The sequence below is a fragment of the Panthera pardus genome, unplaced genomic scaffold (genome assembly GCF_024362965.1).
Source record: "Panthera pardus isolate Hobbes unplaced genomic scaffold, ASM2436296v1 HiC_scaffold_2, whole genome shotgun sequence".
In the NCBI taxonomy this organism is placed as follows: Eukaryota; Metazoa; Chordata; class Mammalia; order Carnivora; family Felidae; genus Panthera; species Panthera pardus.
Genome location: NW_026526765.1, coordinates 115681870 through 115753958, shown reverse-complemented (window position 1 = coordinate 115753958; position 72089 = coordinate 115681870). Strand labels below are relative to the sequence as shown.

Below are 72089 nucleotides of genomic sequence, written 5' to 3'. Positions count from 1 at the left end.
CCTCCCCAACTTGTGTGCCCATGTGTGCGTGTGCCCTCCCTCTCTTTCTCTCTGTCAAAAAAACATGTAGTTGAAAAAGCAAGGATTTGGAACCAGATCTGTCACTTCCTGCTGGTTGATTTTGAGCAGGTAATTTAAACTCAGTCTCAATCTCTTCATGTGTATAATGGGCTTAGTATTATGTACCTCATAGACTCATGAATATTAAGTGCCTTGCACAATGCTTGACACAATAAATATTGTCTTTTATTGTAATACACACATAAATGTATGCATGTCTCTGGATAGAATCATACCAGATATAGAATAAGGAGAAGAAGAGATTGAGAATTATTTTTGGAAAACTACTTGTTTTGTTTCTCTTGTGGTAAGATTAATGTTATTGATATATTGGTTGGAACTTAGGGGGATAAAATATATGAAAATGTGAAGACAACTAGCTTAAAAATATGTTTTAAAAGACACTCAAGTTCATACTCACTTATTTTCAACACATAACAAGCATTCATTGGAATAAGTTTTTCCATCAGTCCCACAGACAGGAGCATAGATCTTGGTACATCCAGGTATTTCACTGTCACATTTAGCCTGAAAATGGAATTAAACAGAATTGTTTTCCGTCATTTTGTAGTCTTCGAGTTTATAACAAAATCTCTAAAACAGCTTTCACTTCCCTGGAGTTGATCAGCTTAAAGACAGAAGCCTGACTCCGGTGGGGGTAGTAATAATGAGAGTCTGAGAGAAAGAGTTCAGGGTTTGGAATCAGAAAGCCTGATTGTATGGACTGCCTCTGCTATTTACAAGTTGTGAGATATTGGCAGATCTCTTGGTTCCTCTGAACCTCAGTCACCTCATCTGTGCAGTGAGAAGGGTATTTTCACTTCGCCAACTATCTCATGATGGTCATGTGAGGTTTAAATGAGGTGAGTGTGATAATGTTCAGGTTTATATTGACTGCGGGCGCTGGTTCCTCTCAGGTCAGCCACACCATGGGCATGTCTTCCTTGCCCACTGTGGCCCAGTCACACTGCCCTTCTTTCAGTCATGTGACAGACAACACCAAGTGCTTTGTCCCCTTGGAGCCCTGGCATAGCCTATTTCGTTGACATCAGCAAGAACTCAGAATTATGAAATGGCTGTCTTAGGCCATACTTGTTTTCATGTACTATTCTCTTTCAACCTCAAAACTATCCTTTGAACTTTTTATTATACTCATCTTCCAGGGAAGACAGTGAAGCACATAGAGATTAAATCACCCAAGCCACATAGCTGGTAATTCCTGGATCCAGGATTTAAACCTAGTTGGTCTAGGTCCTGAGCTTTGGCTCTTAACCCCTTCACTCTACTACTTCTACCCACCAGTAGTATTTTGCTAACACTCACTTATCCTTTATGACTCAAAATAAATTTCACTCATTTAGGGGCACATTTTCTGATCTAACCAGTCTAGGTTCCACATGGTACCAGAACTTCTTCACAACCCTTATCATTAGTGTAATTTATTCACTCATGCCCTTTAAGTTTGTCATCTATCCCCTCACTAGATATAAATGTAATGAAAAGAGGGACACTTCCCCCTCTGGGCTTCAGATTTATTGCAATTTACCTTATAAACACAAGGAAAAAATAGGAAAGTTAGATATAGAACATTTTTCTAGAGGAAGAACCAAGTTTATTATTTTTCTTTTGTTAGTTATAAATTAGGGCTCCACCTAGGGGATTGGGAAAAGTTTATACCAGCATGGTCAAGCTGGCCCTAAGGAGGAAGGGCTATTTGGGGCGAAGTTAAAAAGAATGCCACCCAACATCCTTGTCCTACCAGCTAGCCTCAAAATATATAAAACCCCCTCACAGCGAGGGCTGTATGACTACATGGAAACTGCCTGTGTGTCAGTGCATTTGTTCTTCAGCATAAGCCCCTGTGGGGAAACTGTTGTTACTCTCCATACTTGTTAAGCCTTGCTAGTACCACACACCTGTCCTGATTTCAGGTGAAATTGAAATTGAAACGCTTGAATGTGCATTGATTGGGGCAAACAGTTCTAGCCCTAGAGGTAAGAAAGTACAAAATTGTCTTTACCTGTCTTTCCAGCAAGTCAGCTCTAGTGTTGCCTATAAAACATAAATCAGACATTGTGAGGTTGGGTCCTAAATGGGAGAAGCTAGCTCTGCTCTTATTCAGAATTCTCAGCTTCCATTGAAGACTGGTGACTTCTCTGCTGGCCTCTTCTGCCCCCCTGCCCCCTCAACCTTTTCTTATTTCTGTCTTCTCTCAAGGATATCTCACTGGTGTCCAATCACTCCCTGACTGTTGAAGCGTCAAGGAAATGAAGCAAAAGTTTGATTATGATCAAAGTATCTTAGTTCAGCATTTCACAAAAGTTGACCCATTTCTTTGAAAATAGAAGTGATTTACTTACTGCTTGAAATGTATCAGGTATGAAGCAAATATCTTCTGAATGCTCACTGACATTGTCACTACTGGTTACTAGACCTTTGATCTTAAATTAGTGATGTAAGAAGTCTAAGTATCTTTAATTCAGTTTATAGATGAAGATGTGAAGAGTTTATACGACTAGTTGTAAAGCAGTTACCACTAGCAGTAACCAGGTCTTGTGATAACAAAACTAACTTGGAATGACATGTAAGTCTTTTTGTAAGTAATGTTAAACATGGAGCTCTTTTGACAACTCAACATCAGACCCTAAGGAACTCATTCCCTCTGTTACATTACACTGCCTATTAATCCAATTCACATTTATCCAATTCACAGATAGATGCTTAAAATTGCCATGCTGCATTCCCCGGAAAATAACAGGTCTTGCTGACATCATGTAGAGGATGGTCATTTTGGTTGAGCTCAATGAAGGGAAAAGGAGCTAACCTGATAGTATCCAAAGAAAGAAATGTTGGTGAGATTTGATTTTGATATTGACAGTTTCTGAAGTGATCTAGGTAAGGAGGTAGCTCTTCCTAGCTAAATGTCATAAGAAGCAACAAGGCACTTAAGGGCTTGAAGAAGCCCCCTGGAACAGGCCCCTGACCTTATTTCGCTAGGACCAAAAGATTTAAGACTAGACTGTAAATCTAGAAGGTAATGGGTTTAGTAATGCAACAAGTCAAACAGGTTTTACTCAAATCAGAAAAATATGCAGGCACCTACCAGATACCCGCAACAGGACCAAGGCACAGAGGAGGAGGATGCTTGTTACCTTCATGGCTGAAAGTTCTGTATCCAGTCAGTAGAAGATGGCATTGAACTCACCACTTCTTTTCAGAGCCCTGGGACTGGAAGGGTCATATAGACAGAGTGGCCACCCAGGCTCCACCTCCTGTCCTGTCACCAGATCTCTTGAGTTATTGATTGACTCGTGTTGATTGACTCTGTAGGATAACCTGACCCCAAGTCTCAGGAATGTCACCTGCATAAGAAAGGTGAAAGAAGTAGCAGGGGCTGGAATGTGCTCGGCCAAGACACTGTCAGAGAAGTTCTGGTGGTTAGTTGGTTCTCCCCCAACTTCCTCTGTGACTCTGGGCAGCCCTAGTGTTCTCATCTGTATGTACTCTGTAGTTCTGAGTATGTGAGCAGGTGTGGATATCCAAAAATGGGTCTCCATTCTTTCTTCCTTTCCTTCAGCTTTTCCATTTTTCATTTTTTCTCTTTTCTTTTGTTGCACTCATTCACAAAGCCCTACATTCCCAAAGGTAGCTGGCAGAGACACAGGTTAGAAATAAAGAGGGCTCACTTCCCTAAGGCGTGTGTGTGTGCTTTGGGGCTAGATTGTGCTCTCCGGATACTTAATAGCTCTGTGTTCTTGGACAGATAGTTCACTTTTGCTGGGCCTCAGTTTATTCATCTGAGACCTGAAATAATAATAGCACTTAACTCAAAGTGTTTATCTTTCATTCAAATGTATGTGTGCTGTGTCTGCCATGTGTTATTAGGAGATAGTTCTCCATTGTCTCTTGTGTTTCTGCCTTTCTTATAAGGAGAGGCACGCACTGCCTGTGCTTCAGACAATCTTTTCAAAAGTTTGTACAATTAATGGACTTAGAGGGTGGAATAGTGTCTCTGTCTGGAACAAAGGGGAGGTTTGTTCACCATTCATTATAATAAAGATGATATCTCTCTCCATTGCAAAGATTAGGTGGGCATAGTGCCCTTTAAAAAAGATTAGGGAGAGGCGCCTGGGTGGCTCAGTTGGTTAAGCGTCTGACTCTTGATCTTGGCTCACTCAGGTCATGATCTTACAGTTCGTGAGTTCAAGCCTTGCGTGGGGCTCTGTGTTGACAGCATGAAGCCTGCTTGGAATTTTCTCTCCCTCTCTGTCTGTCCCTACCCTACAGTATTCTCTCTGTCTCTCTGTCTCTCTCTCTCAAAATAAGTAAATAAATAAACTTCAAAAAAATTTTAAAAAATTCAAAAGTGAAAAATATTAGGGATTTTTGGGGTACCTGACTGGCTCAGTCAGTGGAACATGCAACTCTTGACCTTGGGGTCATGAGTTTGAGCCACCCATTGGGTATAGAGATTACTAAAAAATAAAAATAAAAAATAAAATGAGCATTAAGAAAATTAGAGATTTTTGAAAACATGGCCTCCTTCTCCGGAGCACAATGCACTTTCTCTGTAGGTACCACTTGGTCCTCTTTCTGTCACCCTGGAGAAGCGTAAGAAATCAGAACAGATGACACTGGCACTCTAGCTATTGCTACTGAATAATTAAGTCCCTTGTCTCTGACTCAGGAGTCTGTGTTTTCTGCCAGAATCCCTTTAACTGTGGCAGGCTAACTTGTTAGCTTCCAAGTAGGGTAAAACCTCAGATCCCCCCTGGTCTTGGACTGTGCTCATGTATGAGGATATATCAATGAATAAAAATGACAGTCTTTGCCCTCATGGAGCCTCCACTGCATTTTATTTGGAGGAGACAGATAATTTTAAAGTATATCAGATGATGATAAATATTATGGAGAAAAGGATAAAAAGGTTAAGATGCTGGAAGATCAGGATATAGTTGTTATAGATGGTCAGAGAAGACCTTGCTGATTAAGTGACATTTGAACAGAGACATGAAGGAAGTGAGGAATTGAACCAGGCACATATCTAAGAGCACGCACTCCAGACAGAGTAAAGCGAGTGCAAAGGCTCTTAGGCAGAATCTTGCTTGACACTTTTGAGAAACAGCCAGGGTGATAGTCTGGCTGGAGCAAAGTGATAGAGAGGTAAAGGAAGCAGTGAGGGCTGGGTAGTGAAGGGCTGGGTAGGCTGTAGTAAGGACTTTGTTTTTTAACCAAAGAGAAAGCCGATGGAGACCTACGTCACAGGAACTACATGATATAGCACTCATCCTAAAAGTTCATTTTTTAATGCTTATTTATTTTTAAGAGACAGAGAAAGAGCACAAGCAAGGGAAGGGCAGAGAGAGGGAGACACAGGATCTGAAGCAGGGTCCAGGCTCTGAGCTGTGAGCACAGAGCCTGACGTGGGGCTCGAACCCACAACGTGCAAGATTATGACCTGAGCCAAAGTCGGGCGCTTAACTGAGCCATCAAGGCACTCCCTAAAAGGTCATTTTAACTGCTCTGTGAGAATAAACTTGAAGGCAAGGGGAGCAGCAGGAAAACCCAACTTCTTGGCTACTGTACTAGTCCACCCAAGAGATGGTGGTAGAAGCAGAAGGAAGAGGCTGACTCTGTAGTTCAGGTGATCTCAATACATAGAGATCATTTACAACAATTTCTGGCACATGGTAAACACTTAGAGATATTGCCCATCACCATAATTTTTGTTATTTTTTCAGTATTTATAATGCTGTTCCATCTGACAGGAATGTTCTGCATCAGTGAATCCTTCCTCAGTCTTTAAGATTCACTTCAGGTGTTGTTTCTTAATTGGAAAACTTCTTGTGCTCATTCTGGGCTACCGCGGTATTTTGAACCTGGTTGAACCCAACACCTAACACATTGTTGAAACTGTGTATATGACTGGTTCACCCATTCCTTCTGTTTCAACCTTCACCATCCCAGCTTCCTCCTGCTTCACTACTGCTCCTGAACTTGTTCTTGTTTAGGTCACAAATTCAGGTCAGTTACTTCCATGGACACTTTTTCAGAGCACATGGCTTCTAACTCTTCACATTTGATCACACTGAGTATAATTTCTTTTCTTGGGTATCACGACTGCATAGTCCCCTACATTTTCTCATACTTTCTTGATCCTCATATCATCTTCAACCTCTTTATTGACTCCTCTTCCTCTTAATGAGTGAAGATTTGAAGTTTCTCAAGGATTGGTCCTGTGCCTTATTTATGTCTCACTTTTCCTTTTCCTTAGGTGAGTTCAGTCATTCACATCGTTTAAATTATATCTATATAAAATCCCCAGATATGTATCTCTTCCTAGATGTGTCCTCGGTTCTTCAGACCAGATATTAAATGCATTCTTGACTGTTTGGACGTGCTATGGGTACTTCAAATGTACAATATCCCGTACTACTACTTGGATCATTCACCACAAGTATTTTTCTCTTCACTCTCCCCCTTGCTTCTCTGCCTTCCAACTGGCCAGTTAAGCCAAAACCTAAGTGTTCTCCTTGATGCCTTCACTTGCCTTTAACATGCATCACTGTCCATGCTTAGTTTGTTACCAAGTTCTCTTCTTGAATCTGTATCTGAAATCAGCCCTGAATGCTTCTTCTCACCTTAAACTTTCCTATCAAAGATGATGGCATTATTGTCTGTGTCCCTCCCTGAGGGTATATCTGGCCTTGAGAGATGTAGATTGATGTTTGAAGTCTGTGGCTTTCTGAAATTTCCTTCAAGACAGTATGTCTTGTTATTGCTTTCTCAAGAAATAACTCCATGGAACAGTCCAGTGATCTTATAGAACAAACATGATCATGCAACTCCCCAGTTTCCCATTGTTCAAAATCCTCAGGAAGGGTTTAGGTGAGATTAGGCTCTTTTTGACCTTTCTCACTTCATCCCTCACCAGTTTGCTCTTTGCTCAGTCTGTCAAGCTACGTGGGTCATTTCTCTGTTCCCCCTTAATTTCTCTTAATAGGGAAAAAAGCTTTTAGGTTTTAACCTTCAAGACTCAGGCTCAATATAATTTTCTCATGGAGCTGCTTTTCCAAGTCTTACCTCAGTCTCTGCTGCATCTACATTAGGACTTACTGTTATTTTATTTCATGATACCCTGCATAACACTTAAATTTCATTCTGTAGCTGTTTGTATGATTATTATGTACTATCTGTTCCCCTTTAAGGAGCAAATATGGTTGCTTGGTAGCTGCAGTACCTAGCAAAGTGCCTGGAAAATAGAAGGTTCTGAATAAATATTTGCTGAAAACATGAATAAAGTAATAGATGTTTATACTTATTTCCTTGAAGACCCAGATCTATGCCTTGTTTGTTTCTTAGACATTTTTTAAAATGTTTATTTATTATTTTTGAGAGAGAGAGATAGTACGAGCGGGGGAGGGACAGAGAGAGAGGAGACAGAATCCGAAGCAGGCTCCAGACTCTGAGCTGTCAGCACAGAGCCCAATGTGGGGCTCGAACTCACCAACCGTGAGATCATGACCTGAGCCAAAGTCTAATGTCTAACCAACTGAACCACTCAGGCGCCCCTATGCCTTGTTCATTTCTGTGTCTCTAGTGCCTGCCACAGGGTACTCATTTATTGGTTCATTCCATCTTTTATGCATTCAACCATTGTTGTAATTCAAATACCCATTGAGTTCCTACTATTTAAAAGCTCTGGCCTGACTGCTAGGGAAATAGATTTTGGCTTCTGCCTTTATGGAGTTTAGGCCGAGCACTGATAGATACAGTTTAAATGAGTAAAAATTTTTTTCTTTTCATCTCAAATCATAATTTAAATAGCAGCTTGGTTGATGGTAAGAAGGTACTAATAGCCACTGTAAAGGGAGTTAATATTCGAGAGAAGGAATTTTTCTTTGACTTCATAAGCAATCTGAGGAAAAGGGAACTGTCTGGGATCTCGTTGCAGAAACTCTTTAGGTAATAATACCAGCAGTAATAACATTCAGATTAAGACCTGTATTATGCCAAATCCTGGGCTCTTTCTACCAAACATTGATTTTTAAACATTTTGAGTGTGTACCCAAAGCAAAAATAGAAATTTTGTGGTATAGCCTAGTGTATGCATACATATGTGTAGACAAATTGTTAAGAAACAAAGCATAGCCTTATTCAATATGATGACTCTACATGCCTTTTATTCTGTTCTCATAGTTCACTGACCCTGACTTGCATTGTGAAAAACTATTAATGACAGTAACTATGCTGCCTTACAATCTTCTTTTCTTAAGTGTTATAAAAGTAGGATAAAATTGGGGTGCCTGGGTGGCTCAGTCGGTTGAGCATCCGACTTTGGCTCAGGTCATGATCTCACGGTCCATGAGTTCAAGCCCCGTGTTGGGCTCTGTGCTGACAGCTCAGAGCCTGGAGCCTGTTTCAGATTCTGTGTCTCCCTCTCTCTCTGACCCTCCCCTGTTCATGTTCTGTCTCTCTCTGTCTCAAAAATGAATAAAACGTTACCAAAAAAATTTAAAAAAAAAGGGTAGGATAAAATTCTAGTTAGAGGCTGGTCCTAACATTGTGATGAGAAGGGGCTCTTGGGAGGCCATAGATTGAAGAGGTCATGAAGAGACAGACCTGGTTCCAATTAGAAGTCTGCCATTTCAACTGTGATGTGACTCTGGGTAAATCTTCAACTACAAAAATGAATATCATAATATATTCATTTAGTGTGAGAATAAACGTAGAAAAGCAATAAATACTATGCAAAAGCTTTATGCTCCATTTCCCCTGGAACAATCATTGCTAGCTGGTAATAACCTGACTCTTCCTTCCACAGATTGGAATAAATGGATAATATGTTGAGGCTTTATATGATCACTGTCTGGACAGAATAAATATCGTTTGCCCTAAGATGGGCATTGGCTGGAATAACTCTGCTACTCTGCTAGGCTATTGGTTGTATTTAGTGTGTTTACATGGCCTAGCCTTGTGTAAATCTCTCCGTCTGTCTCCTTTTCCTCTCTGTGCACATATTTATGTGTGCATGTCTTCAGGAACTCAGCAAACATACTATGACCTACTTCCCTCTGTTTCAAGGACTAATTATTCACCTGAATAAAGAAAAAGTTTAAGAGAACTGTTTAGTGGGTGCTGATAATACTTGCTGGAATGGGGATGTTGCTTGGCACCTGCTGATTTTCACATCCTGTGCCCAAGGTTTAACTGGTAACAGAAACTAGTGACATGGAGTCTCATGAATTTAGCCTGATGTGTGAAGACCTCTGACTTAACTGCATCTTAACTCTTCCATCTTATTTTTCAGTATTCATGGAACTTCATGGCTTGTCTTAATTATAACCATTACTGCTGAAAATTTTCAAAAGTTTCTCTGCCAGGCACCATGGTGCTTTATTTCCATCATTTTGAATCCCTATAGCATTATTATCTCCATTTTACAAGTAAGGAAATTGAGATTGAGGCACAGAGGTTTCAGTTGTTATGTTCCCTGGTCACAGAGATCAAACACTGATTAAAAATTTTTAAAAATAGTCAAGTGCACACAGATACACATATACAGATATACATGTATATATACACAGATGTACATTTTATGTGTGTGTGTGTTTCTGATACGTGACTTCAAATCTCTTATTAATTCTTCCTAATGCACTTCTTTATGACCCACCACTTCATACTCTGAAACAGTAATTATAGCAATTTGAGCTTAATGACCTATTTAGAGCAGAGGCTTCTACTTCAGGAGGCCTGGGTTCCTAATTTAAGGTAGCTACTGAAAATCTGAAGTTTTTGCAAGGTCTCTGTATTCTGTGGGCTTCAGTTTCCTTACATACATGTGTTATAATGAACTTCTGCTGAGTAGGTTACATTTTCACTCTCTTAATAATATCTTTTGGGGCACCTGTGTGGCTCAGTCCATTAAGCATGACTCTTGTTTTTGGCTCAGGTCATGATTTCATGTTTGGGGAGATCAAGCCCCATGTTGGGCTCCATGCTGACAGCGCAGAGCCTGCTTGGGATTCTCTCTCTCTGTCTCTGTCTCTCTGCCCCTACCCCACTCGTTCTCTCTCTCTAAAAATAAATAAATATTGGGGTGCCTGAGTGGCTCAGTCAGTTAGGCATCTGACTTCGGCTCAGATCATGATCTCATGGTTTGTGAGTTCGACCCCCACATCAGGTTCTGTGCTGAGAGCCCAGAGCCTGGAGCCTGCTACGAATTCTGTGTCTCCCTCTCTCTCTCTGCTGCTCCTCTGCTCATGATCTGTCTCTCTCTCTCTCTCTCCTTCAAAAATAAATTAAAATATTACAAAAATTTTTTTAAATAAATATTTTAAAAAATAATATCTTTTGATGTACAAAGGTTCTTAATTTTAATTGAGTCCAGTTTAGCAACCTTTACCTTTGTTGTTAGTGTTTTTTGTATCCTATTTAAGAAAACTTTGCCCGACCCAGGATTGTGACAATATTCTATATAATCCTAGAAGCTCTACAATCCATTGTAATTAATTTTTGTGGCTGATGTAAGTAGGTCCCAAGATTCAATTTTTTTAACGTGAATTTGTGGATAATAAACTCATTTTCAGTTATTGAAAATAACTGATGGGTTAAATGGGCAAGAGGCATTAGGGAGGACACTTTGTTGGGATGAGCGTTGGGTGTTACATGTCAGTGATGAATCACTAAATTTTACTCCTGAAATCATTATTACAGTATTTGATAACTAACTTGGATTTAAATAAATAAATAAATAAATAAATAAATAAATAAATAAATAAATAACTGTGTTGGAAAGTGAAGAGAATGGGAGAAAATGTAGACAAAGGGAACAATGTTTATTTTAAGAAGTTTTACTCTGAAGAGAGTGAGATGTAAGGGTCATTGCTGAAAGTGGGCATAGGGTTTTAAGATGGGAAATTATGTACTTCAAATAAAGGTTTATTAAGACAACAATCATGCTCATTCTAAATACTTTTTTTTCTGAGGCTCAAAATTGTGAGTTCCCTTAATTTATCAGAATGGCAAGATAACAATGTCACCCTCCTTACAGCCTTCCATATTCAACACATAGAAGACAGGTGGTAAGTATTCACTGTTGGGGCAATAAAGGAAGAAAACAGCTTGAGAAGATCGTATTTTTGAATACAGGACTAGTAAGAAATATCAAAAGCAACTGTGGAGTTCACGAGGGAAATTTCTTCTAGCATTAGAAATCCTAGTAATGTATTTCCTAGTAATAGTTATTAAAAAAGCACTTTTGAGTATCCTGTGAAGGTCTTTCCTGCCTTGGCTGTACTTGTGGATCCACAGCTAGAATAATGGTCCTTTTTCCCTGAAAACCCTGAATTTATGTATGCTTCTATTAGAGAGTGTTACATTGGGCATTCTATTTTTTTGTTTAAATCTCTCTCCTACTAAACTATTAAAGGTTATAACCTTTTTTTTTTTTCCATCTCCACAGTCAAGTACACTGTTCAATCTAAAGGTACCTGATAAAATGGGAAAAATCCATTCACTCTTAGCTGTTCGTGGGCATAGTAGACTTTAATAAGTTTACAAAGAAATGGGAGAAGGGATTACACACACCAGACAACAGAATACTATAAAACCACACCTTAGAGCCTTTAGAATCTTCAGCCTTTAGAGCCACTCTTACTTGGAGTCTTTCTTAGTCATTTCTCCCCAAACAGAAGCCAAACCGCAAATGTTTGGTTACTCCTTTTCCTACCCCTTCCACTCAAGAATAAAATAATCAGTATATTTCCTTGTCTAAAGCAGAACCCAGTGACATTTAGGTCCTTTATCCCACACCCAGCATTTTTTCAGGGTCTTTCCCCACCAAAGACACTTCTTTCTCTAGGGTAAATTCTGGTGCCAGCTGTTAAGTTAATAACATGTCCAACACATTACATAATGATTGAAAGCCCAGTCTTTGGAGAACAACAGACCTAATTTGAAATCTGCCTGTGTGACTTTGAGTGAAACTTCACATTTATGACCCTTGTTTTCACAGTCTTTTCTCTAAAATCCCTGGTGCTGATGAGTTTTGGAATTCATATATATTGTTTTAAATTTTAAAAAGTCATATGATATACATAGTGTTTATTACAGAAAGCTCAGTGATGTCTAGGGTAGCACCCTCTCATCAAACACACTAGTAATTCTGTGGCAAAAAATATAAATAAATAGTCTTAAGTCATCTCTTGATAGGTTTTGCTGTCAAATGAGTTACAAAATAAACATAACAAAGACTTGTGATTGTCAGAACTCTCTGGGGTTGGACTGGTGAAATAGGGACTGTGGAACTATGTCTACTTCATGGGCTTGTCACGAGGAATAAAGAGGATAGTGCATGTCAACCTCAGAGCTCAGACCATGGCACTAAAGGCTTAATACATGGCTATTATTGCTACTCCTCCCCTGTTTCAGCTCATGTTAAACTTAGGATCTACTCCCTGCCCTTTCTCCTTTCTCTTATTGGTAAAATCTTTCTATATTGTATATTTAATTTACAGGAAACTTCCAAACTGCTCTTATATTAAGATTTTTTTTTTTTTTTTTTTTTTTTAAGAGGTAAGCCATGGGGTGCCTGGTTGGTTCAGTTGGTTAAATGTTCAACTTCGGCTCAGGTCATGATCTCACAGCTTGTGAGTTCAAGCCCCACATCAAACTCTGTGCTGACAGCTTGGAGCCCGGGGCCTCCTTCGGATTCTGTCTCCCTCTCTCTCCGTCCCCACCCCCACCTCAAAAAAAATGAACATAATTTTTTTTTAAATGGGGTAAGCCATCATTGTTGGAGACCAACTCCATTAGAGCCAGAACACTTGTGAACACTTCCCATCCTTGCTTCGTTGTTGATACAGCCTTGAGTCTCGCTTTCCAGCAGCTTTGCCTTCTCCCAGACTGGCACTGATTCCTCTCTAAGAATGATTGATTATAGGCTTGAACAGGAGAGAAGGAAGCCTTCCAGTTGACGTATGTAAATGTTTACTGAAAGAAAATAAAATGTTTTTGTGACATACTGAAACAAAAGAAAAGTTTATAGCTAGAGGTAAAAGTCTATATTTGGGCACAAAAGATCACTATTTAACTAACCACATTTCAAATAAGGAAATAGGATGGGTATGGAACAACCATAGCAAGAGGAAGAGGATGTCAAGAAAATTAAAATAATTGGAATGGACTCTGATTTCTGGCCCTACTGCTCTTAAACTAACCTCTCACATTTTATTAATGAATTCATTCTTGCCAATTCTAATGACCTTTTGTTAGTTTTTCTCACATCTCTAGATACACAGTAGTATATGTCACCAGACTCTACCTGGTTTTACTGTATGATGGGGCATTTCCACTGATGCCCTGAAATCATTTCAAACATACTTTATAAGAGAAATCTGAATTATCTCTTGGTCAACCCTCCTTTTCCAGACTTCTGTTCTCTCTAGAGCATCATCCTAATTTCAGATCTTAAGCTTAAAGCCATCTTTGGTTGCTACTTTTCCATGGCCCTAGATCTAACCAACCACCAGTTTTCTTAGTTCATCTTTTATCCACATCCTATTTCTCTTCCTATTCCACCAGTCTGCCTCATGTCAAAATTACTTCCCTATATTCTTTCAGATGGGCTGTCCTATGTGCTATACTGTGCCTCTAAAGGTCATAAAGAAGCAGAGGACCTGGATTTATGAGTTGGTTTGGCCATTCACCAACCATGTATTCTCTGTCCCCTCTCTATACCTCACCAGTTTCCTTTGTCTCCTACCACAGTCACTATATCATGTTGAGTCTACTTTCAATATGTTGACTTTGTTCTCTTCTCATATAGTGTCTCTCTACTTCCCTGATTCAGACCATTATTTACTTCTTGAAACAATTTTTTAACTGCTCTCACTACATCTTTCTATTTTTTTTAACATTTTTTTCATCTTTATTTATTTATTTTTTATTTTTATTTTATTTTATTTTTTTTCTTTAATTTTTATTTATTTTTGAGAGAGCATGAGCAGGGGAGGAACAGAGAGAGAAGGAGACACAGAATCCGAAGCAGGGTCCAGGCTCTGAGCTGTCAGCACAGAGCCTGATGCAGGGCTCGAGCCCACGAACTGCCGGATCATGACCAGAGCTGAAGTCGGACACTAAACCGACTGAGCCACCCAGGTGCCCCTACATCTTTCGATTTTTTAAGCAAACTTTTTATTTGGGGATAGTTTTAGATTTATAGAAATACTAATTTGTACAAAACCCAGTTTTCCCCATTAACATTTTATATTACCTTGGTACATTTGTCATAACTAAGGAAGCAACATTGACACATTACCATTAACTAAACCTCAGAGCATTTTCAGATTTCCCTACTTTTTCCACTAATGTTCTTTTCCTCTCCTAGGATCTAATCCAAGGTACTGTATTAACTTTAGTATTGTTAAGTATGAAATGCTTCCTTACTCTCCTCTGGTCCATGACAGTTTCTCAGATATTCTTTATTAATATACTTTGCTTATTCTTGGACAAGTTTTGTGGAACACTAGCCAGGATATCCCTCAATTTTTTTTTTTTTTCAGTATCTTCTCATGGTTAGACTGGAGCTAAGGATTTTGGGGGGGGAGAGCATCACAGAAAGGAGAAACCCTTCTCGCCATATACCATGAGTGCATGCTATTGACATGACTTGCCATATTGGTGTTAAATGTGTTTATTGGTTCAGGTAGTGCTTGCCACTTTCTTCAACTGTAGAGTTATCTTTTACCTCTTTTCTTAGTCTGTTATTTGGAACAAAGTCAGTAAATGTGGCCCACGTTGGGAAGAAAGGAAGTTTATCTCTGTCTCCTTGAGAGTGAATAATTTGTCGTAGACTGTGGGTTTGGAGTTCTCTCTTGTCCACCAAGAAAGCATGTTGCAAGATTGAAAATGTGAGAGAGGCTAATGTCCGGGAGAAGACAAGACTCCTGAGTAAGGGTCCTTGCTCCATTTTTATTAGGATCGGAAGGCCTACAAGTGCGATGGGTGTGCATAGAGAGACAGTGAAACTGTGAACATTAACTCATGGGCTTGAGGAAGAGGGGGTTTTGGAGATAATGCAGTGTTAGGGGTTTGGGTCAATATAAAACAAGATTCTGGTGTTGGGTGGAAGGTTGTTGGCAGCAAATATGAGGCCCCACCTCTGTTTACCTAAACTGGCCTAGGGGACAAGAAAGAGCAAGCTACCTCAGGGTCAACAAGGCATCTTTCTTTTGCTAATTAGCTCTGCTCTGGGCAACTTTGCCCCACTGGGGTCTGTAGCCCTATTTACCTTTTACCTAATTTGGTCCTTCTTTTCCTGTGAAAGCAGCTTTCTGTTGTTGTCCTTTACCTTTGTCCTATACTGGGGACCTTTGCCCCATTTACCTAATCTTGTGTGCCCAAATCTGGGTGTATTCATCCTATGGCTTTCTAATTCTTTATGCCTTGTTAACCCATCAGTGCAGGTTCAGGGAATTCCTAAGCTATTCCCTACAAGAAACTATGTAAATTGTTACGAATTCCTCTATAAGTAAGAATGATCTGTTTTCCTGTATTTATTTATTCATGTATCCAATAACATATATATATATATATAAATACATAATATATAAAAATACAAATACAAATATATATGTAAATATAAATATATAAATACAAATATATTTATATATATATAAATACAAATATAAATAAATATATAAATACAAATATAGAAATACACATATATAAATATATAAATACAAATTTGTATGTACAAATACATACACACACACACACACACAAAGTCTCATGGATATTTATTGTTTATTTTGGCTATAATTCAATACTACATTTTATTTTATTTTTTTGTCAAATTGTTCCAGCTTTTTCCAGGGAGAGTGATTTGAGCCCCAATAGCCATGTGGCATGCTCTTATTTTTATTTTTTTTTTGTTTTTTGATGAGTTCCTTAATTTCAGGTGCTCTAAGATGCTTGTGAGCATTTTGTATTTCCCCTGGCTCAGCTCTAGAATCAGCTATTTCTCTCCTGCCAGCTTTTAATCCTCTGATCTGTTCTTTCCTTGGAAGCAGAATGATCATGTAACTCTCTTGATTAAACGTTTTTATTGACCCCTTTTTGCAGTTATGGTAAAATGCATCACTGATCATTTATAATTCGCACCTTGCTTAGGAACCAGTTCACTTGCATCTCAATTTGGATTTCACTTCTTCTGGGAAGCCATCTTTCACTTACCCCCAACTTCCCACACATGGGTTTAGAGTCCTTTCTATGTGTTTCGTTAGTGCTCTGACTACATGGAACTAGGCTCTGATTAAACTAAATTGAATGAATAATATTATGATCTTTACAATGGCAACTAACCATAGTGTTCTCATTTGAAAAATAGACCTGGTGTCTCCTTACAGATTAATAGTTTGAATGCAGTGAGGTAGGTTTGTGAAAATTAGATGTGAATTTTAAGAAAAAAAAATTTTTTTAACATTTATTTATTTTTGAGAGACGGAGCACAAGCCAGGGAGGGGCAGAGAGAGAAGGAAACACAGAATCCAAAGCAGGCTCTAGGCTCTGAGCTGTCAGCACAGAACCTGTTGTGGAGCTCGAACTCACAAACCATGAGATCATGACCCGAGACGAAGTTGGACGCTTAACCGACTGAGCCACTCAGGCTCCCTGCATGTGAATTTTAATCAACTAACAGATATAAATTTTCTTTTTTTTTTTTTTTTTTTTAATTTTTTTTTTTTAATGTTTATTTATTTTTGAGACAGAGAGAGACAGAGCATGAACGGGGGAGGGTCAGAGAGAGAAGGAGACACAGAATCTGAAGCAGGCTCCAGGCTCTGAGCTGTCAGCACAGAGATGGACGCGGGGCTCGAACTCACGAACTGCGAGATCATGACCTGAGCGAAGTCGGACGCTTAACCGACTGAGCCACCCAGGCGCCCCTAAATTTTCCTAGCAGATAGAGGTGAGGAATGAAATAAGTTGCATTACTTTGAATTGACCCGTTAATCATTGTGTAATACTCTTTATTCTTTAAAACTTTTCTTGCTTTGAAGTCAGTTCTTTTTGAAATTGATAAAGCTACTTACTTTGGTTACTATTAACATGGTGTATTTTTCTACTTCCAGACCACTGACATGAAAGTGATTATTGATATAATTAGATTAATATCTACCATGTTTGGGACACTGGGTGGTTCATTCGGTTAAGTGTCTGACTCTTGATTTTGGTTTAGGTCATGATCTCACGGTTTGTGAGATTGAGCCCCATGTTGGGTTTTGCACTGATAGCACGGAGCCTGCTTGGGATTCCCTCTCTCCCTCTCCCCCTGCCCCTCTCTCTTTCTCCCTCAAAAATAAATAAACTTTAAAAAAAAACTACCATGTTCATTACTATTTTCTATTGGTTGGTCTTCTTCTTTGTTCCTATTTTTGTATTCCACTCTTTTCTTGCCTTTTGGGGTTTTAACTGAACGTTTTATTTGATTCCATTTTCTCTCATATCTTAGCATATCTGTTATACTTTTTAGCTTTTTTTAGCAGTCATCCTAAAGTTTGCAACATACATATAAGACTAATCTAAGTTCACTTTCAAATGACACTATGCCACTTCATGGGTAGTATGAATACCTTAAAATAATAAAATGATCCTAATTCCTCCTTTCTGTTCCTTGTATCATTGCTGTACTTCATTCCACTCATATATAAGCATATAAGTATATGATATATTTATAGTTATATTTTATATATTATATATAAAATTGTATAATTATATATAATTACATATACTATTTATATTTTATAATTATATATTATATATTATATTTATATTATATTTATATTTTATATATTATATATAATTATATATAATATATATTATATATTATACATAAGTATGCATAATCAAATACGTGGTGGCTCTTATTATTTTTAACTGTTATTTGTTAGATAACTAAGATTAAAAATAATAAGGGGCACTTGGGTGGCTCAGTTGGTTAAGTGTCCAACTTTGATTTCAGCTCAGGTCGTGATTTCATGGTGAGTTCAGATCCCCCACATCTGGCTCTGTGCTGTCAGTGCAGAGCCTGCTTCAGATCCTCTGTCCACCTCTCTCTCTGCCCCTCCCCTGCTTGTGCACATTCTCTCTCTCCCTCTCAAAAATAAACATTAAAACAATTTTTTAAACATTTAAAAATAATAAAAGTTTTTATTTTACCCCCACTTATTCCTTCTCTGGTACTGTTCCTTACTTTACGTAGATCCAATTTTCTGACCTATATTATGTTCCTTCTCTCTAAAGTACTATTTGAAAACACTTTTTATAAGGCAGGCCTACTGGCAACAGATTTTCCCAGTTTTTGTTTATCTGAAAAAAGTCTTTATTTTTCTTCCATTCGTGTAGGATAATTTCCCATGGTACAGACTTCTAGGTTGGTGGAATTTTTCTCTGAACACTTTAAATATTTCTCTCCTCTCCTTGCCTGCGTGATTTTCTGAGGTGGAGTCAGGTGTAATTTTTATCTTTGTTTCTCTATAGGTAAGGTGGGTTTCCTCCACTGAACCCTGGCTTCTTTCAGGATTTTTTCTTTACCCTTGGTTTTCTTTAATTGGAGAATATTACACCTAGGTGTAGGGTTTTTTGGCCTTCATCCTGCTTGGTGTCGTCTGACCTTTCCAGATCTGTTGTTTGGTGTCTGACATTAATTTGGGGACATTCACAATCATTGTTTCAAATATTTCTTCTGTTTCATTCTCTTTCCTCTCCTTTTGTTACCCTATTACATGTTCATTATACCTTTTGTAGTTGTTCCAAAGTCCTTGGATATTCTGGTTTGTTTTTTTTTTTTTCAATTTTAGCTCTCTTTCCTTTCAGTGTTCAGAGATTGTCGTAATATATCCATTAGTTCAGAATGCCTTTCCTAAGCTATGTCCAGTCTAATCATAAGCCCATCAAAAGCATTCTTCATTTCTGTTACAGTGTGTTTTTGTTTGTTTGTTTGTTTGTTTGTTTTTATCTCTAGCATTTCTTTTTGGTTCTGTCTTAGGATTTCCATCTCTCTGCTTGCGTTGCCCTTCTTGCTTGCGGTCTACGTTATCTCTTAGAGCCCTGAGCATATTATTCATACCTGTTTTAAATTCCTGGTCTGATAATTCCAACATCCCTGCCATGTCTGGTTCTGATACTTTTGCCGTCTCTTCATATTGTGTTTTTTGCCTTTGGATGCCTTATAATTTTTTTAATACCTGAATATGATGTACTGGGTCCAAGGAACTGTTGTAAATAGGACTTTAGTAATGTGGTGATGAAGTGTCAGGAAGGGAAAGTGTTCCTTGCCCTACGATCAGGTCTCAGTCCTAGTGAGCCTATGCCTCTGGACTATGAACTTCACAAGTGTTTCTTAGTTTTTGTTCTCCCCATCTAGAGGGCACAGCATGGCTAGGGTGGCCTATAGTTGGGTATTTCTCTTCCCCACCCACATCAGTTAGGTTGGGATAATAGGCTGGTTAGGCTCTGGTTAAACAGTTTCCCCTAAGGTCATACCTTGTTAAGAACAGAATGCTTGGCTTAGTTTAAAATGGTCCCTTTTCTCCTTTCGTCTGCTGGAAGCTCAAGGGATTTTTTTTTTTTAAGTTTTAAATTTTATTATTTTATAGAGAAAGACAGATGGAGAACAAGGGTGGGGAAGAGAGAGAATCTCATGCAGGTTCTACAGTCAGCGCAGAGTCCAATGTGGGGCTGTATCCCACAATCCTGGGATCATGACTTGAGCTGAAATCAAGAGTCCAGTGCTCAACTAAGCCACCCAGGCACCCCGGGATTTTTCTGATACCTACTATGGCAATCTTGTCAAACACCTGGAAGTGAATATTAAAATATTATGGGGTCCCCTGGAGTTCTTAACACTCAGAATGTCCACACTGAGCTTCCAGCTGTTCATCAGTTACAGCTCAGGTTTTCCTGCCCTGGCACTGGTTCCCATGGCAGTTTCCACTCACTAGTCTCTGCCCTGGTAAGCCGTGATTCCCTGTAATTTCCTGGTTGTCTCTCCAGTCTTGCAGCATCAGTTTGTCTTACGGATCTGAGAAGAGTTGTTTGATTTTTCAGCTTTTTACTTGTTAGGACAGAGTGTCAACTTAAGATTCTTACCCTGGAACCAAAAACAGCTCTATCCCTTCTGAATGCTTTCTGCTATTGTTGATGATAATGTCTTGGAAACCCTGGATATGGCATCCATGCTAAGGAATGCCGAGAGGACTTAATGTCTATGCAGCCTGCGTTCAGCCAGAAGTCTGTTGTTTATCAAGGTTCTGGCAGGACAGATCTTGAAGGCCTCCCTCTACACTGCTAAGTACTTAGGGATGCCGTAAAAATCTCAGGATTAGAGGCTTCCAGGGCTTCCAGGTACCTTAGTCAATTTGATTACTCTGCCATCACTCCATGCACACCCTCTCCCCCAGATACACACACCCACATACACACCCAAACCCATTGTAATGGTTTCCACACCTTCTCCTACATTTGAGATAGTTTTTCTTTTAGCTGGCTTATCATGTGAGAAGTAGAACAAAACACAAAACCAACAAGCCCTTCCTTCCCTTGTTTAACTTAGCAATTGCTTATTTTCCTCCAGCAGGCCTGCCTAGCACAAAGATATTCACTAAGCTATTGTCTGTTGCTTGCTTTGCTTTGTTTTGTAGACCAAGCGTAGCGCCATCTCTGACCTGGCCACAAGAGGGCACTGGTGAACCATTTTAAAAATGATTCCTAGAAAATTTCACAAACCCCATGGTTTCCCATAGTATTTCCTTTCATTCTGCCCTGGAAGAAATAAAATGTAGTTATGGGACTTCCAGACCAGGGAAACATGTTGGACCTAATCTCATTCAGCTTGTCAACCTGAAGGTCCCCAGCTCTCAGGACCTATGATAGTGTCACTCTTTAAAGTACTGGTAAGACAGTACAAACTATTTTAAATATTTCAAAAGAGAAATATTTTAAGTATTTAAGTTGGTGCTGAGCTTTCAAACTGGCTTTGCTTTTGACTTAAATTATTATATCTTCATTTATCTTGTATCGAAAATCTTAAAAATATTGGGACCCAGAGGAAAAAGTCATTTGTGCATCAGCATTTATTGCGCTGAGGAATTCTGTTTGTGGCAGAGTCCTAGAAATGGCAGGTGAGAAGCCTAATTTTTTTTTTATGTTTTATTTATTTTTGATATAGAGAGCATGAGTGGGGGAGAGGCAGAAAGAAAGGGAGACAGAGGATCCAAAGCAGGCTCTGCACTGACAGCAGCGAGCCCAACATGGGGATCGAACTCACGACCCATGAGATCATGAACTGAACCAAAGTCATAGGCTCAACTGACTGAGCCACCCTGGTGCCCCAAAGCTTCACTAATTTCTAAAGGGTTTCTTCTTGAATTAAGCTTCAGGTTAAGGAAGCTGTTGGAATCGCGATCATAGAATTGGGAAAAGTAATGAAGGTGATGTAATCCATCTTGTCACCTAATATATGAACTTTTCTACAGTCATTAGCCAACCACTGTTTGTTGGTTTCAGTACTGAATCACTAAACTGTACATTCTTGTAAAGAATGCATTTCAAAAGAACTCTTAAAATTTTATTGTCTATCCAAGCCTATTCTTTCAGTATGATAACCCTCCAAGTATTTGAATAATATTGTAAGGTCTCCTCGATTCATCTTATCTCAAGGCTGATGTTCCAATATTCATGAACTGTCTCTCATATGATCCTTTGAAAGCCTTTGACACCCTTCTTATTATGGGTTTATTGTGGATTAAATATGGGCACGTATTTTTTGTAATAACTTCCACCAAATAGAGTCTATTTCCTCTCTCCTCAGATGTAGACTCATCCTGTGGCTTGATTATAAACATGAAATGTAGCATAAGAGATGCTGTGTATTTGTTGAGGCTAAGACATTAAGACATCTACAGTTTCAAATTTCATGTTTTGGGATGCACTTTTTAAAAACAATTTTTTTAATGTTTATTTATTTGAGAGAGAGAGAGAGAGTAGGGGAGAGGAAGAGAGAGATGGAGACACAGAATCCAAAACAGGCTCCAGGCTCCAGGCTCCAAGCTGTCAGCACAGAGCCTGACGCAGTGCTCAAACTCACGAACCATGAGATCATGACCTGAAACGAAGTCAGACGTTTAACTGACTGAGCCACCAGGCGCCCCTGGAATGCACATTCTTGAACTTATGGACAACTGAGACTTCTTGTGGACAGCTCTTGCTGATCTCCTAGGCAAAACCAACCACAAATGCCAGGGTTTGCATACCCACCACCCCATGTCCCAATAAACGTCAATGAAGCAGAAGAACAGAGTCATTTCCAAGAATCATGAGAAATAATAAATTAGGATTGTTTCAAGCCACTACGTTTTGGAGTAATTTGTTGTGCTGCCTGAAATAACTGCTAAGATTTTGCAAATGGCTTCAAAGTGTTGAATTCAGATTTAAATATGTTGCCTGTGAATAACAACCATCAATAAAATGAGCTTTTTTCTTCTTTAATTTTGGTCACATTTGTTTAATTCTAGTAGATGTTTATATCTATATTTTCATAACCTGCGGAGTTTAAAATGATTAGGAGATCCGGAACACCTTTTGCTCCTGTTGACTTAAAAAGAAAGACTATTGAACTGATGTCTTATTTTTCAGTTCCCTATTCTGGCAATCAAGAACTGAGTCCTGAATTCTTTTTCTTTTTTTTTTTTTTTCATTTGAGAGAGTTAGAGAAAGAGTGAGAGGGAGAGTGTGTGTGTGTGTGTGTGTGTGTGTGTGTGTGTGCGCAAAAGGGAAGACAGGCAGAGGGAGAGAGAGTGAGAAACCCAAGCAGGCTTCATGCTCAGTGCAGAGTCCAATGCTGGCCTTGATTCCACGACCCTGGGATCCTGACTCAAGCTGAAATCAACAGTCAGATGCTCAATTGACAGAACCTGAATTCTTTTTCTAGACTAGATGGAATGAATGATACGATTTTTATTATTGTAATACCTAACTGTGAACCAAGGGCCTGAACATATACCATCTAAATTAATCCAAACAACCCTATATGGTAAGCATTAGTGACCCTTTTAAAAAGAATTTTTTTTTAATGTTTATTCATTTTTGAAAGACAGAGAGAGACAGAGCAGAAGCAGGGGTGGGGCAGAGAGAGAGGGGGACACAGAATTTGAAGCAGGCTCCAAGCTCTGAGCTGTCAGCACAAAGCCCGATGTAGGGCTCAGACCCACGAACCGCAAGATCACGACCAGAGCCGAAGTCAGACACCTAACTGACTGAGCCACCCAGGTGCCCCATTGGTGACCCTTCTTTATAGATTAATAAGCTGAGATTCAGAAAGGTGAAATGATTTGCCACAGGAATTAAGTGAGAGAGACTGGGCTTGATTAAAACTTCTCTGACCCATGCCAGTTCTTTCTATTCCAACAAATGGATGGATCTAGTAAACTGAGTCATAAACACAGAGTAAGAAAAATCTTTGACACCCCAGTTGAAATGAGCAACCTAGTACATGGATGATCCCACAATATTACTCTTATACTAAGGACTAAGGGTCATTCCTTAGGGAAGGGGTTTATTCAGGGCTGGGGGCAGAGGCTTTTGATGATAAGACTAGAACATCTGGCAGTACCAGAAAGTAAGGCAGTGCACAGAAAATCTTGGGGACACACCCCAAGGCAAAGAGGCCAACTCGAAGGGGCTCAAAATTTGGGACAATTTGGTTATCAAATAAAATATTATAGTAATTAGGGCACCTGAGTGACTCAGTTGGTTAATCATCTGACTCTTGGTTTAGGCTAGGTCATGATCTCACAGTTGGTGGGTTCTAGCCCTGTGTCAGGCTCTGAGCTGATGGTGTGGAGCCTGCTTGGGATTCTCTCTCTCCCTCGCTCTCTGACCCTCCCCACCCACCCATGCACAAACACTCTCTCTCTCTCTCTCTCTCTCTCACTCTCAAAAATAAATAAATAAACATTTAAAAAAATTAGTAATGAGGGACACTTGGGTGGCTCAGTCGGTTAAGCATCTGACTTTGGCTTAGGTCATGATCTCACAGTTTGGGAGATCGAGACCCACGTCGGGCTCTGTGCTGACAGCTCAGAGCCTGGAGCCTGCTTCGGATTCTGTGTCTCTGTCTCTCTCTGCCCCTCCCCCCATTCGCACTCTGTCTTTCTCTCTCTCAAAAATAAAACATGAAAAAAAATTTTAAAAAATAGTAATGAATTATAATCCATTTAACATAGTTTTGATATTTAAACGATAAATTGAAAATTGTATTAGGAATGGTATATTTGCATAGTTTCAAAGTACCTTCCCACAAAAACACTTGTTAATTACAACAAGAAAAAAGTATAGTTGGGAAATCTGGCAGATTTCACCTTAATCAAGAGATTGAGATGAACAACATAAATCAGTAAGGGAACAAACCTTGTGCCAACTGATGGTATCCAGTGGGAATTCAGCCTGGCTTCTTTTATAACCTGAACCTAGCCATGAGGAAATGTCAGGCAAACCCAAACTGAGCAACATTCTACAAAAAAGTTGGCCTGTAATCTTCAAAAATGTCAAGGTCATGAAAGTCAAGGAGAGACTGAGGAAGTCTTCCGGACCAAAGATGACTAAAAGACCTGTTAACTGAGTGTAACACGTGATTCTGAACCGGATCCTTTGCTGTAAAAGACGTTATTCAGACAGTTGATGAAATCTGAATTGGGTCTAAGTCTTAGATGGTAGCAATGCATGAATGTTAAATTCCTGATTATGGGCATGTTGGAGAATGTCTTTGCTTGTATGCACTAATATTTGTAAGTCATAGAACATCAGATCGGCAATTTACTCTCAAATGATCCTGAAAAAAATTTTTGTACTGGTACTCAAATCTTTTCTATAGCTATGAAATTGTCTCTTATTTAAAACTGTACACCAAAACATCCTCTCTTATTTGGTTAGTGGATACAGTGATTTTCCATTTCCCTCCTTCTATTCTTAATAGCAAGCTAAAGAAATATGGAATTCCTTAAAGAGAAAATTTTAAATAAAACTTCCCAAATATCACTCAATATTAAATAATTGACTAGGGTTCATGAAGTTGTTGGTCATGGTGGCTGCTGTGTTGGAGGTGATGGTTAGGAAGCTGGAAAACTAAAAGAGAAGGAGAGGTTGGTGATGATGATGATGATGATGATGATGATGATTGCCCATGCTGAGGTACTAATTTTTGTAAGCATTTTGCATACATTAACTTATTACGCCTTTTAACAATCCTATAAGAAGTCATTTTGTTAGCTTTATTTTATAACTTGATAAAACTGAGGCCCAGAGAGATAATGTAACTCCCCCAGTGGAGGAGCTAGGACATGAATCCAAACAGGCTGGCTCCAGGACCTGTGCTCTTGATCACTAAAGGAAGAATAAGGGCATTCAGGGAACAAAAGATCATTCACAACAATGGAAAGATTTGGAGAAGGTGGAGACATTGTTGAGCAAACATCATCAACTGTGCCCATTTGTACAAGTCTTGCCAGGGGCTCACTCACCTTAGTAAAAATGCCCCTGCAAACTGTACCGCTGGTCAATAGAGTCAGAGTGTAAATGTTTGGAAAGAGGGAAATGATTTATAGCTGAGACGCTGAGTGAAGCCCTATAACTTGGCACAGTGCACCATGAACTTTTCATGTTCCTGAGTCACACCCACATGGTGAACGTGCTGTTTGTCTGTTTATTGGAAAGGTGTCAGGAACACACATTGAAGACAAGGCAGAGCTAAGCCTGATTGATTGACCTGCTAAAGAGACAAGAGGCCCTTTTAGATTAGGTGGTTTAACACACAAACAGCAAAGAGAAGGACAAACCAAAAGTGCCAGCTCCCTGTCTTCTTTGTCCCATACAGCGAAAAGGATGATACCTGACCAGAAGGGGTTGGATGACCGCAGCATGAGTTGTGGGCTACCCTCTTGCTGAGGTGTCCATTCTAGACTACAGCAAAGAGGTTTTGGTTTTACATTCTGCAGCTCTGTTCTGAGAGGGGGAGGGCAGGAAGCCTCATGTCTCAGAGAACCTGGGAGGCAATGAGAAATGTCTTAAGACAGCCTTCCAGGGGAGGTGGAAGGGTGGGGGGGTGGGGAGATGACCTCACAGTAGCTGGTCCAGGCCTCCCGTCCTCTCAGGTTCAGGTTCCAAGAGAATCACAGGTGTTCTCAAGACTCACATAAGCTACAGTTGGACCCTTTGCCTGAGTGGATCTCTGCAAGGTTGCCAGGGTAGAGCAGTTGAAAGCCAACTTAGGATAAGATCACAGTGTGGAGAATGTGTGCTGGACATTGAAGATCTCCCCTCTGTGAAGATCTCCCCTCCTCTCTGTTTGACATTTTTGCTGGAAACTAAGTGTAGCAAATGCTCCCCTGGTTCCCTAAAAAGACAGTGACATTAACGGTGAATGTGGGAGTATACCATAGATTGGCAGTATGTGCTCATCTGAGCCCAGAGTTGTCCTCGTTGCTGAAAGGTCTTTCTGCCTCTCTTTATACTAATCTGCTTAGAAACCTTGTGACCAGACTGCCTTCTGTATAAGAACTCATATCTCTCACTATTGATCAGATCCTGCCAGATAAACAACGAAAGCAAAAATAAACAAGTGTGACTGCATTAAACTCAAAAGCTTATGTACAGCAAAGGAAACCAACAACAAAATGAAGAGGCAACCTACTGAATGGTTAATATAAAAAATATATAAAGGAGTCCTACAACATAATAGCAAAATCCCCAAACAATCCAATTTAAAAATGGGCACAGGATTTGATTAGACATTCTTCCAAAGAAGATACAGATGACCAACAAGTACATGAAAAGATGTTTAACATCATTAGTCATCAGAGAAATGCAAATCCAAAACACAACGACATATCACTCACACCTGTTAGAATGGCTACTATCAAAAAGAAAAGAAATAAGAAGTGTTGGTGAGGATGTGGAGACAAGGGATCACCCATGTACTGTGGGTGAGAATGTAAATTGGTGCAGCCACTATGTAAAACAGTATGGAGTTTCCTTTAAAAATCGAAAATAAAACCACCATATGATCCAGTAATTCCACTTCAGGATATTGATTCAAAGAAAATGAAAACACTAACTCAAAAAGATATACACAACCCCATGTTCATAGCAGCATTATTTACAATAACCAAGATATGAGAACAACGTCAAGTGCCCATCAATAGGTGAATGGATAAAGAAAATACAGTGTGTATATATAATGGAATATTATTCAGCCACAAAAAGGAGGAAATCTTGCCATTTGCAACAACATGGATGGACTATGAGGGCAGTATGGTCAATGAAGTAACTTAGAGAAAGACAAAGTCTGTATGATCTCAATTATACGTGTAATCTTTAAAAGAACAACAACAACAAGCTCATAGATACAGAGGACAGATTGACAGATTGGTGGTTACCAGAGGTGGGGGGTGGAGGTGGGTAAAATGGGTGAAAGGGGTCAAAAGGCACAAACTTCCAGCTATAAAATAAGTCATGCACAGGTAATGTACAGCATGGCCACTATAGTTAATAATACTCTATTGCATATATAAATTTAAAGAGAGCACATCTTAAAATTTTTCATTACAAGAAAAATTTCTGTAACTATGTATGGTGACAGATGTTAACCACACTTATTGTGCCGATCATTTTGCAGTATATACAAATACTGAATCATTATGTTGTACATGTGAAGTTAAGCATAAGTTGTATGTCAGTTATACTTCAAAAAAAAAAATCTTGCTAGATCAAGTACTAGTCTCATTCAGGCTATCAGAATTTAGCCTTTTACAGCCATATCTTCTCATCTAATTCATGTGACCCAACTCATTGTTTGATTGCAAACTAAATTTTGTTTGAAATCTGCCACGGTCAGACAATGTGAATAAACACTGCTAGACAAGGAGAGGTGAGACACTGTCCACACTTCCTTCTTTTCAGCCCACGTAATCATCTCTGTTTTCTAACATAAAACATTGCAAATTGTAGCTTTATCTCTTATTTTCTCTGTTTATTCATGTCTTTGCATTTAGGTAACACTTAAATCCATTGAAAAATCAACCCCAGACCAGTCACTTGTTACCCCTTCCAGTGCTCCTCACATTTTGCTTCAAGTTGGTCTTGGTTTACCCATTATTTCCTGTGTTCCATCATCCTCAGCTCACGTTCCATTTGGGGTTCCCTGTAGTGTCTAGAAAGAGACTAAAAGCCTCAAATGACAATGGCCTGATTTTCATTGAATAGGATTCAGTCAATATGGAAGGGAGCCAGGAACAGAGTTTTTGCTTTTCTCCAATCTTTATGAGGTTGATATACTGCTGTGACATTTTTTTAAGTTTATTTATTTTGAGAGAGAGAGAGAGAGAGAGAGAGCGAGCGCAGCATGAGCAGGGAAGGGGCAGAGAGAGAAAGAGAGGGAGAAAGAGAATCCCAAGCGATGTGGGGGCTCAATCCCACAAAACACATAACCTGAGCCGAAATTAAGAGTCAGACACTTAACCAAATGAGCCACTCAGGCTCCGCTGGGCTGACATCTAATTCTATTTTATGTGGTTGTGTTTTTAAAGACATATTTTAAGACTGTTTCCCCTTCTTAGATAGCCTTCAGTTTAGGCTACTTTTGACCATCCAGTCATAGCAAGGAGAAGAAGGAAAATAACAAGCTCTACTTCCACACTTTCAGTGTGATTTCCTGGTGAATGACTGTGTCCTCTGCAGCTGGAAGGAGGAGTGTTGAATGAAATCTCAGGCTGATTCTTTTCTTTTTCCTGATCAGTATCTCATATCTAAATTCAGTTGGCTTCTTTATAACTGCCATTCCTCTTACAGAGGAAAAAAAAAATGATTTGATTCTAACAGTTTTCTTTAATATAATTTAAATGAGGCAAGAGTGATTCCTGCTTTTGCTCCTGCTGTATTCCCAGCATCTACCACAGAGCCAAAATACCAAACATGGTCAGTAAATCACTGTTGAATGGCTAATGAATTTCCACTCCTGAGTAAAAATTTTATCTCCACAAAAAATTCGTTCAAAAAGCACATCCAGGGGTGCCTGGGTGGCTCAGTTGGTTGAGTGTCCAACTTCAGCTTAGGTCTTGATCTCGTGGCTCTTGAGTTCGAGCCACGCATCTGGGTCTGTGCTGACAGCTCAGAGCCTGGAGCCTGCTTTGGATTCTCTGTCTCCCTCTCTCTCTGCCCCTCCCCTGCTCATGCTCTGTCTCTGTCTCTCAAAAATGAACATTAAAAACAAAAAAAAAAGCACATCTAAAATTAATTTAGAAACACTGGCACTCATTTCCTTTTTATTTATCTTCATGAGGTAATCTATTTTACAAATGCTTAATGGAAATGAATATTAGTTAAGTGTCTAAAAGTAAAGGAATACAAATCAGAAAAGAAAGGACTTCAATGATGGTTGCATTTTTTATTATCTAAGTAATCTTGGCAATCAATTCTTGCTTCTGGCTTCAGACTTCTCATTTGTGAAGTGGGATAAAAGCCCTTATGGTCAGGGATTTTGTGAGGATGAAGTAGATAGTTTTTGCAAAGTGTAGTGCCTGGCACTGATTAGTGGTCCCTAATAATATTATCAAGTGTGTAAGGCTTTGTGTTAGGATCCAGACGTGAACAAGACAAGCCCCATCAGGATGTTTACAAATTAGTCCTGGGAAAGAAGACATTAGTTCAAATAATTATGTTGCAAAGAAAGACAGTATCAGTAGCATCACAAAGGCACAAGAAAAGCCTAGATTCCTGTTTTAAAATATAGGTTTTGTTATTTTTCAGGCCAACAGATCAGGAGATGACTGCCATCAAAAAGATCGTTATACTCAGATCCTTGTGGCCACATCACGGGGGGGGGGGGTCACAAGGGAAGCACCCGATCTGTCAGGAGGGTGAAGGGGTAAGGTTGGGGGGAGGAAAGGGGGCAAGAGCCTTTATTACGGTTTCTGTGGGAAGGGACGGATAAGATGGGTAAGCGGGTTAAGGATTGGCTAGTTTGAATAATTTCTGTTGGCTCTGGGGTATAGGGACTATCTCTAGTTGTCTGGTACCTGGCCTTGGGTGATTAGGACAGGGGTGTAGTAGCCTAGAGTATGAGAGTTCCATAAAGGAGGTAGTTGGCCTGATGGGCTCTGTGTTGGTTTGTTTGGATATGAAAGGTGTTATTTGCTATCTCTAGGAATTACCTAGCCCTGGGAAGGGCAATACCTCCAAGGTCGACAAGTCCCCAAGATCTCAAAGCATCAAAAATATGGAATAAAAAAAACATGATGACTGCAGTGGCTCAGAACTTAAGAAGCATGGAAGTAGCCAAGTCCAAGTTTCTTTTCAACTCTGACTATAACCCAGTCTACTTGTTCCCTATCACTGCATCCTCTTTGCTTCTTACCTCTTATCATTTGTTCTTTGTTTACTTGTTCATTCTCTGTTTATCATATTGTCACTTCCAGGAAGGCGAGAAATTTGCTTGTCTGGTTTACTGCTCCAGTTCTAATTCCTGACACACAGTTGATGATCAGCAAACGTTTGTTGAATGAGTGAGTGAAAACAGTAGTACTTGATGGTTGTGTGTGTATGTGTGCACAGGCACAGGTGAGTGTTCTTGCATGTGTAAGAATGTGGGTGTTTGTGAATGTGTGTGTGTGTGTGTGTGTGTGTGTGTGTGTGTGTGTGTGTGTTTTGCATGGAGCAGGTTCCAGCCTTTAGTCCAAGCCATGTCTACTACCAGGTTTCAGCCAATACTGCATGTCTGGCAGGCTGTTTGATAGGCCTATTAGAATCCAGCACACGGGCCTTCCTAGAGAAGAACTCACCCTGTCGGGCCAGGAGACAAGCTCAAGACACTATCAGACGCCTTAGAGGTTGGAAAGGAGAAGCAGCTTTGTGTGTGTGATGCTTTATTTCTCTTGGAGGAGTCTTGGTCTTGCCCTTTGTGAATCTATCACTTGATACCTGTGAGACAAACACCTCTGTTTAAAAACTGTTTAAAAACTGAAAGATCTGTTTTCAGCGAAATCTCTCTAATATTTTAGAATGCTATATTAGTTATATCCCAGCCAGAAAATCAAAACCATACCAGGTGATCAAATAGGAAGAATTTAACTTGGAAGATCATTTACAAGGTGCTAGAAGTGCAGTTAAAGCAAGAGGCAGGGAGGTGAGACAATCCTGATCTTACAAAATGCTTGAAGCTACTACTGACTCCTGTCTTCTTGACTGAGTCGGAGAATGAGGAGCTTGGACTGAGGGCTGGGGCCATGGCATAGAAGCTGGAACAGTGGTGTGTCAGCCTGACTTGGGTGGGACCACAAGCACAGGCCCTTACTGGAAGGAGCTGGAGCCACAGAGAAGATGGAATCACTGGTCAAGATATTTCCTGAAGCAGAGAAAGGGAGAAATACCCTGGGTTCTCCCATTCTCTCCCTTGGAATCCTCTACCAGTGCCTTCCATAAGCTAGACCTAACCAGACACATTTGGCAAGCAAGTCTGGAAACCACAGTTTGGAGAACACAGCTTCCTCTAGGACAGAGCAGAGGAGGGGATGTGCAGGGAAAGGATCTGAAAGGAACCTGGAAAATGACAAGCAAAGATGAGGGCATCGCTGATTAGTATCCCATAAAGATACCACAACATAAAAATATTTATTTATTTAATTTATTTTTTAATTTTAAGTAGGCTGCATGCCCAACATGGGGTTTGAACTCACAACTCAAGATCAAGAGTTGCATGCTCTCGATCTTGACTGAGTCAGCCAGCCACCCCTCAACATAAAAGTAACTGATGGCATCAACTCACTTCTACTTTGCCACACAGCCTTGGCCCTCTGAGGGTTTTGCACATTGATATGTGATACACATATTACACCTGGCTAGGTGTTAATACCCAGGAGAAATGGAAGCACTCTCTGACAGACACAGCAGAAGTCGAAGGAGAGAATTAGCATGGTGGTAATTCATGATCTCCTTCACGCAGTTTATAAAGTAGCAGAAAAATAAACAAATGGCAGTTACAGTGCAGTACCTTACAAGAATGAATAACAGATGACACTTATTAAGTACTAATCCTGATTTGCTACAGTTACATTCTCTGCACAATTTTACTAAATTTTCCTGACAATACCACACCCTCAATTGGAGCTCCAACTCCTGACTGGTGCACCATTAGGGCTCATGCCTTGGCATATCTTCCTCAAAATGTTCTGTGTCCTTCCTTCATGGTGGGGATGACTGAGGCCAGCAGTGCTGTTTGACCTGGGACTGGCATCTACCTGCATCCTGATTCCTGTTTTTCTCCTTCAAGGTTCATTCTTACCCTCTTTCTTGCATGTGAAGCGCCAGATGCTAAAGGAATTCCGTGCTCGTGCTTACAAATAGGGATGTCCTGGAGCCCTGTGGTCAAGTCCTGATTCTAGGGGTGCGGCCTTGCAAGCAGATTGCTCCTGTGGCTGGCCCAGTATTTCCTTTGTGTGATTGTGTGAGATTGGATTGCCAGAATGGTTCTGAAATGCATGTTTTGGTGTCCTAAATTATTTATGTAGACAAGATCTTGCAATGATTTTTTGCCTCAGTGTCACACACACCCCCATCGTAGGTGAGGAGACCGATACTATAGATTTTAAAAAGTCTAATCCAAGATTATACCAAGAGTAAATATTGAATCCTAGGTTTTTACAAAAGCATTTTGATTTTTGTTTATTTTATTCATTTTTTTAAGTTTATTTTGAGAGAAAGAGAGCATGTGCAAGCAGGGGAGGGGCAGAGAGAGAGAGAGAGAGAGAGAGAGCGAGCAAATACCAAGCAGATCCCACGTGGTTAGCCAGAGCCCAACCCAGGGCTCAATCCCATTAACCATGAGATCATGACCTGAGCCAAAATCAAGAGGTGGGCACTTAACCGACTGAGCCACCCAGACGCCCCAAAAGCATTTTGATTTTTAGATCCTGAGCCTATTATTCTATGTGATAGCACAAAGAAGGCACACCCTAGGGATTCTCAAAATAACTGGGAGATACTAGAAAAGAGATCTTGCCATGGTAGATGTGTGAGTGGGGATGGGGTGGGTGGAGGTAAATTCTAGAGTAATATGGCACTAAATGCAATGAAGCTGAGTCTGTATATACCACAGCTGATGGGACCATCTGATTGCTTCCACAGCTGGATAGCATGTCAGGTGATGTGACTCTGCCAACTTTAAATGAATAGAAAGCTGGAGGAAAACAGAACATTTGCTCCTTATTTAATCTCAATATTAAACTTCCCCTTTTTGCAATATTATTTCAAGAGAAGGACTCTTAGAGCTCTCTGCTCCTGCTGGCATCTCTGGGCAAGGAAGGGCTTTTATGAGAGGTCCTTGAGAATGCTTCAAGTGAAAGCTTTGTTTCTCATGGGAATATGAGGAAAAGCGGAAAAACCTCCAATTTGTTTAGTGAGGAAACATGACCTTCATGCTCTTCTTCTTTGGGGTGAGTCAAGTGGTAGTGACTGAAATTTAGGTCATGGCTGGTATATAAATATGTGCATGTGCAAAAAGCAGCTGTCACACTGCACAGCGAGTGGAGCCACTAGCTCAGTGCATTCACTGCCCTTTGCAATTCATTTTTAAACTCCAAGTAAATATCGCAGAAAACCTATCATGAAGCTGGTAACTGTGTTTTTGCTGGTGACCCTCAGCATCTGCAGTTACTCTGGTAAGTAGCCTAAACATATATTCCTCTGCTTTTCTGTTAATAGGAACATAACTAGTAAACCTAGGCTCCCAGGGGAATATGGTGGAGGGAGTTTTAGAACCATGGAATAGAAAGGTTAGAAGGGATTTCAGATACAGCAACCCCCTACCCCCATCCCAGCCTACCAAACTATAACCCAATAAAAATACTATCCTGAATGAATCCTACAGAAGAAGTTAGCCAGGGGCACCTGGGTGGCTCAGTTGGTTAAGTGTCCAACTCCTGGTTTTGGCTAGGGTCATGATCTCACAGTTCGAGAAATAGAGCCACACATTGGGCTCTTTGCTGACAGCAGGGAGCCTGCTTGGGAGTCTCTCTTTCCCTCTCTCTGCTCCTCTCTCACTCATGCTCTCTCTCTCAAAATAAATAAACTTAAAAGTTAGCCAACTCACACTAAATATCAACATTGTTGAACATTGTGCCCTTAGTTTTCTTATCTTCATTAATCTTGAGTCAGAATCTCACTTTGTAACTTCTTTCTTTTGAAACTGTATGGAGTTCATTTTTTTTTTTTTTTCTGTCACCTGTAGTCACTTGCCAGGTTGTTTCTCCTGAGACATTTCTACATTTATCTGTTCACACAGTTAACAGATAGTTGCCGAATGGCTACAACCTGTTGGGCATTTGGATAAACATGGGAAGATACAGATATGAGTCAGACACAAAGATTGTTTACAAGGTTCTTTTAATCTGACAGGGGAGCTAAGTCTTCTCCAGACAGAAGTTACTACGATGCTAGACTAATGCACAGAGACATATAGACATACAGCTCTGTGAGAGGACTAAGAGGCGAACAGTTCAATTTCTAGGTGGGGTATAGAAGTTGGATTCTTGGAGGAGAATGGGAACTGATCCATTCTTTTTGGAGGTATATTGACATCTGCAAAATGCACTGTGATAACCATTGCTCATTCAAAGAACAGGAGGCTTTGAGGGTCTTCCCCTGGAAGTATATAAGTATATACAGAGAAGACATTCATCAAAGCCTTAAAAATAAGTAGGGAGATTAATCATGAGAAACTGGATGCTGCCATACCCACATTGGCAACTTTGGCTTGTACTTTTTACTGAAATTTTGGATCAATTTGTAACTTAACCAGTCTTGGCTACTTTGTTTGTCTTTAGTGACTAGTGTCAAATATCTACAGAAAGAGGTGGCAATTGAAAGGTGGTTGGAGGAAATAAATATCCCTCCTCCGGGGGAGAATTTTGGAAGGAAATAGGTGGTAGAAGATGCAGGGAAGTAGATGTGTAGGCTCCTCTTGTATGATTTGAATGGGGAAATGAAAAGGACTCCTAAGAAAAATGAACTAGGGCAGGGTCTTTTTTTCTTATCTGTGTGCTCATGCATATGTGGGTTTACATATCTGCACCATGTGTTTTGTAAAAATATATATTGTATGTATTATCATTCTCTACATTTTCCTTCTTATTCATCTTCTATGTGAAAGGTATCTTTCTTTTTTTTTTTTTAAGTTTTTATTTATTTACTTTGAGAGAGAGAGAGTGCATGCAAGCAGGGGATGGGGCAGAGAGAGGAAGACAGAGAGAATCCTAAGCAGGCTCTGCACTGTCAGCTCAGAGTCCGACACGGGACTTGAACTCACAAACTGTGAGATCGTGACCTGAACCCAACACTAAGAGTTGCACGCTTAACTGACTGAGCCATCCAGGCATTCCTATGTGAGAGTTATCTTTCTAAAGCCAAAGATACAAAATGCAATTGTTCCATAAAGGAGCCTTGATACCTCCCCATTGCCCTTGGGAAAAAAAATCTCAAACTCATTAGTATGGCATTCAAAGCTCTGAAAAATCTGACCTCACCTGAGTTTTGCAGCCTTACCTCCTTTCCCCACCTCAGCATGCCTCACTAGAAGTCTGCACTCCAGCTACTTCTGAAAGGCTCACCAGCCTGTGTATGCACTTTCATCTTAACATTTTAGTGCTTTTGTTAATTTTGTTCCTTTTTATAACGCACCTCCCCTTCTTTACCTTATGATCCTGGAATTTGCTTAAAGACATGACTCCAACAACATCTCTCTGGGAAGATTGCTCCAACACTCTACCACATTAGAATTAGTCATCCCTTCTCTTATGTTTCCGCTGAGCTTAATCCATAATGTTAGCACAGCACATGCCTCACTGTGGCATACACAGATCTTTATTGTCCACTAGACTGTGTAAGTTCTCTGAGTGGAATAGCGTTGTTTTATTCAACTATGCATCTGCGCTAACTCTTAAAGAGTTGGAGTTCAGTTATATTTGCAGTGTGAAGTTGAATTAGTTGGAAGTTGAAGTTGAAACTCCCTGGACTCCCTGGACATGCATATCCCCAAATAAAGATTCATTATGGAATCTACTCTTTGGCCTCAAAGCCATGGGCTGTGGAGATAGCCACATGCAAAGTATATACCTATTCAGTCAACCACCAGTATCTACTGAGTGCTTACTACATGTCAGGGTCTGTTTTAGACAAGTGAATAAAACATATACTCCTTGTTCTCATGGAGCCTACATACTAGTAAGAGGATGAAGGCAAGAAATAAATAAACAAATATTTACTATTTTAGGTCATGGTAAGAAAAAATGAAGTTAGAGATGGGTGATGCTATTTTAGCTACCTTTCTGAGGAGGTAATATTTGATGAGAAACACGTAGCTATCTGGAGAAAGAACAGCTTAAGGAGGCAGAACAGCAGGTGCAAAAGCCCTGAGGCAAAAGTTTTCATGGGAAGTCAATTGGGGCAGGAATGGAGCCATTGATGGACACAGTGGAAGGTAGTGCAGTAACAGATAAGAATCAGATGTCCCTGTTTCACGTGGTTTTCCTTTTGCCCTGCAGCCACCACTTTCCTTGCCAACGGGTTGCCACAAGCTGTCAACAATGCCTTACCTTTACCTGTGGACGACCTTCTCCCCTTTTTGGATCCATTAAAGCTTGTTCTGAAAACTCTGGGCATTTCTGTTGAGCACCTTGTAGAAGGGCTAAAAAAGTGTGTGAATGAGCTGGGACCAGAGGCCTCTGAGGCAGTGAAGAAACTTCTGGTAACTATAGCTTGTGGGCTAATTTGTCTCTCCCCCCTCTCTCCCAACCACTCTGTTCTCACCTCCGGACATGTATTTCCCTTTTACTGACTGTACTCATATAAAGTTTGCGTGTCCAGGCATCTCAGGGAAGGTGCAACATCTACTTTTCTAGAAGGAATTTTTGAATGAAAGAGACCTGTGTTCTGGTTGTGACTTTATATTTCTCAGCTTAGGGATTCTTTGTTGAAACTTAACCATTCTGAGCTTCCATTTCCACATCAGCAAAATGGTGGTTAAATAGGTTGATGCCTATTTTTGGAAACATGCTAAGTACATGTAAGCTGCTTTATTTTTATTCTCGTCCTTCTGCCTTTCAGGAGGCCCTGTCGCATTTGGTGTGATGGCAGCACTAAGCTCTGATGGAGGAGAAGGGGAAGGTACTCCCCTTCTTGCGGGCTGGAACTCATTCCAGCCTAAGATCTGGTGACCCCTGAAAACAATGAATAAAGCAATGAATAGATTTCATTGTGTCCTATGTTTATTTCTGGAGTCTGTCTATTCAGAAGGGCCTAAGTAGATAATTTTTTGGGTCATAAACTCCAGAGAGCCTGTTGTTATCAAGAGAACCTACATTTTCAGGAAGACATGATTATGTCTTGCTTGAGTCTAAATTAAACATTCTCATTTTCTTCAACTGCTCTTCGACGATGTTTCCAGACACCTCAAGTTCCTATGCCCTTGTTTCTAAAGAAGCTTTTTAAATAATGCTTATTTATTTATTTTGGGGGAGGGAGGAAGGGAGAGAGAGAGAGAGAGAGAGAGAGAGAGAGCAAGCATGAGCACAGAAGGGGCAGAGAGAGAAGGAGAGAGAGAATCATGGAGCTTGATCTCACAAAACGTGAAATCATGACCTGAGTTGATATCAAGAGTCAAATATTCAACCAACTGAGCCACCCAGGCTAAATATATTTTTAAATATAAAATGAAAAGGGTGTTCAAAGTATTGTCTGACAAGCCTACTGTCTTTCACTGGTTTAGAGTCTACATCACCAGAGTGGGAGTTTCTCTTAAGTTTGTGGCTATACTATGGCCACTCCATAGGTCTTACAGACCCTGCCACCAAGTTAGGCCTTCACTGCATCATCCTTTGGCAACTAGTTTCTGAACTGTCCTTTCCTTTTCCCCATGCCACCATCTATTATGATACTAGAATTATCTTTTCAAGATATAATTGTAGTGATATACAATAACCTATAAAATGGATGTCCAGCTCCTTAGCATGGCCTACAGGCCCTTCATGACCTGGCCTTTGCTTACATGTCTTGTCTCGTCAATATTCCTTCCTTCCTTCCTTCCTTCCTTCCTTCCTTCCTTCCTTCCTTCCTTCCTTCCTTCCTTCCTTCATTATTCCTTTTGTGACATGTGCTCTAGCCCTATCACTGAGAAGATAATTAAATCTCTTTGCTGCTGCACTTTTATGCCTTAATGAAAAATCAGTAATGTCTTTCTTCCCATTAAGAATGTCTGCTCTGTTCTTCCTTCAGACCTGAGGTTGTGCCATTCTTGGGACTATTTTTCCTCAGATCCATTCCCCACCCTTCCCCTGCTTGGCTCTGTGATGCTAACCCCTACAGGTTCCCTGTCTCGGTTCCCGGGTTTCCAGGTCAGCTGACATTTGAGCTGCATTCTGACCCTGGGGGGTTCAGGCAGGACATAGGAGGTGGGAAGTGGGAAAAGCCTGAGTATAGCCTCCTCACCCTTCTACTTGGGAGAAGTCCCCAGAAATATCACATCTGAAACTCCATGTCCTGCTGGATAGGTCTGCATTGGTTCCAGCCTTTGCCAGGCGACTCCAGTGGCAGTGGTTACACCACCTCTTTTTTTTTGCTCTTCAGCTGAAGTTGCTAATGGCTTCCTGCTTTATCCATTCCAGGTTGCCTCACCATCACCTCTTTGACTGTTTAGATCTTCTATCATCTATTGAATCAATTCTGTGCATTATAGCCTCTCTGTTCCAAATGTTAAAGTCATTTATGTTTTCTGGTTGGTTCTTGATTAACATAATGTTAACTGACATCTCTATGAAGATTATCTTGATTTCCTGCTATTTTTTGAGCCCCGTGTTTTTTTTTCAACTAAAATAGTTGCACTTTGTGAAACTTTCTGTTTTCCTTTTTTGTTTCACCTAAGTCTGTAAGAATAGACTAGATTGCTCACCTACAATAATAGATAATCCCAAATTTCAGAGGCTTATATCCACAACATTTTAATTTGTTCTCACACTGTTTGATCATCTTGAGTTGCTTAGAGTTCTCTTCATGTTGTGTGAATTCTGTGACCAGGAACTGGTGGAATAATCTTTATCTTGAGCATTTCTGATCATCATGTCATGCAAAAAGAGAACTCAGTGAATCATAGGCTAGCTTTTAAAACTTTCCCATGAAAGTGATGTACATCACTTATAGTCCTGTTTCATTGGCCAAACCAAGTCACATGACTATGCTTGACTCATTTAGGAAACATAATGTCATTTACCACATTACTTGGCCACTTCAGAATAGCTGCCACCTGAGATACTTCATTCTACTTGAAATTTTCTGCTCTGTTGGATTATCTTTCCTTCCACCACTAGTGTTCTTCTTACTCTCTGCCCATTATTTTCAGTTTCTTTAAATAGCCATTATTATCCTGATTCCTCTGAATATTTATTCCTCTTCTCTTTTCACTTTGTGTATGGCTTTCATTGAGAGTCTCATGCATTCCCACAGCTGCCAATATAATTTCCATGTTAGGAGCTCTAAAATCTATAGCTATATTCCATATCTCTCTTTTGAGGAAAAGAGATGGTTACCTATTAGACACTTCCACCAGAAGTCCTTTTTTATGTTCACCTGAATTCACCTCCACCTGAACTCATTATCACTCAAAGCATGCTACCATATTCTAATTTCCTGTCTCAGTATATAGTACAACTATTTTCCTGATTGCCTAAGTCAGAAAGTTGAGAATCATTGTCAGTATGCCTTTTTCTCAGCCTTACTTTCTAATCTCTAAGAAAGTTCTGTTTATTATAAAACTTTTCTACATCTGTACATACATTTTTCATTATCGTTCCTGTTACTTATTTTCCCCAAACCTTGTCATTTCTCACCATACTACTGTGTTAGTCTCCCAAATGTCCTCTGTATTCCCAGAGCTGATCCCTTCCAATCCATTAGCCACACAGCAGAAAAGGTGGTTTCTTACCTCTCCCCACCCCGACCACTGCTTCAGACTTTTTGATAGTGTTTCATTGCTGATTGAAAAAAACATCAGATGCTATTCTAAACCAGCAGATATATTCATAACACATATTTCAACAGTCTTATTTTCATACTTATTTCTAAGTGTCCTTTCTAGATTCTGAAGTCAAATGGAGGGGAACTCAAACTTATTTATGTTGATAATCCTTAGCACATAGCACAGAGCCTGAATATAGTCTGTGTTGGGCTTGGTTTATTGAATGGGTAGATTTTCTGTTAGGTTTTATCTGGTTGGGGTGACCCTTTTGTTCTCTTGCATCATTCATATTATTAAGCTATTCATTGCTCTCATTCCAAGCTTGGTGCATTTGGCATATTTGAGAAGGATGACTCTCTATGCTTTCATTCAATCTGCTAAATAGAGAAAACTGAGTAATAGATTTAATATGGCAATCTTTGGGGAGTGGAGGTTTTTCTGGGAGTCTATCAAAAAGAGGATTGAATTAATAAGGAATCCAAGGACAGACCATGAGAAACTAGGCAGAAACTGATGATAAACATTATGGCAGAAATTGTTGATAAACTTACTATGAATGTAACAACACCAAATGCTGATGAGGTTGTAGAAAAATTGGATCACTCATAATTGCTGGTGTGAATGCAAAATAGTGTAACTTACTCTGGGAAAATCATTTGACAGTTTCTTGAAAAACTAAACATACATCCACCATATGACTCACTAATTGTACTGCTGGGCATTTATCTGGAGAAATGAAACATGTTTATGCAAGAACTTATTACAAACATTCATAGAAGTTTTATTTGTAGTAACCAAAACCTGCAAATAACCCCATTGCCCTTAAGTGGATGAATGGTTAAACCAACTGTTATACATCTATAGGATGGAGTACTATAAAAAAGAATAAACAATTGATCTACACAAGCTGGAAGAATCTTTAGAGAATTATGCTAAGTGAATAAAAGCCAACCCAAAAACTGAAATACTGTATAATTCCATTTACATAGCATTCTCAAAATGACAGAATTATACAAATTGATAAGAGATTTCTAGGGGTTAGGAGTGGGTAGGAGTAAGAGGGAAGTGCATGTGATATATAAGGGCTATGAGAGATCCTTGTGGTAATGGAAATGTTTTGTTTCTTGTATGTACCAATGTCAAAATAAAAAAGTATAATTAAAAACATTGGGAAGACAAACAATGTGGAAATAGATATTATATAAAATTTAATATAAATTACATATAACTATAATCATATAATTATGTAAATAATTATATGTATGTAAATAATTATATGTATGTATACCTGTAACTTTCATTCCTTTAGTCCATAAATCTCCCAAATTAGAGGAAACCACTAACAACTTTATGTGATTTTTCAAGACGTTTCTGCACTTTTAAAAATAAGTATATATGGACACCCAGGATTCCAAGCTGGTGTCCGTCATACCAGTGAAGGAGAAGTTGATGGATGTCATACTAGGAGAGCTGCCAAGCTGGATACTGTTGGGGGATTTCATTCCTAAGGCATGGCTGGAATGTTTCAAAGGAAGGAATCCCTGGGATTTCTATGGTGCTGACAGCGTATGTGCTTTTCAACTACTTTCTTTCATACAAGGAACTCAAACCCAAGTGGCTACACAAGTACCACTGACTGAAGAGGGCCCAGTGTTTAGGATGCATTCTGTATTCCTGACCAGGACCTTTGCCTCACACCCCTGAATCCTTTTTTTTTTTTTTTTTTAATTAAAAAAAAATTTTTAACGTTTATTTATTTTTGAGATACAGAGAGAGAGACAGAGCACAAGCAGAGGAGGGGCAGCGAGAGAGGGAGACACAGAATCTGAAGCAGACTCCAGGATCTGAGCTGTCAGCACAGAGCCCAATGTGGGACTTGAACCCAGGAACCATGCATGAGATCTTGACCTGAGCCGAAATCAGACACTCAACTGAGTGAGCCATTCAGGTGCACAACCCCCTGAATCCTTTAATTGAGAATGAACACCCACTAGGGATACCTGGGTGGCTCAGTCGGTTAAGCATCTGACTTCAGCTCAGGTCATGATATCCAAATTGGTGAGTTTGAGCCCTGCAGGGGGCTCTGTGCTGATAGCTCAGAGCCTGGAACCTGCTTCCAATTCTGTATCTCCCTCTCTTTCTGCCCCTCCCCCACTCAGGCTGTTCTCTCTCTCTCTCTCTCTCTCTCTCTCTCTCTCTCAAAAATAAACATTAAAAAATTTAAAAGAAAAAAAACCTCAATAAAAGATGATTAGTGCATGGAAAATAAATTAAAAATAAAGAAATAAAAAGCACATATAAATGAATCATACTTAAATTTTGATTTATGCAAATATTTAAATTATTTTTAGTAATATTTATTTCTTATTATAATGAGTAGTATGGTAAACGTCCATTTATTTGCATTCATGTCTGTATCGCTTCACAAAAGTCTAGAAACTGGAAGTGCAGTGCCAAGAGTTATACGATGTTTAAAATTTTGAAAGCTAGTAACAAATTCCCATTGGAAACAGTAGTGGGGATCTGAAGTGATTGAGTCTAGAGAAGTTCCATTCCCAAAGATGAGATTAGGGGCCCAAGACAATGGCTAGGGTATACTCATTCTACTTGAGAAAGCAATGCATTCCGTTTTACCATGTTTTGGAGGGTCAGGAGGTGCAAAATCATATTTTTTTCTGGCCTTCATAGTTAAGTTAGCTCATACAAACATATAAGTCAGTAAAATTTATTTGCTGCATTTTCTAAAAATTTTATGTATGTATGTATGTATGTATGTATGTATGTATGTATGTATTTATAATTTTAGAAAGGACCCAGTTGAAAAGCTCTCAGGTTTTAAGCAAGTTAAAAACAGCAGGGGGCGCTCATAGGTTGTCAGCAACACCAAGGAAGATTTTTTTTTTTTTTTTTTGTACGTATATGCTCAAGATATATAATAAGAAATTTCAGCAGCTTCGATTGTATTAAAATTTTCACCAGGAGAAACAAATAGACAAAAATTACCTGATGCTCCTTCATTCTGTGCTCTTCTGGCTTCATTTTGAGCATTTTTTTTTAATGCTTTTTTTTTCCCTTTGCTCTGCTACTAGCTCAGTGTGTATCTTATCAAATAAGAATTTGTTTCCTGATCAGATGATGATAATGCCTAATGTGACTAATATGAATAATAATCATAGGCATAGTTACTGGCCATTGTGTTCTATGTATATATATTTCTTTAATTCAACAAATGATAATTAAATATTGATTGCAGTATCTTTGATAGAAGTTGAGCATTCTGTGATAAACAAAATGAACATGACCCACACCCCCAGAGATTTTTGCAGTGTAAAGAAAGACACAGAAACTTTGCAAGTAAAAAATGGTAAATAAATAATTATAAATTATGATAAGAACAATAAAGGAAAAAATAGAATTTTTAAAGAATAATAGAATTTTAAACAAAGGGTAGGAGACATTATTACTCTCAAGTTAGATTTCTAGTATCAGTCTAACTTGAAGTTCTAACACTACATTCTTCATCCACATTGGTAAGAAGAAGGTACTGATGTTATGAAAATCCAGAGATCTCCCTTATTTCCTTCCCACTTTACCTGGACTTAGAGGTATATCAGTAGATTTGGCTCATGCAAGTTAGTTTAGCACCCACATAAGCCAATGAAGAATATGAGACTGCCAAGTATTGTCCTCAGTGTATGAGACAGGGTTCTCAAGTACTTCAAAGTCTATCTTATAATTCTAGAAAATTCAAACTAATTGTAGTGTCAAAAAGCAAATCATTAGCTGACTGTGGATAGAATAGGGGATGATGAGAGGGAAGAATGAATTATTATAAGTGACAAGAGAAAACTTTGGGGGCTAACAGGTGTGTTCATTACCTTGATTGTAGGAATGGTTTTGTGGGTATATACATATGCCAAAACTTCAAGTTGTATATTTTCAATATGTGGAGTAATTATATATCAATTGTATCCCAATAAAGCTGTGAGGAGTTATTTATATACTGTGAGCTATAGACCTAAACTAATTTTTGTCAATAGTGTCAGTTTGGGTCAGTAAGAGAATTACTACATTTTGATGGTGTTATGACAGTATCTATTACAATATTTAAAAATTTGAAAAATGTCCTTTGATCTAGCCATTCAGTTTTTGTAAATCTTTTGTGAAGAAATAAATACATTAGTGCACAAGGTTATATGTATAAGGATGTTTATTGCAGCAGCCTCTAAAAAACACCCCCCCCCAAAATAGAAGCAATATGAATTATAAATGCCCCAACAATGGGGAAATTATGATATCTTAAATTATGAGCTCTCAAGCAGAATTTTTTTAAAGATTTTATTTTTAAGTAGTCTCTACACCCAACATAGGGCTTCAACTCACAACCCTGAGATCAAGAGTCATACGCTTCACCAACCGAGCCAGCCAGGCACACCTCAATAGATTCTTAAAGATTTGTATTATTTACCTAAAGTAAATACCATGAGATATCATTAATAAGAAAGGCAAACTACTGAGTAAAGTGCACACCCTGATTTCCCTACACATTTATATCTATATTTGGATAAGTTTGAATGGACAGGAAGATGGAGTCAATATTAGTTGTTGGGAGGGCTGGTTTAGGGATAATGGTGTTAGAGTGGGAGATGGTTAGCCTTTAAAAATATATACATTTTTCTACTGTCCCCCTCATTTTTCCCATTGGTGTGAGCATATGCTACTTTAATAATTTTTGAAGTGGAATTTTGAAGAAAACATTTTGTCAATCCATATTAGACAGTTTCCTTCTCTCTTAAACACTGCAGCATTAATAATCTGAGTGGTTTAAATGGGTTCTATAAACTTCCAGGTTCTCAAATGCATTATTTTATTTTATTATTATGTTTTTAAATTTTATATGTTATGTTTGAGAGAGAGAGAGAGAGAGAGAGAGAATATCAAGCAGGAGATTCTCATATGGAGCCCGATGTAGGGCTCGGTCCCACGATCCTCGGATCATGACCTGAGTGGAAATCAAGAGTTGATCGCTCAACCAACTGAGCCACCCAGACATTCCTTGAGTGCATTATTTTAAAATGGGAGTAATAATGTCTGATTTTTGTACTTGATGTGAGGATTAAGTGAGGTAACACAGATGAAGGACCAAGCATGGGAAATGTCCCAATGATATCTGTCTCTTTGCCATGTTAGGTAGCTTTTGAGGGGCCATCCTTGAATGACAGGCATTATTACAGTCTGAGCTTTGATTTAAAGTGTCCACTCTGCCCTTCCTGCTCTTTCTCCATGTGTCCAAATCCTTCCTCATCTATCAAGATATAGCTCAAATATCGCTACCTCTGAAAAGTCTTGCCACATCTCTCAAGGGAGCAATAATGGCTCTTTGTCCTGGTTCTCATGCTGCCATGTCTGTGCCTCCTTTATATCATGCCATGCTGAATGTGGTTTGTTAATTATGTGCTTGTATCTTCTATATCAAGATTGTGAGCTACTTGAAATCCAAAACCATGAGACACTCATTTTTGCATCCTTATTTTCTTGTTCTTAGGTAGATGTTCTCTTTTCTCAGTTTTGTTTTTTTGTTTTTTTTTTACTTAATACAGAACTCAGCAAATATTTATCGATCAGCTTCTATCTGCCAGACACTGTTCTAACTGCTCACTATTGTGTCAGGAACATTGAGCGAAAGAGGCAAAATTCCTGCCTTACAGAGCTTACACTCTCTTGGGGCTAGAGAGAAAAAATAACAAAACATAGAAAAGTGTTTTAACACTGTTAAAAGAGAGTGACGTGGAGAAGAAAAATGTAGCAGCCAAAGCTGATAAGAAATGGTGGGTCAAAGGGTGACTTTTAAAGTTGATTTTAAGTCAAGTGCTCAAAAAGGTCTCACTGGGAAGGTGATCTCTGAGAAAAAAAACTTCAAGAAATGCATGGGCATGCCATGTGGCTATCTTGGGAAGGGTACTTTAGGCAGAAGGAAGAGTAATTGCAAGGTTGTGCGGAAAGTATATGCCTGTAGTGTTTAAGGAAGGGAAGGATCCCAAGTGGGTGGAGTGGTGGGATGAGTAGTAGGAGAAGAGGTGAGAAGCAGGTGGCTCTGGTGAGAACTGATGCACCATTGTCAGGAAATTTAAAAATACCGCGCTTTTGCTCAGAATGAGATGGAAAGTCGGAAAGTAGAAGGAATTTATAGGATTCAAGTTATATTTTAATAGAAGTACTTTTTCTGCTTAGTGCTTCTGTACAGTGCAAGGTGCAAATTCCCTCAAGCAGTGATGTCATGGTAGGAACCCTGGAATTGAGGATGGAGTTAGTGATACTGTGGATTGTGCCATCAGGGTGTCACAGGGAGCACTGTGTTGCAGGTTAGCCAAACCTGGCTGGAGTTTCCACTCATCCTTTACCAGCAATCCTATCTGAGGCATAATGTCGACTAACCTCCCCCAGCCTCAGTTTCCTCACCTGTCATATGAAGGAAATAATGCCTGACCATCTTACTTCAATTGTATTGTGCATATGAGTTCCCAGTGAGAAAAATATATGAAGAGAACATAAAGGAAAATATTATACAGATGCAAGAGATTCTTGATCCTCAAAAACAGGGTGCTTGCTGGCTACAGAGAGGGGTCTTATTGGAGGGTAGGAAGAGAAGGTAACAAGGTAGAAGGAGCAAGCATACATTGTAAAGCAAATAGAGAAATTTTGAAAATCTCTGTGTTTTGCTGGAGATCTGGGACAAGTATTTCTCAGCAGTGCATCCAATCTGAGACTGATTTGGCATCTGTTTCATTTTTGTTTTGTTCTTTACCAGTATGGAAGAGTGATTTCAAATTGTATACCAAATGAGTGAATATAAAGACAAAGAAACTCTGATAGGACATGCCTCTCAAAAAAAAAAAAAAAAAAAAAGGCAGTAAACTGATTATTGTAGCTACAAGAAATATATTTCCGAGGCACAAAGTAAGTACACAGAATCTGAAAAGGGATTTCTGGGTCACATTTGTTGTGGAAAAGCAGTCTGCATGTCAGATGATGACTATAATAGAAATCTTGGGTAATTTAGCTTAAGAGGATGTGATACTTGAAGTTAACAGTCTCCAAATGATCAATAAAATAAAAAGGCAAATTGTGAAATGGGAGAAAACATTTGCAAATTCTGTATCTGATAAGGGGTTGATATCCAAAATACATAAGGAACTCCTACAGCTCAATAGCAAAAATGAAACCAGTAATTTGATTCAAAAGTGGGCAAAGAACCTGAATAGACATTTTTCTAAAGAAGATACATAAATGTCCAACAGGTATATGAAAAGGTACTCAACATCACTGTTTATCAAGGAAATGCAAATCAAAATCACAATATTCCCTCACACCTGTTAGAATGGCTATTATCAAAAGATAAGAGATAACAAGGACTGACAAGGATGTGGAGAAAAGGGAACCCTTGTTCACTGCTGGTGGGAATGTAAACTGGTAAAGCCACTGTGGAAAACAGTATGGAGGTTCCTTAAAAAATTACAGATAGAACTACCATCTGGCAATCTTACTTTTGAGTATATATCCAAAGGAAATGAAATCATTATCTTGAAGAAATATAGGTACTCCCATGTTTACTGCAGCCATTACTTACAATAGCTTGGATATGGAAACAATTTAAGTGTCTTGATGGATTAGTGGATAAAGAAATGTAACACACAGACATACACACACAGTGGAATATTATTCAGCCTAAAAGAAAGAAAATCCTGCCACTTGCAACTATATGGATGAATCTTGAGAGCATTATGCTAACTGAAATAAGTCAGGCAGAGAAAGACAAATAGTGTATGATCTCATTTACATGTGGAATCTTAAAAAAATGGAACTCATAGCAATAGAGAGTAGATTGGTGGTTGCCAAGAGTAGGGAGGTGGTGGGAGAAATAGGTGAAGGTTGTCGAAGGGTACGCACTTCGAGTTATAAGAACAATAAATTCTGGGGATATGATGTACAGCATAGTGACTGTAGTTAATACTGTATCATGTACTTACATGTTGCTAAGAGAGTAGATCTTAAACATTTTCACTCCAAAAAAAAAAAAGATAACTATGTAAGTGATAGATGTGTTAACTAAGCTTATGCTTATAATAATTTAGCAATATATATGTATATCAAATCATCACGTTTGTACCTTACACTTACACTATGTTATATGTCAGTTATATATCAGTAAAGCTGGAAAAAAAGAAGAAATTGGCACAGTCTCTGGAAAATGCAGAAGGTGGCTTGTCTGAATTTATTGCCGAGAGTGTATTTTCAGTATTTTGAACGTGTATTTTCAGTATTTTGTAGGTGTTCACTCTTTGTTTAGTTACCTATATTATTAAAGGCTCTTTGTGTTGCATGCAAACATATTCTGGCTATTAAAATAGGAAACAAGACAAACAAAAGATTTATTGAAACACTGGAGTCACTTTCAGAGCCGGAGTGCTTTGGAAGGGCCAGTCTCAGGACAGCTTGTGAGAACTCATTAGCAGTAGTACAGAGATCCTATATTCTAGATCTGTAATTATCATCAGCTCCATGATTTCAGTCTGGTCTTAACTGTCCACATCAATAATTCTGGGAGAATCTTTCTGGCTCCACTGGGTCAAGTTTTACAGGCATTCGATTCTCTATGACCTAGTGGGCAAGAGTGACAGCAATGGCTACTGGGGAGCTGCCTCTGTGTGATGAGGTGGTGAACAAATATAAGAGCTGCACTAGACTATTCGAGGACTCTTCCATCCCTGACACTCTATGCTATTCTTTGAGAATTATAAAGACTATCTGGAACAGTAATAATCTAGTTAATTAAAAAAAAAATGTTGGTTTTTAGTTTACCTAGCCCAGGAGAATAGGCTCAGATGTATTTGAAAGATTTTGCAAAAGGATAGATGAAGCTTTTAACTCTGGAACTTCATATGTTTTTAGGAGTTAGAGTTTGTTCTTTGGAGTCCGTTTCAAATTCCTTTTTTGTCATTTACTGATTGTGTGACTTTAGACTTGTTACTTTATCTGGGCTTTGACTTTCTTATTTTGAACCATTCTTTGATTATTCTGGCCAATAATCACTTTTATATATTTTATATTTTTTGCATCATTAAAAACTTTAAGGATGCTCAGGAAAGTTACTACCACCACCAACAAAAATCTCATTTAAATAGGGTATGTGACCCCTAAGAGGACACATGTCCTCTGACTTCTAGAGCCAAGAAGGCAAAATCAGGATGTTCAGAGTAAGCTGTGTTTGGTTGAGCCAGGTCCTGAATCCTGAGAACTTGCTTGGAGCTGCTTTGGGGCCTCGTACTCGTGAAGCAGAACTGGAAAAGCAGGATTGGCTGCCCTTGGGTTATTCTGGAGCCATGTTGGGTGTGTCCTTAGAAATACAAGCCAGATAGAGGGAAACAATTACCAGCTATAGAGGGTTTAAGATTTAAGAAAAACACAGAGTTTCTAATCTTTAACATTTGCATGCCTCCACACTTTAAAATGGGAGATGATTTATAATGAAATCAACTATAATACATATTTGAGGAAATAAGCAACAACAACAAAAATGAAAATACAAGATATATGTGGTAAGGATGAGCAACAAGGATGAAGGGAGAATGCTCACAGGTTAAACTCAGAGATGAAATGAGTCATCAGTTTCACTTTGAGTTTCTGGATAGACATGAAAAGAAAATGAAAGAAATAGACCATGCGACAAAAATCTTAGAAAAGAAGCAGTTTTTAGGGAGGACAATTTTTTTTTCCTCTAAATTCTGCAGGAAGCTTTTCCCATAAGACGTCATGGAGTGGATATTAAGTAAAGTCATGCCCAAATGCAGTTTTGCTCATCAGCTGCATGAGCATTAAATGTATTTAGTGCCCCCCTCCCCCTGTCCCCACACACGCCCAGTGTATTTATTCCCAGGTCCCTCCCTTGGAAGTTCTGACTCAGCAAGTCTAAACATGTGATCCACCGGGTTCATAGTATATTTTTTCTTAATTGAAAACATGTAATTAGAAATTAAGATTCAGAAAGTACTTTCCTAATTTTTACTTCTTTTGATAATAGCCTAGTGAGGTTCATCAGATTTTTTTTTTTAATAAGAAAGGTAATTTATACCTTAAGGTGTCTAGTGACTTAAGACACTAGGGAACTTGAATCCCTATGATTAATTTCAAGTGATGCTGGACAACAGGAAATATGATTTTAAGTCTATTAAGATAAAGAAGTTTTACCAATGTGATTGAGCAGAGGTTGGGAGGGTCTCAGATTAGTTAAGTGTCCAGTCTATTGGATGATTTGCTTTTGAGACCTTGCCCCCCTCTGTTCATCATCTGAGAATGTGTGCAGAAGTTCACCTTCTTGGTAAAGCTCTTTTAATGCCCACTCCTTTTTCCAGGTGTTTCTCCTTCTCTCCTTCCTCCAAGGCATGTCCAAGGCACTTTTATACATAACTGTATCGTTTCCCTCCACAGTCCTGGGGTACACTGTGCCAACTGATAGCCCAGACTATCGACTTCTCAATGGCTGGACACCATTATTTATCTTGATAGTACTGGCAGAATAGTAGGTACCGATTAAATAAGCACTAAAAGAATAAAATATGTAAGAAAGAGGCATATGTTGTAGAAGGAAGATGGGATATTTATGTATCTATCTATCTTAATTTAGGGAATATGTAGAACTTTGGCCACATTTTCTATACTGGGGCATTGCTGTGAGTCACTTAATTCTAAAGTGATGACTTGATTTTGATTAGATGTGGCAATTATCATACATGTGCAACTTTTAAAGCTACTTATTAAATGCACAGTCACTATTGTTTAAAGAGACACTCCTGACCAAACCATTCAAAATGTAATCTTTGCCTTAGAGGCTTCCTTCTTTCTAGCCCAACTTTTTAATATCCCTAAATTGAGCCATTCCTCCCAGCCCATTAGAGCATCTATAATTGCTTCATGAATCTACTCAAAGTTTTTTTATACACAGTTAAAAAAAAATCTGGCATTCAGATCTGGAACAATTAAGTTCCCAAGATTTTTAACATTTTCATAAGGAGTAAAGTGAAACTCAAGGAGGCCAATAGACAACCAGTAAGTAGCCAAGTTAGAATTTGAACTTACTTTTTCTCTGTGTCTTCTGCTCTTTCTAACCCTTCATATTGCCTTGTCTGTTGGACTGGCTTATACACTGAACTGCTAGGGTAGCACTCTAAAGATTAAGGTTGTGGGTACCAATGGGTAGAGGTGTATCCCAGCACCCTGAATGAATCAGCTGAGGGTCAGGACACCTGCAACAGGAGGTAGGCTATTCCCTGAGATGATGGAAACAGAAACATGCAAACATAAGTGAATGTTTTTAGAAACTTAGCTGGCTTTGGCATGAGAATCAGATGTGTCTGGGTTGGGCTTGTTTTGATTCTAATGCCCAGGACTGACTTCTGTCCTTAGAAGCTCATGCAAAAGAGTGGGCTAAGTCCCTGAGTAATCTGATAGTAGGTTGCTGAGCTTACATTACTAAGACCTAGGTTAGGAAATGAAGACAGTAGGGAAAAGGAGGATTCCTAGACAAGATACGAAATAGAAGTTGAGAAAGGCCATGCTTCCTGGAGATGCGTGTAAGGTAACTCAGTTAACCAAAGGTGTAGTGTTTTATTTCTATGGGAAACTTGAAGGCCTGTGTAAGATCACATAGTGTTTTCAAGTGCCTCCTCCTACAATGGTCTCTGCTCTCCGCTAGCACAACTGCTTAGTAACAGAAGGCACACCCCAGAATGAGGCTGCCTACGTTTACATCTTTCCCTCTTCCCTTACTAACATGACCATGTTAGTGATTTGGTCACATTCTTTACTTACAAAATTAAAGAAGAGGAAGAATACCATGTCATAGTGGTGTTTGAATTAAATTAGGTACTACATACATAACACTCTGCTTAATGCTTAATACAGAGTTAAGTACTCAGTTCATGCTAGCTGCTGATATAATAGTTACCTTCCCAGCTATATCATTTCTGTTTTGATATTTCTGTCTTTTCAGGAAAGAATAGAATAAGGAGAAAGCAGGTGTTTCTGAGCGCTCAGACTATACTGTTTGTAGTTCCCCCTTATTTGTGGTTTTGCTTTCCGTAGTTCCAGTTACCCACAGTCAACAGAGGTCTGGAAGCAGATCCTCTTTCTGATATAATGTCAGATCATCAACAGAAACCTAACACTGTATCACAGTGCCTGTGTCATTCACCTCACGTCATCTCATCATGTAGCCATTTCATCATCTCACATCATCAAAAGATGAGGAAGAGGGAGTACAGTACAATAAGATTTTCTGAGAGAGAGAAACCACATTTACATAACTTTTCTTGCGGCATATTATAATTCTTCTGTTTTATTATTAGTTACTGTTGTTAATCTCTTACTGTGCCTAATATGTAAATTAAACTTTATTATAGGTAAGTATGTAGAGGAGAAAACATATATATATGGGATTCGTACTATCTACAGTGTCGGGTGTCCCCTGGCATCTTGGAATGTATCCCTCACAGATAAGGGGGGACTACTCTAAATACAACTATATGGGACTAGAGAGCTTGTTAGTCTTTTCTCCTGGAATGAGGTTCAGCAGAGCTCACTCTTCTCATGAGTAACTAATTGCACGATTACATGGGCCCTTCTATTTTAGTGCACACACTCCCCTCACGTCATAGGTGCTATGTGCGCAAGGCAAGTTACTGATAGCATTGTAGCAGGACCAGGTCTCCTAACTCCCAGTGCTTTCTTGTTTCTGCCCATACTTGGGCCTCCTCTCTTAAGATAATCTTATTAGGTCAGTGACTTTACGGTGATAAAAAATACTTCTATTTAAAATTAATTTTAAGAAACTACTGCAGGGGCGCCTATCCACCGAATGTACAGTACAGGTCTAGAAGTCCAACACATGTAGCTCTAGTCCTTTGGGAGCTCTTGGGACTCAATGAGAAACCTCAGTATCCTGATAATAATGTACATGTTTGTGATTAAGATTGTCTAAATGGAGGGGACAGTCCAACCAATAATGATGTTGGTTAAGCGTCCAACTCTTGATTTCGGCTCAGGTCATGATCTCACGATTCATGGGATGGAGCCCCACATCGGGCTCTGTGCTGTCAGCTTAAGATTCCCTCTCTCCCTCTCTCTCTGCCTCTTCCCTGCATATGCTCTTGCTCTCTGTGATCTCTCTCTCAAAATAAATAAATAAACATTTTTAAAAAATTGAAAAAAGAAACTAAAGCGAAAACAAACCAAAAAAACCCCACTTTTTCTGCTTATAAGTAGTCATGGGGGTGCCCAAATCAATTGAATAAAATAAGACAGATCCTTTTTCTTTGTTAAATATTCTATTATTTTACTTGTAAATTGTAAGTTAATCACCTGGGGAAGTCACTTTGCTGAATGTTCTCCTTGTTTATCATCAAATTCCATAAATCCTCTTGAAAAATAAAAGAGAGAAAAAAGTGGATTATGATTGAGATTAAGCAAGAATATTAGAATGATCACTAGAATGTCTTATAATGTTTGAGCCACTATTTTTTTCTGCAGATTTTCCTATGTCATAAATAAAATAAGATTTAAGACTTCCATAACATTTGTAGTTTGCAAGCTATTTATGCACGATTATCTCTTTCAGTTTGCCAACAAATCTATTCATGGGTGTCTTCACATATAAATTGTATAAGACAGATATTTTGGTGTATTTGTTTAGTAATATATCCCCAGTAACTAGAACAGTGCCTGGCATATAGTATAAATGAATAAATGTTGGAATTAAATATTAAATAAATGGATAAATTAATTTTTATCTCATATGGTATATGAAAAAACTTCTAAAGCTCAAAGAGATTAAACAACCTGTCCCAGACACATGGCTGATAAATGGCAAAGCGAAGTCTAAAACTGGGATCTTCAGGATCTGAGGTTAAGTATTAGGACCACTGTACTGAAAAGATAAAGATGATTAAAATGTGGCCTGTGAGGAGTTTACAGTCTAGTGGAAAAAATAGACACAATCAGATACAAGTAATTTAAAACAACTAGAGGGAAAGAAAATCGATGTGAAAGTTCCTGCAAAGCATAATGAAATCCAAAGTATAAATACCTGCATGTTGTAATCGTAGGGGTCTGTGATGTCTTCACAGAGCTTGTCTTTGAATTGGACTTTAGAAAATGATTAGACTTTCTAGGTAAACAGAATGGAGTTGGAGTTGGGGACCAGACCTTGTTGGCAGACGGAAGAGCCATGTGCAAACATGTTAGGGGTTTATACATACATGACCGGTTCTGAAACAAATCATTTGTCATTAGGGGCATCGGGTGTTTGACTTCAGGAGTGAGATATGCAATTGATTGGCTTCAGGGAAGAACATTTAACACCAGTTGAATGCATTTGTTCTGATTTTGTAGGCTGTGGAAATTCAAGAAAAAAGGTTTCAAGAATGACGGTGATGGAACTTAACTTGTGTTTTTACTGTATAACTCTGGTAATAGGTAGAGGATGGTTTGGAGTGAGGACAGACAGAAACGGTGGAACTCACCATAAATCTAATAAAAAGAACTCAGTAAAGAGGTGATGACGGACTCTACCAGGCCAACTAGTCAGTGGAGTTGAAGAAAAGGAATGATACAGGAGAAAAATTTAGAAGTAAAATATTCAGCAATGTGATGAAGGTGGTGACAAGCAAGAAAGATCCACAAGGACCCTGAGGTTTCTGGATTCCAGGTGGGTGGGTATGTGACATGTGAGGAGATAAGGAACATGTGAGGAGGAGCAAGTTTGTGGGGTGATGGGTTTGGGGAGCAGTTGTAGCAAGCAATTAATCATTTCAGTCTGTAGCTCATAAAAAAGAAGGCAATAGACATCTGATTTTGGAAGTCATTGGATTCCAATACTACCCGTGTGAAAACCCATGCAGGTTACATTTGGAGCTTTGAAGAGAAATATTTAAGGGGAAGATAAAGAAAAGCCCTATAAAAAGAATGAGAAAGAGTGGCTAGAGGTAGGGAGAGAAACAGGAAAATGCCATGTCATGGAAACCCAGCAGGTGAGGGGAAATTCACAACAATTGGAGCCTTGGGGGGGGGGGGGGTTCAGAGGAATTAAGAATATGTATATTTTTCAGAACAATGGTGACCAGAATCCAGTTCACATGGCTCTGAAGTAATCCAGAGTAGAGAAGGTGAGCTATTCTATTCACTGTCCTGAAAGCACATATCTAGTATTTTTACGTGTCTGACACACTACTTAGGCATCAAGATATGGAGTAAATAAAGACAATTCTCATCTTTATCAAGTACCCCATTCCTGTCATTCTGTCTTTCTACTCAAATCTCACTGATTCTTTTAAGACCCAAATTGCATCTCATCTTTGCTATAAACATACCCCTAAGCGTCCTGGTATCAACCATAGCTCCTTTCTGTAGAAATTACCTGTGATGTTTTGCTGACATTTATCTTATTTAGCATATTAGTCATTACTGCTTTTGCTGGGTCATCATACCATAAGGACTGCAAATCTTTGAGAAGGGATTTACATTTGAGTTTTTTCCTTCAAATTTCTGCCCCTACTTTGTGTATACTAAGTGCTTAGAAATACTTCTTGATGATCTCCTCCCACTCCCCATCCCCGTCCTATCTATGGTCTTCCCTTGGACAAAGGACAGCTAGATTTTTACCCTGAACAAGTACTGCTATGTCTTTCAACAAAGATCCCCCAGGATTTCTCAGTCAAATTGCGGTAATAGGTTTTATATCTGATCTTGAAGATACCTTTCCTTAATTAATCAATTCAACAATTATTCACTAAGTGCCTCACTTAACCTATAAGGTACTGTGTTAGAGCCAGAAGCTAGTTAGATCTGGTCCCTATTTTCATATAGCCACATGATTGAAAATAAAGGTGGTGATATATGTTATAATTGCACTATAATTGCACAAGATAAAGTAATAGAAAACTAGGGAATGAAAGAAGATAGTGTTAATAAGAGTGATTATAGAATTGTTTTCTGAGGAGGTGACTTCTTAAGTTTATAAATTTTGAGAGAGAGAGAAAGAGAACGCCAGCAGGGCAGGGGCAGAGATAGAGGAACAGAATCCCAAGCAGTCTCCATGCTGCCAGCACGGAGCCCGAGATCACGACCTGAGCCAAAATCAAGAGTCGGACACTCAACCAACAGAGCCACCCAGGCGCCCCTCTGAGGAGGTGACTTTTAGATGAGCTGTAGGACAAGCACTAGCTACAAGAGAAGGGAAGAGCCTTTTAGGCAGAAACGAAAGCAAGGTCAGACAGCCTGAGATGGTTTTAAGTTCCAGAAACAGGAAAAACATCATTTACGTAGAAAACAACAAGGAACAGAGAAGATGGTTGAAGTGGAGTTGCTGTTCCTGAACCCCGAGCTGACAGCAAGCAGTTCTCCAGTATTTCCAACAGTGAGCTTCCAGGGTTAACAGAGAAAAATAAAAGCACTATTATTTCATGTCTGGGGAATTCCCCAGGGAAGGAATAAAAAGAAATATTGTTTCAACTCCTTGCTTGCTGTTGTTTTGATTTATAACAATAGGAATTCAGCTGGAGTGTAATATGTACTTTGTACATAGTGGGCGTTGCTCCTGCTTGCTTGTCAGTTTCTTCTTGTTTACATTAACAGTCATTGTAACTCAGCAGTTGCAAAAGCAACCACAATAGAAAAATAACAATGCAAAAATAAATGTCTGTGAGTTTCAATAATTTGTGCATAAGGATGGTATGCAGAATCCTGCCCATCCACATGATAATATATTGGTCTAAGCAGATCACAGATTACAACATGGACCCTGATGATTTCTAAAGAGAAGTGATTCTTAATCTGTTATTGGTCATAGACCCCTTTGAGAATCTAATAAAAGTCAGAAGCATTTTCCTTAGAAAAATGCAAAGATGCACACTTACACAAAATGTGAATAAAAATTTAAAGGGTATGCAGACCATCAAGGCCCAGCCTTGTAGTTCAGAGCATTAAATCAAGGGCTTTCAAAATTGGTGGGATATCAGAATTACCAGAAAGCTTGTTCTAAAGTGTACCCTTAGCTTTGTCCTAGGAAGACACAAGATGGGATGAAGGAAAACTCATTTTGTATAAATTCTCCAGGAGAGTATAGACCACACATTGTCAAACTCTGCTTAGGGATCTAGGAAGGAGAGAATTAGAGGCAGAGACTCCGTGAGGTGGAGATTGAAAGCACCTGGAAATTCAGAACAAACTGGATCCCAGAGAGCTGAAAGTGGGGAGATTACTGTGGGGCAAATAAGAACAGGGTGAAGTAGATGTGAAAATCAGACCCTGTGTAGACTGGAGTAAGATGTGTTAGGAGTTGTGTGCAGGGGCTTGGAAGCAGGTGGAGAGAACATTGGGAAGATTCTGGGCTGTATGCGCTGCCACCATGGCAATCCCTCATGATCAACACTCATATGAGAGGTTCTCTAGATTGTCTCTGAGGAGAGATCAGCTAGTCTCTCTAACCCTCTTGAGTTTCTCAAACTAGAAAATAAAGGCGGGACTCACCACATGTATCACTAATGAACACATCACTACCCACCACCTTCACCAAAGAATTACAGTGCCTGCCCTGGGTGGGTCCTTTATTCCTTTAACTTTACAGATGAGGAAACTGAGGCACTCAGCGAGGGAGGGCCTTGCTCAAGGTCACCCAGCCAAGTAGCACATATGTCAAGACCAGAACCTGGCTTTCTGTTCCTTGGTCCAGTGCACTTCCTCCTTCCTACTTGGTCTCGAGATTAAAAATATTTTACGGAAGCACTTGTTGGAAATGCGTACACTCCAAAAGAGTTCAGGGAAATTCATTCAGATGCAAATATATCTCAAGATAGGGCAATACTTTTCAACTCAAATAATACATTGTCATGCACCACAGTTTTGTTTCTCATTCATTTTAATGCAATGCGGTCATTACCAACAGCAAACTGGACAAAAGCAAGGTTTGTCACAGTGCTTACGTGCTCCTCGTCATGGAGCGGAGGATGAACTCCACTGCATTCTCAATGATCTCTGTGCCCAAGAGGTTTAGGAATTTTGGAAAATCTGGCTCTGTTTTTTTGTCTGAGTCATCTGGCTTGTCATCTGGTTTGTCATCTGGAAAACAAAACAGAATCTCAGAAGTGATTCTCTGCAACAAGAAAGGGAAGCCTCTTTTCTTTGAAGGGAACCCTTAGACCGCTTTTTACCCCCTTTCATTAATTATACAGCCTCGTACAGTTATATTTGTTGAACATTTAATGCCTGCCTGGCCAAAGTCATCACATGCATCATCTCAGTTGTTCCTAAAAACAACAGGTGTCGATACTTAGGTAGACATTGATTTCCTTTCTGGTTGAGAAAATTGAAGCTCATGGAAGTTAAGTAACTTGTCCACAGTTAAGCAGCCAGTTCCAGCATTGAAATACAGAATGCCCATTTTAATGTACTTTTCTCCACGCAATCCTGGCAAGCGGTAATGAGAATAATGATGGCATAATAACAGGTAGCATTTGTTGAGCATATACCTATGTCAGATAAGCTAATATGTTGTTATATCATTTTATTCTCACAGCAGCCCTGTGAGGTAGGCAAAACTCTTATCTCAAGTTAAAGTTCAAGAAGTGGAAGTTGAGAGAGGTTTACGAGCTGGTTCAAAGTCACACAGTTAGTAAGCAGCCAAAACAATTCAATCCCATGTTTGACTAGTACTAAAATCTGGATTTGTAAGCACTCTGTGCAGAACTGCATAATGCCCCCCCCCACCTTCTTAACGATAGAAATATCTTTGTTTCTTTATATTGTCTAATTTTTCTACCACAGAGATTACTTATAAAATACAAGTTATCAACAACAAAAATGAGCTGAATAGCCTTTGACAGCAAAGCTACGATCTAACCACAAGTGTAAGATTGAAAGTAGAATAATAAGGATGATGACAAGGAGAAATTCTGTCATTTGTACATCATTTTATAGTTCTGTAAATAATGACTTTGTAAATGCTGTGTGATTTTACCCTTGACCAGTCTTTCGAGGGATGTAGTTCTTAGTTCACTGGACTAAGAAACTGAAAGGATTAAGTGACTTGCAGGAGACCTCACAAATAGCAAGAGAAGATGGAACTATAAATTCAGGTTTCTTACCCTTAACTTTTAATCAAGTGCCTTTTGCAATGAGGACCAAGGGTCCAAGGAGTGAGGTTGGTGACATGCAAGTTCTCTTGGGGCGTTTTGGCTTTGCTTAGTGGTCTCACTGGTTCAGGAGATTCAAAGTAATGGAAGGGTGGCAGTTAGTAGCTTCAAGTGGACTCCCCTCTGGACGCTGGTGCCAGGATAAAGTGGGATTTTTGTCTTTTAGTTTTAGTGTAGCCTCACACATAGTGTTGCCAGATTCAGTAAATAAAAATACAGGATACCCAATTAAATGTCAGATACACAACATTTTTTTTTTTAATTTTGGTATAAGAATGACCATGCAATATTTAGGTCATATTTAAACTAAAATTGTGGGGCATCTGGGTGGCACAGTGGGTAAAGTGTTCGACTTCAGGTCATGATCTCCGCGGTTTGTGAGTTTGAGTCCCTCATTGGGCTCTGTGCTGACAGCTTGGAGCCTGAAGCCTGCTTCACATTCCGTGTCTCTTTCTCTCTCTCTGCCCCTCCCCTGCTCTCTCTCTCTCTCTCTCTCTCTCTCTCTCTTAAAAATAAATAAACATTAGAAGATTATTCATTGTTTATCTGAAATTCAGATTAGACTGGGTGTCCTGTATTTCACATGGTAACCCCACCACAAGTTTTGATTCAAAGAGTTCCAACATCTAGGCACTGTTCCCCAACTCTGAAGGAAGGAGACATAACTAGCTTTTAGTGTGGAGGCTGTCAAAAATTATGTTAGAAGGCTTGCATCTGTATTGTATCCTAAAATAGAAACTCTTAGTCAAAACATGTGGCTTTCGATTTTGCAAACATTTGTTGTTTACTATGCCACAAGAAAAGATTTGATAGGAGCACCAGACTGGGACCTATAACCAAAATCAGTATACCAATTACTTATTCATTCAGCTGTTAATGTTTTCATTAAGTATTTTTTTCAGCTTACTATTAGGTACATAGCATATGCTAAGAGTTGAGATATGAATGAACATACTAGACATGATCCTTACATAAAATGCAGGGCCACCTCAGTGACCAGAATTGCTCTCTGTTCTCATCACTGGAAGAAGGAAAGATAATGCCAACTGAGCAGGTACTGGGATTGTGTTTTTATGATGTGCCTTAATCTTTATTTAGTTCAGTGAAGGTATTAACAGTTTTATAGAAGAGAAAACAGGTGCTCAGAGAAGTTAAATGACTCACCTAAAATCACACATCTAGAATGTGGTTGAGCCAGGGTTTGAACCTAAATTGTTTTAACTCCACAGAGCACATTATCTACATGATATAATACTATCTTCAAGCAGTTTCCCCTGAAGACATTTACCAGGTACAAAACAGCAATTCCTTGCATGAAAAGTGAGTTCCTTTTTCCCGTGTTGCTATATGGTTACTTGCATAATAAGCTAATTTTATTGACTTTTTATTTTAATACGACACAAAATGCTAGCCTGTCAATATGCAAAGAGCCCTAGTTTGGAATATGTGTGAAGTTTGGATCATAGGCCCCAGTCCTTGAACCACATCTATATTAGGAGGTTTTAGAGTATGATGGACCATATGTTTTGGAGTCCTGTATACCTGAGTTTGATTCTTGTCTTCAACAAAAAAAAATCCACCATGGAACCTTGCACACAATTCTTAAATACTTTGTCTCTCAATTTATTCATTGTGTTATGTCAATATTGAAAGATATTTTATATATCTTTCACATGTAAAATATCTATGAAATGTGTATGTATATATATATATATATATATATATATATATATATATACACACACATACATACACTACTTATCACAGTACCAGGCCCAAGGTAAGTCCACAATAAATGCTTGCTGTATTATCATGAATATATATTATATATAATATAATGGGTGCATATAAATAATAAGTTATATATAATATATAATAATGGGTACATATATTATGAACTATAATAATATGTTAATAATAGTAGCAACAAAATGATTAATATTACCTTTTTCCTGTAGTGCTTTAGGAGATTTTGAAAATTTAAAAAAGTGGTTAAAATATTAAGAAAATTGAAAATGTTGAAAAACAGAAAAACAAACAATAAAAATCAAAGAAACTTGAAATACTGTAAACAAACTATTAAAGCTAATAGCAGAATATTTTTTCTTTTCAAATATAATATGGACTGGCCTTTATTTACATTAACTACTTGGTTGAGTTTTTCAGTCAATGTAATTATAAAGTTCTGAAAAAAATACAGTGCTGCTGATATTTGTATAGTATTTATTGTTTACAAAGTGATTATAAAGGCATATTCATTTGACCAGGTGAAGTTGATTGTTGTCCCATTTTACAGATGAAGAAACTGAGGTTCAAAGCAGTGAACTGATTTAACCAGTTTTAGGGTTTATGAGAGACAGCTGGGGACTGGTCCTTAGGATATAAATCTCACCTTTCACTTTGCTGTGTTGATTACTTAAGGAGTTGATGGACCCGGTAGTGCCTGAGGCCACCTTTTTGGTAATTCTGTTATAAATCTTTTTTTCTTAATTTTTGTTAATGTTTTATTTATTTTTGACAGAGAGAGGAGAGAGAGAGAGAGAGAGAGACAGAGTACAAGTGGGGAAGGGGCAGAGAGAGAAGGAGACACAGAATCTGAAGCTGGCTCCAGGCTCTGAGTTGTCAGCACAGAAGCCCAACGCAGGGCTTGAACTCATGAACCATGAAATCGATTGTGACCTGAGCCAAAGTTGGACGCTTAACCAGCTGACCCACCCAGGTGCCCCTGTGATAATTTCATTAGAGTGTGTGTCTGTATATTGTGCTGGTGGACTGTGGGTGGCTGAAGGTGTTCTGCCAAGTTACATTTAGAAAAGCAAAAGGCTCTGTTACTAAATATTTGCACTGGCTTTGTTTTTTGACCTATCCTTCTGAATTGAGACCAGCCAAGAGCTCACCATATTCTGCAGGCCAAAAGTAATGAGAATTTTGCAAGCTGCCTTGTGGTCCCCTATATCCTTGGAACGGGCATAACAGAAGTAAGCATGGGGCATGTGGGTGGCTCAGTCCTGTTAAGCATCTGAGTCTTGACCTTGGCTCAGGTCATGATCTCACTATTTGAGATCAAGCCCACGTCAGACTCTGTGTCGACAGTGCTGAACCTGTTTGGGATTCTCTCTCTCCCTCTCTCTGTGCCCCTTCCCTGATGTTGCTCTCTTTCTCAAAATAAATAAATAAATAAATATTAAAAAAATAAATCTTTAAATAAGAAGTAGGCACTTAATCATAAAGGACAGAATGGAGGGACTGGGGATTTCAGACCCAGGCATGCCACGTCTACCTGTGTCTATGCCCAAGTGACTTTCCTTCTGCAAGTTTTGTCTGTCAGCCTGCCAAAGGGACATGATAAAACTTGGCATTTTTACTTAAGAGGATTATTATGAGAATCAAATGAGATAATATGTGATAACAATAGCAGTTAATATTTATTGGGTGCTTATTAGGGACCAGATGTTTTTATAGTTTTTGTCTCTAATTTTCATGATAACTTTATGAGAAAGTTAACTATTGATATTCCCTTCAACGTGTGAGGCCCAGACAGGTTAACTAACATGCCTGAAGTTAGATTTCTGATTAATGGTAGAACCAGGCCTAGGAGTCTTACTCCAGAGTATACATTTTTTTCCCTCCAAACATTATTACTTAGAATCATCAAAAAATAAATTCCCCTCCCGGCTGTCAAGAAATTTATAATATGATAGTGTCGCTGTATCACATGACTACATAAGAAAAAAGGTCATTCCAAACTTCATTCATTCACTGAAGGTAGAGGCTGTAATTGAAGCACATTTGAATAAAAATCCTTTCTTTTTGTTAGAAGATCTGCCTCTTGGGGGACTTTAATACTCCACTTACAGAAATGGATAGATCATCTAGACACACGGTCAATAAAGAAACAAGGGCCCTGAATGATACATTGGATCAGATGGACTTGACAGATATATTTAGAACTCTGCATCCCAAAGCAACAGAATATACTTTCTTCTCGAGTGCACATGGAACATTCTCCAAGATAGATCACATACTGGGTCACAAAACAGCCCTTCATAAGTATACAAGAATTGAAATCATACCATGCATACTTTCAGACCACAATGCTAAGAAGCTTGAAATCAACCACAAGAAAAAGTCTGGAAAACCTCCAAAAGCATGGAGGTTAAAGAACACCCTACTAACGAATGAGTGGGTCAACCAGGCAATTAGAGAAGAAATTAAAAAATATGTGGAAACAAATGAAAATGAAAATACAACAATCCAAATGCTTTGGGATGCAGCGAAGGCAGTCCTGAGAGGAAAATACATTGCAATCCAGGCCTATCTCAAGAAACAAGAAAAATCCCCAATACAAAATCTAACAGCACACCTAAAAGAAATAGAAGCAGAACAGCAAAGACAGCCTAAACCCAGCAGAAGAAGAGAAATAATAAAGATCAGAGCAGAAATAAACAATATAGAATCTAGAAGATCTGCCTCTTGTCTCCTAGTCCAGTGCTCTTTCTGCATTGCCCAAAGTCCCCTTCCCCCCCTCTCCCCTTTATGTTCTGGAGCAGTGCTGCCACCTCCCTGCAATCCTGGCTGACAGTGCACAAGGTATGAGCTGCGGTCAGAAGCACTTACCTGCCTGGCAAGTCAGGATTAAGACCAGTAGTCCCAGGACAATCGTCAGCCGTAGTGCTGAGACAGCCATGCTTGTAGCACTGGGTATCTGTGCAGATAAATCATTCAGATGCACCCGAAGACTTCCTCCATTTATAGGGCATTTACAGGTGACATCACCTGCTACGGAATTTAGGTTGTTGCTCAAGATATCTGCGCAGCTTGCTGTTGGATCTCTACTGATGAACCCTGCCCTGTCTTTTAAACCAAAAGTTTTTCATATAGGGGAAGAAAACCCCTGTTGATTTTTCTACTGTGTATTTTATAAACAGCACTGGAGTAACTCTTTTAGAGAGACTTCCAGTGCCAGCATTGATGATTCCATAGTTATCAGGCAGAGTTACAATGCAGGGCCAGGGAGCAAGCAACAAATCAGATTGGTGAGGTGTGCCTCCTCCCCTATCCCCCTCCCTGTGCACTCTGCTTATTTTCCCATGCTCTGAACTAATTGCTTGTCCGCACATGGGCACGCCCATTCACACCCTCATGTCTTTACCTCATGTTCTTTAGTTTTCCCTGGACATCCTCCCCATCATCTCCCTTAGAGCATTTCTACTTATTCCTCTGGCTCAGGTTTACATGCCCCCTTCCCTGGGAAACCTTCCTGATGATGATGATTCCACCCCACTCCAGACAGTTGCTCTATCGTTTGCCTTCTAGAACCCTGGCATGTTGTTTGAGAACTAAGTATTTGAGTTCTCTTCTTCTTTGGTCCATGTATCAAAGGGCAGAGTGTTTTATTCACTCATGAATCTTCAAGGGGCTTAGTATGGATTTTCTAATTGGTCTCAGCTTTGACTTCATGTCCTTGGGAAGCTTGCTGTGGTTCTTCCCTGCAGAGGTGGACACTCTGCTCTGTGCCTGATAGGTGTGTGTTTACCGTCTCCACCAATACACTGTAGGTTCCTTAGGGGTCAAGACTATCTTCTTCAGAATTGAATACATGTCACTCAATGCATGTAGCAAACATTAAAAAAAGAAAAGAAAAATAAATTTTTGCACTCAGTGAAAAGGAATATTGGGATTGAGATGCTACTATGGATTTCAGGTGCAAAATACTATCCCTATGGAATACAAGTGCTCAATGGGGTAAAATTTGTTCAAGTCTATATGACATTGGTTATCCTGATAACTGCTAATCCTGATAATTTATCCTGATAAATTTAGTTAATTGGGATGAGGCCTTAGTTTAGGAACTAAATAAACTTCCTAAACTTAGAGATTGACCAAAACATACACACTGTGAGTATCAGAGGGCCCTATCATATTAATTGAGGTGTGGAAACTGGAGGCTTGTCTGGTGTCACAGAACCAAGGCTAGGACATAGCCCTCTGACTCCCAGGTTAGTACTTCCTGCAAGGCAACACATTGCTCTTAAAAGTCATCAGGCAGCTCTGCTTGGACCCTTCCAGGTCTCTCCAACCTATCTTCTTAAAAAGACTCTGATCCTGTTTCTTCTATGCAAGGGGTTGTGATCTAGAGATAGTAGTCCATAGTAGTAAGGTTTCAAAAGTTAGATTTATGCCTTCAGAGTCACTACTTAAGATTGAGCATTGTGCTTGTCCTGTAGTGTTAGTGGGAAAATAACACTCAAGCTTCCTCTGTTAGCCAGGCCATCGGCCCCGATATGTGACTGTATTCACATGGGAAAGGCTAACAATGCCTACTGCTTTGCACAAGATTTGAGCCCTCAGGGGGCTCTAATTCACCATAAGAACACTGTACAGGAGAGCAAAGACTGAATATTGTAACCTGGGAGAGAGGCCTGGGAGAGAGCTTTTCAAGGATACCATCTAAATGGGCATGCAGACAAGTTCCTGACTCAGCTTTCAGTGGTCTGGTGTCAAGGAAATAACACCACTTTCAGGGTTAGGATAGCTGGATTCTATGACTGTCAGTGACTCATTGTGTGATCCTGACTAAATACCTTCTGGGTCTGATGCTCAGTTTTCAGTGTTTGCCATGTTTTTTATCTCTTCTGTTGCTTTATTCCTTTTAGCTTCAGATTTCAGTTAAAATGCCTCTTTTTTGAGGAAAGCTGTGAGTCTCTAATCTGAGGTCCCTCTATCATAATCTTTTATACACTCTGTATTCCTCCTTCTTTTTTAAAAAAAGTTTTTAATGTTTATTTACTTTTGAGAGAGAGTGCAAGTAGAGGAGGGGCAGAGAGAGAAGGAGACGCAGAATCCAGAGCAGGCTCCAGGCTCTGAGCTGTTAGCACAGAGCCCAACACGGGGCTCAAACCCACAGACCTCGAGATCATGACTTGAGCCAAAGTAGGATGCTGAACCGACTGAGCCACCCAGGTGCCCCTGTATTCCTCCTTCTTAGCATTTCACTCTTTTGTTTGATTATTGAATGTCTCTCTTCCCAGGAGATGTTAAAATCCAGGATGGAAGGATTCTGGTCTATGTTGTTCACTGAGACAGCTCTGGTTTCCAGAATAGTACCTTAAAGTAGAAGATACCCAACAAAAGAAATGAATCAAAGAATAACTTTGAGAAAAGAAGCCTGGCCTTGTGTGATAGTTTTATCAGTTAATATCTGTGATGTTGGCAAATGATTGATGCCACTCAGCTTCCTCATCTGTAAAACTGGGACATATTATAATTTGTGCCTGTTTGTCTGCACTATTTAAGGATATAGGAGATAACAGATAAAATACCTGCTACGCCGTAAAGAAACTTTATTTGTCTTCTCAGTTTTATTGAGATACAATTGACATACATCACTATATAAGTTTAAGATGTACAGCATGATGGTTTGATTTACATGTATTGTGAAATGATCTCCACAACAGGTTTGGCCAACATCCATCTTCTCATAGATACAATGAAAAGAAAGAAAAAAGGAAAAAAAATTCTCCTTGTGATAACTCATAGGACTTATTCTCTTAACTTTCCTATGTGTTATAGTAGTGTTGGTCGTAGTCACGTTGTACATTATGTCCCTAGTACTTAGTATAACTGGGAGTTTGTATGTTTTGACCACCTTCCTCCAATTTCCCCTCACCCAAGCCTCTGTCTCTGGTAACCACAAGCCTGATCTCTTTTTCCTCTGAGTTTGGTTTTTTGCTGGTGTTTTTTTTTTTAATTCCACATATAAGTGAGATCATACAATAATTTGTGTGACTTACTTCACTTAGCATAATGCCTTTAAATTCCATCCATGGTGTTACAAATGGTAGAATTTCCTTGTTATTTTTTATGGCTGAATAATATTCCACTGTGTGTATATTTGTGTGTGTGTGTGTGCGTGTGTGCGCACGCACATGTGTGTGTACAAAACAACCTCTTTATCCATTCATCCTCTGATGGCCCAGTTAGGTTGTTTTTATGTCCTGGCTATTGTAAATAAGGAGCTTTCAATGTGTGCCATGTATATATATATTTTAATTTTGCCTATTTATTTTGAGAGAGAGAGAGAGTGAACACACATAAGCTGGGAAGACAGAGAGAGAAAATCCCAAGCAGGCTCTGTGCTGTCAGCACAGAGGGCTTGAACCCACAAGCTGTGAGATCATGATCTAAGCTGCAACCAAGTGTCAGACGCTTAACCAACTGAGCTCCCAGGTGCCCCTATTGTGTGCCATATTAATAGCAATTAAGAAGCTGTGACTTATCCTTCATTGGCATAAGCAAATGAATTTGCCTTTAGGTAGAGGAGAAACTGGGATTATGAAAGATGGTTTTATCTGGGCTGAGAAGAGGAAGATAAGGACCTTCCCCTGGAATGCCATTCTAGTTTGCTGAGAAGATACGAGAATGAAAGGAGTATGGAATTCTTTAATTCCTATGGACATTTCCATGCATAAATGAAAGTCATCAGAGTTCTTAGTACAGAAAAGAATTGCAATGTAGAGTGGAAATCCCACAGAAAGATTTTGATGTATGCATTACTACAGGTTAAGCATGGGCTTTGGGATCAGACAGAACTGGGTTTGAGTTTCAGATTTGCCACTTACAAGTTGTGTGACTTACCACCTTAGAAATATTTCCTAATTTATTTATGCTTTGGATCCAGTTTCTATGAAATAGGAGTAATGATATCTCTCAGGGGTGTTACAAGGATCACAGGAGAAAATACATGCATACAGTTAGCACAGTGCCTTGTACATACTAAGTAAAACATAAGTGGTAGACTAATCATTCTCTTCTATTCTCTTCTATTCCATTCCCTTCTGTTCTACCCTCTCCTATCCTATTATTCTATCCTGTCCTATCCTATCCTGTTCTATCCTATGCTCCTCTCTCCTGTCTTGTCCTATCCTGTTCTACCTTGAGTTGTCCCAGAGGATGTAGTGACAGTTAGCCATGCAAGCAGCATTAGGGTTAATAATAATAGGCCAATGTTGATTCTATGGTTAGGTATCACCTTAGATGCAACATATCAGTGAAGCATGTGGGAAGCGGCTATTATTATCCTAATTTATAGAAGGGAATTCAAGCTTGGAGAAATTAAGTAATTTGCCCAGGGTTACAAAATTATATATGAACTAGAGCAAGGAATCGAACTCAAGGATGTATGAATTCAGAGTTTGTATTCTTTTTTAAAAAAGCTTATTTATTTTGAGAGAGACAGAGAAAGCATGCGCAGGGGAGGGGCAGAGAGAAGGGGGACCATGAGAATCCTAACCAGGCTCTATACCACCAGCATGGAACCTGATGCGGGGCTCGAACCCATGAACCATGACATCACGACCTGAGCCTAAGTGGGACACTTAACTGACTGAGCCATCCAGGCGCCCCTCAAAGTTTATATTCTTAACTATTACACTGTGTTGCATGGGAATGTGCTCAGGGCTGCTACTGGCAAAAAGCCTAGGTCAAACAAGAAAGCTTGCACTCGCCTGCTCGCTCACAGATCTGTCTGCTTTGTTTTTCCCATTAGTCTCTAGATTTCCCACTGATTTCTGAATGAAGATCTGAACTACCTTATTCACCTTTGTTGTAGCTCAGTTTGATGTGTCAAAGGTGCAGGATATAGAGTGCCTTCTTAATCGTTGGCAGAAAGTAAACCGGAGATAGGGCTATAGAATAAAACACAGGATGTTCCATTACATGTGAATTTCAGATAAACAGTGAGTAATTTTTTTCATATAAGTATGTCCCATGAAATGTGTGGGACATACTTATATGAAAAAAATGCTAAAAAATATTTATTATTCAGTTGAAATTTAAATTTAACTGGGCATCCTGTACTTTTATTTGCTGAATCTGATAACCCTACCTGGATAGGCCCTCGAGAGTGTTTTCTTGCATTTCACCCCAGATCAGAGAGTGAAGGACAGGAATGGGGAGGAGGGGTCAGATAAATTATTAAAAGGTAGTATATGAGAAGTTAAAATCACATATGGAAAATGGAAGTTGGAAGTTATTGAAGGACCCAGTTTCTCTTTACTGTCACATCCGGGACATGTTTTTCCCTTGTGTTCTTCATAAGGAAATCATTTGCCCTTCTCTTGTTTTTGGTTCACCCTAGGTAAAGTTTCAGACCCACCCTGGAAGGGATGCATGTGGCTTCAGGAAGGGCTTCCTTGTGCATGGTGTCTATGTACAGAGGAGTCACCATAGTCTTTGTCACCTTTCTATACAAAGCTTGTATCTTAGTTGATCCTTATGCCACTGGTCAGTTTATTAGTTTCTTATTCAATGGGCATTTATTGAGCTTGTGCTATTTGCCAGGTGCTCTGATAGGCACAAAGGACAAGAAAATGCAAAGCATCAGTCTCTGACCTCACCTTTGTTGAGGAGGCAAATATGTAACCAAATGATTACAATTTAAATATGAGACATGCTGTGGGAGCTATGAACAGATTCCTATGGGAGTCTATCAGGTAGTGTTTAACATTGTCTTGGGAGGCAATCATGGAAGCATCATTTGTTTGGGGCATTGAAAAATAGGTTTGTGGGTGTTTACTATGCAAGCAAGTTGTGGAGAAGACGCTTCAGGTAGGAAACATGACATCTACAAAAACAAAGAGGCTTGAAGAGCATAACATATTTCCAGGAATGAACCTTCAGACTCTTGAGTGTTAGAAGTAAAAATTAAAGTGAGCTAGCTGAATCTTGAAATTTGCTTCATTAATGAACATTAAATAATACAGAGAGAGGGAGGGAGTAGGAAGAAAAAACAGAAAATGTTGGGAGGAGTAAGAAATCACAAATCATTAAGTATTAAAGCTCACAGTTAGTTTTTCTGCTGTTCTTATTTCCCTGTTACAATCTCAGACAAGTACATTGTCATCCATTCAATTATAAGAGTTAGAAATGCTAATTTTCTTTAACTCCTTTTCCACCATGAAACTTATTGGTTCACAAAGTTCTATCAATTCTCTTCTTAAATAGCCTTCAAATTTATCAAATTCTCTTCATTTCCACTGTTAAGTGTCATAGTTTGGGACTTTGTCTTGGCTGTTGCAGTAACAACCTCGTCTTCCTAATGTATGCCTCTCCCATCCCTTCAATTGCTGCCATTTTTTTAAAGGTTTATTTATTTTTGAGAGACAGACAGAGCACGAGTGAGGAAGGAGCAGAGAGAGGGGGACACAGAATCCTAAGCAGGCTCCAGGCTCTGAGCATCAGCACAGAGCCCATCGTTGGGCTCGAACCCACGAATCGTGAGACCATGACCTGAGCTGAAGTTGGTCGCTCAACCGATGGAGCCACCCAGGCACCCCAACATTGCTGACATTTTTATGTTTCTAAACATAATTATGTTTACATTCTCTGTCATTTCCCTTCTCTAATTTTCCTGATTGCTTACTGCAGATGGATAAAGCCCTTCATGTTTTATTTTCCACTGTTCTACTTTATCTTAGTCATAGTGTAGAATAAGTCTTACAGCACGGGTCTGCAGTCCGATGGCCTGGATTTGATTTCTGGCTTCATCAGGACTAATATTTACCTGGCAAGTACTTGAAATGCTCACACTAATTGTTTATATCCCATCCACTGTGGAGGGTCAGTCTCTGTACATTCCTTATTTTATTACATAATATCTTACCAGTTCCTAACAGTGAAATTTGGCAAGTTGCTAGTACTCTCCAAACTTTAGTCTCCATCATGAATATGAAGATAACAGGAGTGTAAGCTTCATAAAATTTTTATGAGCATATGGGATGCCTAGGTGGCTTATTTGGTTGAGCATACGGCTCTTGATTTTGGCTCAGGTCATGATCTCAGGGTCATGGGATTGAGTCCCATGTTGGGCTCTGTGCTGAATGTGGAGCCTGCTTAAGATATTCTCTCTCTCTCTCTCTCTCTCTCTCTCTCTCTCTCTCTCTCCCCCCCCTCCCTCCCTCTCTCCCTCCCTCCCTCTCTCTTTCCCTCTCCCCCACTTGTGCTCTCTGTCTCTAAAATAAAGAAATAAAAAAAAATTATCAGCATAAATGAGATCGTGCTGTAAAGACCTGAGCACAATGTGTGTCTAATACATGTTACTATTTGCATAATAACCTCTCACAACTCTTTAAGTATACAGCTTCTCCTTTTGCCTTACCGGCCATACTTCCAGACTATTAGTTATTCCATCACTGTGTTAGTTTCACTTGGAATATCCACCTCCCACAAACTCATCCTTCAGAAAAACATAGTGACCACATTCTTGACCCAATCCATGGCAAAATTAATCCCTTCTGCGGTGGGCTTATTTGCGCACACCTCTATTATAGTATGCATTATACTGAGTCATAGTTATTATTTTATATTTGACACCTTCATTAAGCTACAGGCTCCTCAATCATGGGCCATACCTTATTTATCCTCAAATACTCTTTGCCTACAATCATGATTGGTAAGAAGACAGTGCTGAATAAATGCCATGAGTATTCAATGGATGCTAATTAAATGTGTGAATGGACAGCTGGGGCTAGAGGCAGAGGTAATTCTGGAGCCCCACTGGAATGAGAGCCAAAGCTCAGGCCAAGAGATCAAGTATCAATAAGGAAGGTACTTAAAAGTCCAGTGGCTTTTGTTTTTCTAGCAGCAAGAGTTGTGGCTGAAGGTGAAGCAACATTCCAGAA

General features: G+C 39.2%; 3 protein-coding genes and 1 pseudogene across 4 annotated transcripts in view; 2 read left to right on the top strand and 2 right to left on the bottom strand.

Annotated features, from left to right (window-relative positions):
* SPINK1 (serine peptidase inhibitor Kazal type 1) overlaps positions 1–3295 on the bottom strand; it is a 6769-nt gene extending 3474 nt beyond the window's left edge. The window contains exons 1-3 of the mRNA XM_019414234.2: positions 3164–3295; positions 2081–2112; positions 482–588 (exon numbers count right to left, since the gene is read on the bottom strand). Of these exons, the coding sequence (XP_019269779.2) occupies positions 482–588; positions 2081–2112; positions 3164–3218 (194 nt within the window). The 5' untranslated portion in view covers positions 3219–3295. The remainder of the gene's footprint in view (positions 1–481; positions 589–2080; positions 2113–3163) is intronic.
* Positions 3296–33688: 30393 nt separating this feature from the next.
* SCGB3A2 (secretoglobin family 3A member 2) lies at positions 33689–37417 on the top strand. Its single transcript, XM_019414232.2, has 3 exons — positions 33689–33827; positions 36708–36910; positions 37270–37417. The coding sequence occupies exons 1-3, from the start codon at positions 33773–33775 to the stop codon at positions 37291–37293; spliced, it is 282 nt and encodes a 93-aa protein (XP_019269777.1). The 5' UTR covers positions 33689–33772; the 3' UTR covers positions 37294–37417.
* A 4149-nt stretch (positions 37418–41566) lies between these two features.
* Positions 41567–41807, top strand: LOC109246413 (ATP synthase subunit f, mitochondrial-like; annotated as a pseudogene).
* Positions 41808–48576: 6769 nt separating this feature from the next.
* CUNH5orf46 (chromosome unknown C5orf46 homolog) lies at positions 48577–64385 on the bottom strand. Of its 2 annotated transcripts, XM_019414236.2 has the most exons (4): positions 64027–64377; positions 58201–58336; positions 53585–53642; positions 48577–49565 (listed from the first exon to the last, which is right to left on the bottom strand). In XM_019414236.2, the coding sequence occupies exons 1-3, from the start codon at positions 64094–64096 to the stop codon at positions 53594–53596; spliced, it is 255 nt and encodes an 84-aa protein (XP_019269781.1). In that variant the 5' UTR covers positions 64097–64377; the 3' UTR covers positions 48577–49565; positions 53585–53593. The 2 variants fall into 2 exon arrangements, with proteins under 2 accessions (XP_019269781.1, XP_019269780.1); XM_019414235.2 differs by lacking the exon at positions 53585–53642 and having other exon boundaries at positions 64027–64385.
* Between the last annotated feature and the right edge of the window lie 7704 nt (positions 64386–72089).

Coding starts and splice junctions, on each gene's coding strand:
- CUNH5orf46 (XM_019414235.2), bottom strand. CDS start 64,096: ATGGCTGTCTCAGCACTACGGCTGACGATTGTCCTGGGACTACTGGTC. Junction 58,337..64,026: donor AATCCTGACTTGCCAGGCAG/GTAAGTGCTTCT, acceptor TTTGTTTTCCAG/ATGACAAACCAGATGACAAG. Junction 49,566..58,200: donor CGCTCCATGACGAGGAGCAC/GTAAGCACTGTG, acceptor TGTATTTCTAAG/GACACACCCAACATGGCTCC.
- SCGB3A2 (XM_019414232.2), top strand. CDS start 33,773: ATGAAGCTGGTAACTGTGTTTTTGCTGGTGACCCTCAGCATCTGCAGT. Junction 33,828..36,707: donor CAGCATCTGCAGTTACTCTG/GTAAGTAGCCTA, acceptor TTTGCCCTGCAG/CCACCACTTTCCTTGCCAAC. Junction 36,911..37,269: donor AGGCAGTGAAGAAACTTCTG/GTAACTATAGCT, acceptor TCTGCCTTTCAG/GAGGCCCTGTCGCATTTGGT.